Source organism: Elephas maximus, chromosome 3, assembly GCF_024166365.1.
Source record: "Elephas maximus indicus isolate mEleMax1 chromosome 3, mEleMax1 primary haplotype, whole genome shotgun sequence".
In the NCBI taxonomy this organism is placed as follows: Eukaryota; Metazoa; Chordata; class Mammalia; order Proboscidea; family Elephantidae; genus Elephas; species Elephas maximus.
This window is the reverse complement of record NC_064821.1, coordinates 3,662,411-3,734,130: the sequence shown is the minus strand read 5'-3', so window position 1 is coordinate 3,734,130 and position 71,720 is coordinate 3,662,411. Positions and strand designations below refer to the sequence as shown.

The window sequence follows — 71,720 nt, the reverse complement described above, 5'->3', positions numbered from 1 at the left end:
ATACAGACTGGGAAAAGTTTTTAGCTATGACATTCCCGATCCACACCTGATCTCTAAAATCTACATGCTAGTGCAAAAACTCAACTACAAAAAGACAAATAACCCAATTTTAAAATGGGCAAAAGATATGAACAGACACTTCACTAAAGAAGACATTCAGGTAGCTAACAGACACCTGAGGAAATGCTCACGATCATTAGCCATTAGGGAAATGCAAATCAAAACTACAATGAGATTCCATCTCACTCCAACAAAAAAATCCAACAAGGCTGGCTTTAATCCAAAAAACAGAAAATGTTGGGGAGGTTGTGGAGAGAATGGAATACTTATACACTGCTGGTGGGAATGTCAAATGGTACAACCACTTTGGAAATCCATATGGCGTTTCCTATAAAAACTAGAAATACAAGTACCATAAGATCCAGCAATCCCACTGCTTGGAATATACCCTACAGAAATAAGAGCCTTTACATGAACAGACATGTGCACACCCATGTTCACTGCAGCACTGTTTACAATAGCAAAAAGGTAGAAGCAACCAAGGTGCCCAACAATGGATACATAGATAAATAAATTATGGTATATTCACACAATGGAATACCATGCATCGAAAAAGCACAGTGCTGAATCTGTGAAACATTTCATAATATGGAGGAATCTGGAAGGCATTATGGTGAGTGAAATTAGTCAGTTGCAAAAGGACAAATATTGAATAAGACCACTATTATAAGAACTCAAGAAATTGTTTAAACTGAGAAGAAAATATTCTTTGATGGTTACAAGAGAGCAGAGGGAGGGAGGGAGGGAGAGGGGTTTTCACTAATTAAATAGTAAATAAGTATTATTTTAAGTGAAGGGAAAGAACACACAATACAGGAGAGGTCAGCACAATTGGACAGAACCAAAAGCAAAGTAGTTTCCCGAATAAAATGATCGCTTCAAAGGCCAGTGTAACAGGGCCGGGGGTTTGGGGACCATGGTTTCAGGGACATCTAAGTAAGTTGGCATAATAAAATCTATAAAGAAAACATTCTGCATCCCACTTTGGAGAGCAGCGTCTGGGGTCTTAAATGCTAGCAAGCGGCCATCTAAGATGCATCCATTTGGTCTCAACCCACCTGGAGCAAAGGAGAAAGAAGAACACCAAAGACACAAGGTGATTATGAGCCCAAGAGACAGAAAGGACCACATAAACCAGAGACTACATCAGCCTGAGGCCAGAAGAACTAGATGGTGCCCGGATATAACCCATGACTGCCCTGACAGGGAACACAACATAGAACCCCTGAGGGAGCAGGAGAGTAGTGGGATGCAGACCCCAAATTCTCCTAAAAAGACCAGACTTAATGGTCTGACTGAGACTAGAAGGACTGTGGAGGTCACGGTCCCTAGACCTTCTGTTAGCCCAAGACAGGAACCATTCCCATAGCCGACTGTTTCCACGGGGATTGGCCTGGACTATGGGATAGAAGATGATACTGGTGAAGAATGAGCTTCTTGGATCAAGTAGACACATAAGACTATGTTGGCATCTCCCATCTGGAGGAGAGATGAGAGGGCAGAAGGGGCCAGAAGCTGACTGAATGAACCCGAAAATGGAGAGTGCAGGGAAGGAGTATGTTGTCTCATTGTGGGGAGAGCAATTAGGAGTATATAGCAAGGTGTATATAAATTTTTACATGAAAGGCTGACTTGATTTGTAAACTTTCACTGAAAGCACAATAAAAAATAATTAAAAAAGAATAAAGACACTTATGTTTACCACTGCAGAATGTAAAAATAATAATAAGAACCAAAGCATATGATCTTAATATACTCCTTAGTTTAAAAAAAAAAAAAAGTGGAGGTGACCTGAGGTTAGGGTTGGAGAAGTTAGAAAAGCAACCTCTGGCATTTGGATGTCCAGTCCGTGGCTCTGAAAAGGGGGCCTTGGCTCGCTGGGTTGGGAAGCCCACCTTTGTTTGGCTCCCATTCAGACACCCCCTGGGGGTTATGCAGCCTCCACAAAGTGCCCTGGGGCCTCAGGAAAGGCTTCTTGGCTCATTGGCAGACTGCTTTGGGTTTGCTATTTTCCTTCATTTTCCTCTGAGTGTTTTAAGTCATTTTAAGATTTGGACCATATATTGATGGAATTGTCACAGGTTGAGTTAGCTGGCTCAGACTTTAAATGTTCACCATGTTAGGTGAAGTATTTGCTGGGTGTATTTTTACAGCCAGACCCTGGGATGCTTTATTTGGAAATGACCATGCTGAAGTTGGTCTGATTGGCTCCCGGCCTGGCATCCCAGAGCTCACCAGCCCCTGCTCACTTGGAGAGCGTGAGTGTGTCTCAGCCTGCGCTGCTTCCCTCCGAGTCCTGGCCCAGTGCTGAGAGGTAGGAGGGACTGGACAGGCATCGGTGTAATTAACATGCAGTGGTTCCATGTTAGAAGAGTCCCTGCTGGTGCAAATGGTTAAACCAAGACTACTAACAGAAAGATTGGTGCCTCAAACCCACCCAGAGGCACCTCAGAAGACAGGGCTGGTTATCTGCTTCTGAAAGATCACAGCCTTGAAAACCCTAAGGATCGCGGTTCTGCTCTGCACATGGGGACCCCATGACATGGAATTGACTTGATGGCAACTGGTAACTAGATCAACCTGAAAATCATTGCAGAAGAATCCTCAGCCTAATTAACCCTACTTCTACCTGCACTTTCCCAAGACACCGGTTATGGAGAGAAATCATGACCTCATGTTCTACTTATGGGGCAGAGTTCTAAGTCGATGCCGAAACCTAGTCTCACCATTGCGTTTTTTCTTTGTCTTCTCCCCCAGTAAACGAACATGGTGACCACCTAAGTACATAGTGTGGGAGAGAAGTGTCTCCACTCCAGAAACCCCACAGGAACATGGCCCAGCGCACCACCCACAGGGTCCTACTCCGCTGGAGTGACGAGTCTGTGAGACGTCAGGGGATCCATGGCCCAGGGACCGGTCAGCAGATGGGACATGTAAAGACCACACAGCTTGCTGTTGCCTGCTGACCGTGAAGAACTGCATGGACCGTACCTAAGCTGCTTTCTATACCATTGCCGAGTACCTGTTTTTTGACTTGGGAGTAGCATTTCCTTATTGACTCTTACACGATGTCATATTGTACGTAGCCGGTGATTATATATAAGCACCATAGGTAATCTGCTTATTTTTGGAAAAACTCCATCCGTACAAAATGGTGAATAAGGTGTAGATTCTGTTCATTTTCTACAGAATACAGTCATCACCCATGCCATTGCAAGTTTCCATTGGTTTCATATAAAGATCAGTGTCATAGCTCTGCATATATTTTGTAGGAAGCAAGCTTCTATAAAGATATTTTCAGTGTTTTCTAGTGAAATGAGCAAAGCAAGCTTGTTTGCAAAGGCCTGATGTCGTCTACATATATTGTCCTTAAAATCTTTATGATTTAGTTTATTGCCTGTAAAAGAGAAATTCTATAATTTACTCACTAAATACTACTGTAAACGATAGTTTTACTGAGAACAATAAAATAGTTTGTTCTCAATTGTGGTATCATATTGATTCCAACGGTTTCTGGTCTTTTTTTTTTTTAAGTTTTTTTTGGGGGGAGGTTTTGGTGAAGGTCCAGCCTCACTTGAGACCACAGCCCCAGGCTCCTGAGAGAACTCGAGGCAGAGTCACCAGCTAAGCCGTGCCACCTTCCTGCCCCACAGAGACTGTGAGGTTATCAGTGCATCCTGTTGTGAGTTGTCAGGTTTGCGGTGATGTTGTCAGAGAGGAGGAGACAGCTCCTCCAGCCCACCAGGTCCCGAGACCTGGACCTGCCCCCCTCCTCTCTCCCGCCTCTCCTTCCCAACTCCCTCCAGCCACACTGGTAGCTTTCCGACCTCTCTCTGGGCAAACTCAGATCTGCCTCGCAGTCTCTGCACCAGCTATGCCTTCTCCCTGGGACACTGAGCCCAGATTCGTGCAGGGCTGGCCCCACCTGTCATTTTGGCCACGAATAAATGTCACCTCCGGGAGGCTTCTGGACCCCCACCCAGTGGCCCCAGCCCTCTCTCGCTGGCTGCACCCTACTTTAGTTTCTCTATGGAATATGATCTTTTCTTTCCCATGTATTTGTCTTCAAGCCCTTGTCCCTCTCCCCTCTACTGTGAGATCCTGGGGCAGGGGCCACATGGGTCATTTTCAGCTCCCACCTAGGACCTAACACAGACCAGGCCCAGGACGAGAGCTTGAGGCACCATTGCTGAATGAATAAATGAGAGGATCTGATTCACTTCCTGCCTCTGACCAGCTCTGATTGTGGGCATGGATGGTAATACTAGGAGGTGCACCTCCTAGACAGGGTGACACCCTGAATGACCTTGGGGTGACTGTCTCCTAGTCCAGCTGCTCCAGCAAAGCCCAGGGGCCACCACTGACGGGGGAGTCTGCTGCCCTCTGGTGGCCAGCACTAGCACTGCAGCTGCAGGCAAGAAACCTCATATCCCACACCTGTGTTCAGGTGTCCTCAAGCCAGCAGGTCTCCTGGGCCCCGGTGTCCAAGGAGCAGAATCTGCAGGTCCGCGCGCGGTGTGGGGGACCTCAGGAGACTCCCGTGCCACCTCTTTGCCTCCGCAGGCCCTGGGTGCCCAGCTCACTCACCAGGCATCCTCCCCACATTCGGCAAAGCCCTCACTTCTTCAGGGGGACCCCCAGACACCACCAACTACTGGTCCTGACCCTGGACCGGGCCTCATGATCCATGACTCTGACTTGCCCTTCCCGACCCCAAGTTCCCAGTCCCCACACTCCAATGCTCTTCCTGTTGGAATATTATATTCCAAGAAGGAGAAATCATTTTCCCAGGACCTCAGAGCACAGTGGGTCATGGACACAGAACCAAGGCCAGCGATGCTTCTCTGAGCCTTGGAACACTGGAGGTCACCCGCTCCAAACACGCCCATGTGCACAAGAGGAAACTGAGGCTGGGTGGGGCAGGGCCAAGAGCTGGGTCTGGGCTCCTGCGGGACGCCTTCCCCCCACTCTCATAGACTCTTGCCTGCTCTCCGAGCTTGGGGCCAACAGCCCCTCCTCCAGGGAGTTGTCCTGGATTCCACTCCCATCCCCACCTCCTGTGAGGCAGGTCTCCCCTTCTCTGGACATCAACTCTCCCTAGGATTCTAAGAGGAGGGGTCCTGCCCAGGGGAGGTTCCGATTCCTCTCCACCCCCTCGAACAGCACCAAAGCTGCGCACCTTCCTTCTCTTGTAGACGTTGATCATTCTCCTTGGGGTTCTGAACCCATGTCCTTCAAAGAAGGTCGCCAGGGCCATGACCAGGCCCCACCCTCCCATGCTGCACTACTGCGGGGTCCCACCAGGTGGCAGAGCACATGTGCACAACTGGACTTGAATAGAGGTCAGGATCTGGGTGCCAGGGCAGGGGGATCTGGGGCAGAGACTCAGGAAGCTTGTAGACCAACCCTCCCTGCCGTCCCAGGGAGGGACTGAGGCCTCAGGAAGGAAGGTCCTGAAGGTCCTGAAGGCCACTCACGTGGTCCCTGACATTTACTCCTCAGTAGAAAAACATAAAAAAAAAAAAAATTTTTCTTTTTTAGACAAACATGTCCAAACAGTACACATGGTGTTCTCCCTCTCTCTGTTTCTCTGTGTCTCCCTGTCTCATTCTCTCTCTGTCCCTCTACTTCTCTCTCTCTCTCATCTGACTAAACTCAAACGCAAACACACACACACACTTCTCCATCCATCCCCCACCTTCCGAGCCCAAACCACAGCATCACCCTTAACGTCTCCTTTTCCCTCCTCCCTAACGCTCACAGCACTACCCATCTTGGCTTTGCCTCTACAGTGGATCCCAGACCGATCCCTTTTCCCCATCTCCACTCTCCACTCTTCTCCTGGTCACCATCTACCGCCTGGACCACGGAGCACAGCAGCCTCTGGGCTGTTCCTCATAATGGTTCTCTACGTTAAAAAAAAAAAAAAAAAAAAACCTCTTGGTGTAGACTCGATTTCGATTCATAACGACCCTATAGGACAGAGGAGAACGGCCCCATACAGTTTCCAAGGAATGCCTAGTGGGATGGAGCTGCCGACCATTTGATTTGCACCTGTAGCTCTTAACCACTACTAGGGCTCTGTGGCTGGGCTCTGGACTATTCCACCTTTATCCCTCTGTAATCCATTCTTCAAACAGTAGCTAGAATCAGCTTTTTAAACTGAAATCAAATCAAGACACCCTTCCATCTAAAACAGTCCAGGGGCTTCACTTGTACTCTGACTACAGTCAGCAGAGAGAAGTTCCTCTCTAACCTACAGCTGGGTCTCTGTGTGTCCCAGGAAAGTCCTTCTGTTCTCTGGGTCTTGTTTTACCTTCTGTGAAATGAACCAGGCTGCAGGGTTGTTGTGTGGAGGTGGGATGAGGTCAAGTATCTTCCACCCACTTCACCTGCTTTTCCTGGCTGCATAGATCGAAGCCACATCCAAGAATCTGAGACTTGTGTTGCCCTGTCTTGCCTGTGAAGAAGGCAGCGAAGACATTTCTGTACACGGTTTCCTCTGCAGCTTCACCCTGGAATCATTTTTCTTTTATGACTCCAGCCCAAGGGGCCACTCCATCGGTGGTGATTAGTTAGTGTCCTGAAACTCTCATCTGACTAAACTCAAACGCAAACACACACACACCTCCATCTGTCATCCACTTTCCAAGCGCAAACCACAGCATCATCCTTAACGTGTGTGTGTGTGTGTGTGTGTGTGTGTGCAAGAACCCTTGAATCCTTAAGAGAGGCTTCTAAAATCATATTTAAAGGTAGAAAAACTGTTAAAATCCTGGATGCAGAGACCGTGAACATAAACACGTCTTTGAAAACAGAGAGATTTGTGAACACGTTCTCGTCACTAACGGTGATGGTTCCGTCTCCCTGGCTAACATCCAAGGTGAAACAACTCTTTCCACAATGTGGATGAAGAATAACAGTGGATACAAATCCATATTTCAAAAGTCTTCTGTTTAGCAGGCTTCTCGTACATTTCAGCCAGGACTCCTCAGGGGTCTGCTCCTTTACTTTGTCACCTGTGGGCCAAAAGCCCAAGGAAGGACCAGGAGCAGCCTAGCCCTGCCATTTTCTTTGTGTTCACTGGAGCCGGGATGGTCTGGGGTGTCTGCCCTGTGTGGTTTCCTGCAAGAATGTCTCACCCTTCTTTCTAGGTGAACTAGAGAGAGGGATCTGTCTGTCTGCAGAGCTAGGCCCCCAGGAACCACCCAGCAAGCAGTGCCCACGGCGGACTCCACAGGCTTGGGGAGGAGTCCCTGCTGACCCTTTTGAGAGGAGGGACCCCCTTGCCCTCTGGGCTCCTCAGTAGCACCACACGTGACACGTGATCATCAAATATGACTGACGGAGGAATCACATTGACACATTTTACAGATGTTCTAATAGTTTCTTCCTTCACCTCAGTGGACTGTCTTGGCGTCCAGGCACAGACCCCACTATGGAGACCCCTCATCCACCTCCAACCAGGGTACGGCTGCTTTTCCTTCCTCCTGCCCATGGGAAGCTCCTCTCCTAAGTTTGCCTCCCTCCCTGCCCGAGCCACACAGGGCCTCTCCTTGCCCTTCTCCAGGGAACTATCATCTACCTCCCTGAGTGGGAGATGGGATGGACTGACTAGGAAAAGACACATCCCTTAGTCTACAGAGGGCCTAAAGGCATGTGTGTTAATAGTCTTGTCCCTCGCACCCAAGGCCCCCTATCTTGGTTGGATTACCAGGTTCCAAGCCAGTCAATTGACAACCTCTTACTGTGGACACTACGGTCCACTCATTCTCCAGGCCCCACAAAGACCTGGAATAGCTTTTCCCCTTTCACATGGGAGAGCAGAATGGGCTTTAAAGAAGAAGACCACATAAAGTCACCTGGGGCCTCATCATACCCATGTGCCTGGTAACAACACTCTCCTGGTTCTACCTAGGAGCCCTACAAGCCCAAGTCCCAGAACCAGCTCCTCACCCATCAGCTGTCTGACCGTGGCACCTCACTGAAGCTCCCCTTCTCAGACTCTTTATCTGCAAAATGGGAATGAAAACCTATACTGGGGTTGTCTGGACTGTTGTGCAGGGTTTTTCAGAAGCACCTGGTAAAGGGCTACTTGTCAAATTGAAGAGGGTCCCACATTTTTATTCACAAGGCTGTTCAGGTAAAATGAGAGAGGCATTGTTAAATGGCATCCAGTGGGTCCGACTCATACAGAACCCACATAGAGCAGAACAGAACTCTACTCCATCCTCAGTGTCCTCACAAGCCCTGTTATGCTTCAGCCCATTGTTGCAGCCACTGTGACAATCCATCTCGTTGAGAGTTTTCTTCTTTTTTCCTGACCCTCTATCAAGCATGATGTTCTTCTCCAGGGACTGGTCCCTCTAAATAACATGTCCAAAGTATGTTAGACAAAGTTTTGACACCCTCAACTTCTTTACCAGATCATCTACAGTGAAAACAAATTTTTTTTTTTTTTTTTTACCGTATCAAAGTCTCAGCTTCTAGGTATGGCTCACATCTGTCTATCAACTCCACAGCACCGTCCTACAGAATCAAAGCCTCTTTTCAAATATACAATCCCTGAAAGAAGAAGATGACCTTGTAATTAGCTAAGAACAGGCTCACTTGTGCTTAATTACTAATCTATAATGAACAATCCCACAAGTGAACTCGTTCACTACAGATGACCTGGTAAGCAAGGTAAGCATCTTGGTTACCTAGCCTACAGGATAACCCATCCCTCGTTAAAGCTCTTGGCCTCGTATTACAGCTCTTTTAGGAGGCTACCCCCCTCCCCAGGATCCCAAGGTCCAAACTGCTGCAGTGCAGGCTCTTCTTGGTCCTAAGCTTCCCTCCTCCCCTCTTAAGCTTCTGTGAGGCTGTCCACTGATATAAGCAATCTCTGTCATTTTCAAGACATGGCCCTCCGAGCAGTAAAGTCAATCACCCAATTTTGTCGGTGAGCTGCAAGTGGGTCCATCATGTTGGATGGTTTACTCGCCACCTTTCCAATTACTGAGCTGACCAAAACCCAAAAGGTAAGTAAAGTGCACTCATCCTACAGAAGGCTTCAGCCCAACCCATCCCTTCTGAGCAGAATTACAAACCCAGGGTCAGAAAGGCCATATATAAGAGGAAACCCACTGGGCTGCCCCAGCCATCAGTAGATGAGCGTTTGGGTGTTTGCACTATTTGGCTGTCATGAGTAATGCTACTCTGAACAAGACAAGCCCACGTTTTGGCATGAAAGCTGTCACGTATTTTATCGTGTTACTCCAATGTGTATCTACGGAAATTGAGCATGAAATCAATATTTATATGAGCCTTAAACCCTTCCCCCCAAAATTAAAATCAGTTTAAAATAAGCTTACAAACTAAATTTATTAATGCATTCAACATTAGCTCATTGACACTGACCCTGTGGTCATTGTCCTGGGGACTACATGGACAAGACACAAAGAGGCTCTGCCCTCTCCAGGCTGCATGGGGAGGGAGGGAGAGTGGGCAGCTGTGCCCACGGTGGCCCCAGTCACAGGGCACGTGAGCTCCCAACAAGGGCAGGCCTGAGCCAGAGACCTGATACCCCAGTCCAGTTCCTGGGCCACCAAGGATCCTCCAGATGACACCTGCCCAAAGGAACGATTCCGCGGAAGCCCTGATTAATCCCAGAGCTCTTGTTCACAAAGCAGCTGACTCCAAGGCTCCTGACCTCACACCTGGCTGTCAGAGGGTCAGCCCACCTGCCGCCCTGCCATCTACATGGACTGACAGGAGAGCCAGACAGGCTGTCTAGAACCCAGGCAGTCTCCCCAATGTGCACCGGTGAGGACAGGGCCCCCAGTGCTGTGTCAGGGAGACCCTAACGCTGTCAGGTCCCTGCACCCACCAGCCCTCACTCCTTGCTCCTATTTCCCTCCTGTCCCCTCAGGCCTCCAGCCTGCTATAGATGAATGCTGGGCTGCGATGTCTGCCCCTGTTCATTCTGTGCTTTCTGTGCCTCTTTTTTCTACTTTCTGAAGCCCAGTTCCTGGACCTCAGTCTTCCTTTTCTGTAGGATATGGTTGCCCCCCGCCCTGCCCAACTCAGAAAGTGGTGCAGGAAGATGAGACAGGGTTTACAGACCAGCTTCTGGGGCCCTGGGGCCATTCCTGAGTGTCTGGGCTAGTGGCTGGGAGGGTGGTCAGCTCACCAAGGAGAAACAAAAGTGGTGATGATGTTTGTAGTTCGTCTTTATGGCACACACAGCACGTGCACCTAGATGAGTGTGTGCCTGCTGTGTGTGTGTGTGTGTGTGTGTGTGTGTGTGTGTGTGTGTGTGTGTGTGTGTGTGTGTGTGTGTGTGTGTGTGTGTGTGTGTGTGTGTGTACCAAGTCACTGATATTTTCTCTTCACTGTGGGGCTGAGGACACAGGCTCAGGGGCCTTGAGGAACGTGGCCCTGAATCTGAGCTTGTTCTTGATTCATTCCCTCTCCCGGTGTCCAGAGTACATCAGGGCTGGCTCCCACTGCCACCAAGGGATCCAGGACATGTTCTGGTTCTGGAATTCTGAGCTCACAGGCCCCAACGAGTGTGATGTCTCAGGCTCGGCAGTCCTGCCTTCTCGAGAGACGTGACTTCTGTCTTAGCATGAGCCCCCTCACCCCCTCATTACATTGCCCCAGAGAAAAGCTCACCCTCTTGACCCTTCGGTGATTCTTCCTCTAAGCCTGATGCGCACTCCAAGTCCATCTTGGAGAGGGCACAGGTGGGTGGGCAGCGGCCACTGTGGGGCAGTGGGGAAATGTGGTCTCCAGGGGTGCCAGGCAGGTCGGCAAACACAGGGCCTCCCGCATCCTCGGGCACGTGTTCAGGGCCTGAGGACCTCAGGCCAGGGCTGGGGGTGTGCTGCAGGGGTTCATCCCCCACCATGGCCCCCTGACTCCTCCCATGGCCCTCGGTCACCTCCAGACTCTAAGGTCACCTCCTCCACCCTGTCCCTGTCCTGGCCTTGCAGAGCCCTAGCCTCAACGGTCACCTGGGTGAGTGGTGGAGGGCAGGGACCAGGGGTCCCACCTACCTCCTCACTCACCACACCTGGCCATCTCCTGGTTGCTTCCACCTTTTACTCCACCCCTGAGCTTCCTTGGGTTCCAGCATCTCCTGCCAGGCTGACTCTTGACCAGGTCTTCAGATCCCTTTTTTCCACTTAAACCCCTGCTGAGAAGTTTCAGTTCCACCCCAGATATACTGAATCAGAATCTACCAATTAACAACACCCCCAGGTGATTCTCATATAGAATAAATTTTGAGACCCACTGCCCTACTACTGCTTTTCAGAATTGGTCCCTAACCAGCAACATTAGGGTCTCCTGGGAACTTGTTAGCAATGCAAATTCTCAGCGGGGATTCCAACCAGAACAAACCAGGCAGAAGCTCTGCTCCTAACCCCTCTAATGTCCTAATCACTTATATCTGGGGGTTCTTCTGCTGGTCCCCCTCCTCTCTTCCCACAAAGGGCTGTTTCCACCGTTTTACCTGCCGTGTACCCACACCAGGGCTGCTTCCTGACGCCTTGGACCTCCGCATTCTCCATACCTGGGCTACCTCCTGGGCCTTCCCATGTGTTCTTGGCCTCACCTGGGCCTTCTCCTGAGCCCTCCTACCTCATTCACAGAGGCTCTGCCTTCACCTGACCCGTCTCACCTCCTCTCTCTAACACAGGTGGGGACCCTCATGACCCTGCCACACTCCTCAGCACCCACACCTGGGCTCTCCTGGCCACTACCTTCTCACCCCGCCCACCTCCTCATTCCTGAGCCCTGGGCATCCTCCAGGCCACTCCCATTTCCTCCCCATAAACCTGGGCTGAAACCTGGCCGCTCCCACATGCTCAGTTCCCCTTCTTGAGCAGCATCTGGACCCTTCAGACTTTCTCTCTTCACGTGCTTGGGCTTCTGACCCCACACACATCCTCACTGACCCAAACTGGGCTGCTCCCTAAGCCTTCCCACCCCTCATTACCCACACTTTGTGATATCCTGGCCCCGCCCACAGGCTTACTTTTCTCTACTGTGCCTTCTCCTCACCCAGCCCAACTCCTTTCCTGACCCTCCTTCTTCCTCAGTTCCTAACATTGGCCCCTGAATGCTCAAAATTGCCCAATTCTAGGCCTTCTCCAACACTCCCCACCATCTCACAGCCCGCACAGGAAAAACCTTCCCACGTCCTCACTTCCCAAGTGCCATCGTCTTCTCATGCCTCCCACCTTCTCACTCCCAACACCCTGACCACCTCTTGACCCCTCCAACCTCTTCATTACCCTTACCTGGGCAAACACATGCACCCTCCCACCTCATTAGGCCCTGCACCTGTGCCTCTTGAGCCCGTCTTCCTACACACTACCCACACCTGAGCCTCCTCCTGGGCTCTCCCACTTAACTCACACATCCTCCTCACTTCCCAGGACTGAGTACCTCCTGACCCACCCACCTTATTACTCAAAGCTGGGTGTGTTTCTCCTCCATCTCACTCTTCACAACTGTGCGTCCACTTAACACCTGTGCCTCCCACCTCCTCATTTCTCACCCCTGAGGTTTATCATGGCGTCTCCCTATTTCCATACCTGGGGTGCCTCCTAGTCCTACCCACCTCCTCACTGGCCACACCTGGGCTGCCTCCTGGCCCCTCACACCTTCTCAGTCCTCACACCTGGCCTGCCTTCAGACCCCTCACACCTCCTCAGTCTCACACCTGGGATGCCTCCTGTCCCCTCATACGTCCCTGCTCCCCAAACCTGTGCTTCCTCCTAGCCCCTCACACCTCTTCTTTCCTCATACCTGTTCTGGCTCCTGGCCTTCATGCCTCTCACTCCCCACACCTGGGCTGCCTCATGGGCCTTCCCAATTCCTACCTGACCACACCTGTGACTTCTACTGACACTTTCTGCCTCCTTCCTCTGCAGACATTTGCTGCCTCCTCAATGCTTCCACCTCAGCAACCACACCTGGACTTGAACTCACCCTTCCCACCTCCTCACTCCCTACACCTATGCCTTCTACTGACCCACTTCCAACCTTAGTCCTGACACTCTACTTCTTCCGCATTGACACGCCTGTGCACTCACTGACCCCTCACACCTCATTACCACACCTGTGTCTTTTGTGGGCCATCCCTCCTCCTCCTACACCCTCTTCACCCATCATTACTTTACCACATCCTGACCCCTCACACCTCATTACCACACCTGCTGCTGATCTACTGGCCCCTCCCATTCTCTCACATCCCATACAGGGTCTGACCCCTCCCACCTCCTCACTCACCACACCACTGCTCACCTGGACCCCTCCTGACTCCTTGGTAGCCACATCTGGGAGTTCTCCAGACCTCTTCTAGCTCCTCAGCCCCCACAGCTTGTCTGCCTCTTCATCCCTCCCACCTCTCACCCCCCACAACTGGACTGTGTCCTCACTGTTCCCACCTCCTCTTTTCCCACCCCAGAGGTTTCTCCTGTAGACGGGCACTCATACAAATGCCTGTCCACGAAAGGCCCACAGCAGCTCTACTGCTCCCATCAGTCCATAGTGGAACCAACCCATATGTCCATCAACAGAGGACTGGTGAAAAAAGTGTGGTCCATCCACACAATGGAATACCACTGAGCCTTAGAAAGAGTGAGAAACTGACGTGTGCTGCAATGGGAATGGACCTCAAACACATGAAGCTAAGAAGCAAGGTACAAAAGGCCACGTGTTTCCATTTAGATAAAAAATTCAAGGCAGGGAAATCCATAGGCACTGAGAGCCAATCACTGACTGCCATGGGCACAGGGCAGGGTACAAGGAGGACTGCCTAACAGGTCCAGGGTTTCTGTTTGTGGTGATGACAGTGCTCTGAAGTAGGTACTGTTGATGGTTGAATAGGATTGTGGGGTACATAAAGCCACTATATCACACCCGCTAAAACTAGAAAAACGAAACTTTATTTCATGAGAAATCTACCAGTTAAAATAGTAAAAACTATAATGTATAATGTGAGTTGTAACAGTACAACAAATAAACCACACAAACACCCACGCAGCTAAAGGTAAGAAAGGATCTCCTTGTGAAGCTGAAGCTCCCTGGCTGGGGCTGAGGAGCTGTTGTGGAGTAGGTGTGGCGACTTGCTTGCACTCTGGTACCGGGGCCAGAGCAGTAGAAGGAGGACCCAGGGCTACAGTGAGCCCCAGTGTGGCTGCCGGAGCAGGATCAATACGTGCAGGAGGTCCTGCAGCTGGTTCTGGGGGAGGCCCAGGATAAGGATTCCACCTTCCAGCAGACTCTTCCTCAGGAGCCTGAGCTAGAACTAGACATGGACAACCTAGAGCTGTATCAACGTCTGCTGTTCCTGAAGGAATAGAATCAACATCCACCGGTAGTCCGGGATTCAGTTCCGGAGGTGGCCCAGCAGAAGAATTCAGCTTTCCAATAGGCTCTTCCTCTGGTGCATGGGACAGAGCTGTATGCGGAGGACCTGGGGCTACACGAGGCCCAGGTGCTGATGTAGGAGTAGGACCCACAACACCTGGTGGTCCGGGATCCAGGTCTAAACGTGGTTCAGGGTTAAAATCTGCTTTTGCAATAGGACCTTCGTCCAGGGCCTGGACCGGAGCTGGAGAAGGAGGATCTGTGGGTACACTGAGCTCCAATACTGCTGCAGGCTTAATATCGCAATCAGCTTTTGGTCCACGGCTGAGTTCAGGAGGTGGCCCAGGATAAGAATCCGAGTTTCCCACAGGCTCTTTGTCTGGAGCCTGGGCCACAGCTGGAGTCAAGGGACATGGGATGACATCTAGGTCTGCTGTTGCTGTCGGAATAGAACTGACATCACTTGGTGGTCTGGAAGCTTGTTCTGGAGGGGACTCAGGATAGCAATGGAGCTTTCCAGCAGGCCCTTCATCTGGTGCCTGGGCCAGAGCTGTAGATGGAGGACCTGGGGCTACACAGAGCCCAGGTGTGGCTGCGTGAACAGGCTCCATATCAGCGGGTGGCCCTGGCACACGTTCTGGAGATGGCACGGGATAAGAGTCTGACATCCCAGCAGATTCTTCCTCTGGAGCCTGAGCCAGAGCTGAAGATGGAGAACTTGGGGCTTCATCGAAGTTTGCTCTTTCTGAAGGAATGGGATCGACATCGGCCGGTGTTCCGGGATCGAGTTCTGTAGGTGGACTAGAATAAGGATCGAGCTTTCTCATAGGCCCTTCCTCTGGTTCCTGGGACAGAGTTGTATATGGAGCACCTGGGACTACATGAGGACCCGGTGGTGATGAAGGAGTAGGACCCACAACACTTAGTGGTCGAGACTCAAGTTCCAGAGGAGGTTCTGGAATAGCATCTGGCTTCCCGGTAGGTTCTTCATCTGGTGCCTGGGCCAGAACCGGAGATGGAGGACATGGGGCTTCATCGAAGTTTGCTCTTTCTGAAGGAATGGGATGGACATCGGCCAGTGTTCTGGGATCGAGTTCTGTAGGTGGCCTAGAATAAGGATCGAGCTTTCTCATAGGCCCTTCCTCTGGTGCCTGGGACAGAGTTGTACATGGAGGACCTGCGGCTGCATGACGACCCGGTGGTGATGAGGGAGTAGGCCCCACAACACCTAGTGGTTGAGACTCAAGTTCCAGAGGCAGTTCTGGATTAGTACCTGCCTTCCCCATAGGCTCTTCATCTGGTGCCTGGGCCAGAACTGGAGATGGAGGAGCTAGCACTACATGGAGCCCTGGTGCTGGTACAGAAGGAGGACCCACAACACTTGGTGTCCCAGGATCCGCTTCTGGAGGTGGTTCAGGAACAGAACCTGACGTTCCAATGGGCTCTTCATCTAGCATCTGAAACAGAGCTGGCGATGGAAGACCTGTACATACGCAGAGCTTTGGTATTGTTGCAGGTGCAGTACCACCATCAGCCTGTGGTCCACGACCAAATTCTGGAGGTGGCTCAGGAGAAGCAGCCAACTTCCCAGCAGGCTCTCCATCTGGACCCAGAGCCAGAATCGGATCTGGAGGCCCTTGTTCTACTTTGAACCTCGGCGTTGGTGCACAATCAGGTGATCCTTGAGCCAATTTTCTAGATGGCCCAGGATAAGAAGATGGCTTTCCAACAAGCTCTTCACCTGGTGGCTGAGCCAGAGTTGGAGATGGCGGACCTGTGGCTACACTGAGCCCCAGTGTTGGTGCACGAGCTGCTTCTGGAGTTGTCCCAGGAAGACGACTCAGCCGTCCAGAAGACTCTCCGTCTGGTGTGGGAGGTGGTGGTGGACGATCTGGTCTTCTGTGCACCTCCTGTGATGGTTCAGGAGTAGAATCTAGCTCAGAAGATGGTTCTCGATTCTCTCCTAGAGGTGACCCAGGAAAACAACCCAGCCCTCCAACACGTTCTCTCTCTGCTGACAGATCTGGTGATGGAAGACCTGATGTTCTGTCGAACTCCAGTGTTGGTGTTGGAGCAGAAGGTCGTCCTAGAGTAGATTCTGGATGAGGCCCTAGGTCCTGAGCTGCTTTTAGACCCAGTGCCGGCCCTGACGGGAGAGGTACAACAGGAGAAACATTCAACAACATGGCTCCCTTTCCTCCTGCCTTTCCCATGATAGAAAGCATCCCACAACCTTGAAGAGAAGACCAGGGTCCAGATTTCCACCCCAGAAACTCTTCCAAGACTGAGGTCCACCAGAGGAGGGTCTGAGATCACTCTGAACATAGGCCCAACCCTACCTCTGTGAGGCCACCCTGTGGGGCCAGCCCCATGTCCCCTCACAAGCTCACATGCAGGCATACCCAGTTTTCCTCACCCTCTGGCTCTGCATCACTGGGCTCCAGAGGATCCAGCTGGGCACAGAGAAGATGGGCATGGCGCTCCAGGTCTGAGTCCGGCATGTTCACCTGCACGTACTCCACCAGGAGCTTCAGGCAGGAGAAGTGTGGGGGCTGGTCAAAGTCTTCTGGGTATTCATCCATCCAGGTTTTCAGGATGAAAGAGATGGCGCTGGGGATGGATGGTGAAGAACAGGATCAGAGGCCTGGCCTTTCCCACTACACTGCCATCCCATGGCACCCATGTAAGAGTCTGGCTTCTTCTGTCTGTCCCTGTCCTTCCAAACCCCAGCCCCAGTCTGCACCACGCCCTCTGGCTATCCTGGCAGTGTCAGGCCTGGTCACTGAGCAGGGGGATAGCGTAGAGCCTTGGTCACAGAGACATCCCTATGAATGGTGTGACCAACTCTCTCACCTCTCGAAGCCTGAATTATCTCCCTGTCCTTTCCCTGGCTCCCTCCCCAATGGACAGTAAACCCCTGAGGGCAGGAAGCAGTGTGTCCCTGTGTTCTCCTCACAGCCTGGCACACTGTAGTGCTCCAGGAATCTCAGAGACTGAGGATACAGAGTCTGTCCCCTGTCCCAGCCTCCCCAGATCCTGAGGCCCTCTCCTCCTGGACAGTGGACACCAGCCTTTTGCCTGGTCCTCTGTATGCACATGAGGGTCTCCTCGCCCACAGTCACTGTTCTCCCAGGGACAGGGATCCCACATGCATCTGAGCCCCTCTGACAGGCATACAGCATTGTGGGGCCGGTTTCTCCCCTACCTCCTGATCAGGCTCCAAACGGGGAGGGAACAACCAGAGCTGGAAGTAGATTATGGTGAGGGGGAGGGAGAAGGGAAAGGGTCTCCCTAGGGCCCACACTGGGCCCCTTGCCTCCCCTCTGCTTTCCAGTGTGCCCAGGCTCCACCCCCAGCTCTGTGGGACTGATTTGCTCCTACACGTATTGCCACTGAACTCATTTCTCCATAGGGATCAAGATGTGTGAGAATCAGGGCATTCCCAGCCCCAGTCTTGACACAGGTCTCTTAAAATCCCAGTCTTCCCTGGAGACACAAGACCCTCTTTCTCCATGCAATGTCCACTTACTCTTTCTGCTGGTCCTGGGGTCCACCATCCCTGGCTGAATGGGGGCAATTGTATCCATACCTAGAGGAGGCACAAGGGTATCACATCTAATGCACTGTGAATACAACCTGCTTCCCATGTCTAGTGTTTCTGTCTGCCTCCTGACTAGGACAGAGGCCTAAGAGGGCACAGTCCCTCTCTGCTTTGTTCACTGAATGATGCTGAGTGTCTAGAACACTGTCTGCAAAAGTAGGGCTTCATAGATAATTGTTGAGTGAATGAACCTAAGCAGGACCTTAACCAGCATCTGATTGTCCTGGGGCCCCTCTGTCAGACACCAGGGATTCTTGTTCAGGCTACACCAAAAAGAAACACCACTAGATGGAATCTCAATTCCCCCTTTTCTAATGGAAACAGGTTTGCTGAAGGGCCTGCACTCAGTGAGGGGTGAGGCAGACAGCTTCTTCTTAAATGAGAAAAACAATAAATGTGAACATCCCAGCCCCTCCAGCAGCCTTTTCCCTAGAGCTGGGCTCCAGGGGTTGGTCTCTAGTGGCACACTGCTTAAAGAGCTTGGCTGCTAACCAAAAGCTGAACAGTTTGAATCCAGCTGCTCCTTGGAAACCCTAAGGGGCAGGTCTACTCTGTTTTCTAAGTTTGGTAAGAGTCAGAATTGACTCCATGGCAATAAGTTTGGCTTTGGTGGGGCTCTGGGTACATAGTTGCCATGGCTTCTACCATGTGGTTCTGACAGTAAGGTCAAGCAGGCTGATGTTCTACCAGCACACTTTTCAGAGGAGCACTCTGAGGCACAGAGACGTGAGTGACTTTCCCCAGACTCATAGCTGGTAGGGGTTGACTTCCCACGGGTCTGTGGAGGGAGGGGTGCTCACCCATGGAACAACAGATCCAGGACCTGCTGGGTGGTGGCGAAGGTTCTGTAATGTCCCAGAAAGAAGTTGATGTAGGACAAGTCACCCTCCATGAAGGCGGGCACCAGGTGCTCCCCCAGCTTCTCCGGCGAGCCAGCCTTGACGATTCTCACCACGCGGGTCTCAATCAGGTCCTGGTCCGACCCACAGGTACACTGGGGTGAGACAGACGAGGGGTATAATGTGAGAGGCACCCCAGGAACCACCAGTTGGTTTGGAGTGCCACATCTCTGTGACTTGTGGCAGGAGGTGGGACACAAGTGTCCCCAACAGGAAACAGGAAGTAGGGATTATTACACATATTAGAAGCCTCAAGTCGTTTTCTTCATAACATTACCTCCCTCTAGTAAGAGTGGAGCCTTAGTGGCACATCAGCTCTTAAGAGCTTGGCTGCTAAGCAAAAGATCAGCAGTTTGACTCCACCAGCCACTCCTTGGAAACCCCATGGGGTGCTTCTACTATTTCGTATAGGGTCCCTATGAGTCAGCATGGACTCGATGGCAACAAGTTTGGTTGGGTCTGGTATCAAGAGCAGTATCCTTGTGAGTCCTCACTAAACACCCTGTTGTAGAGGTGAGAAAAAACAGCTTAGCGATGTCCAGTGTGTTCAAAGGCACAGATAGGAGCCCAGAATCTTCTGACGCTAAGGCTCCGTGATGTTCCCCGTGTGCAGCATGAGCCCTGCTCTGCTTCTGACTCGGAGGGGAAGGTCTGGTGCAAGCTCACTCCCTCCCCAGCTGGAGACAGTGCCCAGAGCAGACACACCCATGAGACCCCCACTGAATGCAAAGCAAGACAGGGATTTTCCTTTCTGTACATTAAAGGGGGTTTTGAGGAGCTAAAGCTATGGTGGTCCCAGATCCAGCGAAAGGTGGATGCCTGGATATCTCTGGGGTGGGATTAAGGCCCCCACAGGACCAAGGATCTGAACAGATGCCTCAGGGAGGGCAAATGTGAATGACCACGAAAGGGCTAAAAGCTGGCTCAGCTTCTCAGGGCCAACAGCCCCTCAAAGCCACCCCGCAGTTGCAGTGGCCAATGTGACAGCAGTTGGCAAAAATGGAACAGGCTGGATGCAGGGACACAGGCAGGGTCATAGACTGCTGGACCACCTGACTGTCACAGCGTTTATGGGGAGTCTGGCTCTAGGGATCTCCAGTTGGAACGGGTACATCCTTGGCCCCAGCATGCCGCCCCTGGGAGTCTGTCCTGGGAGGGTCAGTGTATGAGGACACACGTGAGGTTCCTGCAGCCCTGCTGTGGGTCAGTGTATGAGGACACACATGAGGTTCCTGCAGCCCCGCTGTGGGTCAGTGTATGAGGACACACGTGAGGTTCCTGCAGCCCTGCTGTGGGTCAGTGTATGATCACACACGTGAGGTTCCTGCAGCCCTGCTGTGGGTCAGTGTATGAGGACACACATGAGGTTCCTGCAGCCCTGCTGAAAGGGCAGCAGAGGGGATCAGTCCAGGGCCAGCAGCCATGAAAGTCTCAGTCACTGTGGGAACCGGCCTCCCTTCTGGAACATTCTGCAGCTGAGTCAGGACACAGCTCCTGACCTGGAGGGGTCATGGTGATGTGTTCCCTGAGATTGCAGGTTGCAGAAAAATGTGCCTCACAGCCTGAGCCCCGTGCTTTTCAGTAAATGCAGCCTGCTAACCATGAGGATGTGTGAGGCTGGGAGAAGGTGTGGAAGGACAGTCCAGGCGACTACTGCCGGGCCCTGGGGCTGACAGTGAAACCCTGAAACAGGAACAACATGCAAAAAGATGCCTGGCCTCATGTGCAGTGAAAACAGTAGAAAAGCCTCAATTCTGACATTCCTACAAGTAGGGAAAAAGTGACTGTACTTCGCCAGACAGAGAAGTCGGTGGCCGGAGGCGGGGGCATAAGGGAAGGAATCTGGCGGATTCATTTGGGAGGGAACCCTGGCCCTTGAGAGACAGCCCTAGGAGGGAGCTAGGGATCTGGAAGTAGTGTCTGGTCCCTGTGTCCTCTCTGGCCATCTCAGGCCACTGGGTGGGGACCCCGCCCCCAAACACACTCACCCAAAACCTGCGCCAGCCCTTCCTGCTCCCTTTCTTCAGGTCGATGGAGTAGACGAGGCCATCCTCCTTCTCCTCCTGGATCTCCTGTGGGGGCTCCTGCAGAGACAGTGCCCAGCAGTGGTCCAGCATGCATTCATGGCCTCTCCAAGCCTCCTCCTTCTCTCTCTGCTCCTTCAGGCCCTTCTACCCCCTGGACCTTCAAAGAGCCCCTAGTTCCCTGTCCACACCACATACAGGAAGATCCAGCCGGAGGAAGGCCCAGGGAAGTGTGCCGACTCAGCCTGTGGCCCCCCGACCACCCCTCCCCAAAGTCCTTCTGGGAACTATGACCCCTGTAGAGACATAGGTCCCAACATCCTATGTGATCAGGCTGTTTGGGACAGGGACATGAAGCAGGTCTCCACCTGTGCCACCCCCAGCCCCCCGTCTCCAAGGCACCGAACCTGATGGACTAGTCCCACCCACCACCCTATTCCCGGTCAGTGCAGGGCTCCCCAGGTGGGATCACAGTGGTGGCCTGGCCTGGATTGGCACCCTGGGCCACCCTGTGTTACCTTTGGCTTCTTTCTGGTAAATGGCCAGAGCCTTCGGGGATGGGGGATGAGACCATGTCTCAGCCTCCGTGAAAGGGTCGAACTCCTGGATTTCTCAAGGTTCGATACAAGGCAACGCGAGCAACAACGAGAAAACATGTTCCTCATTCGAGTGTCTCCACTCAAGTGAGCTAGGGAGGGGCGGTCCCTAGAATGTGGGTGCCTGGTTACCAGGGTTCCAAATTCTGTGTAGTCCATCACCAAGGAAGTGAGGTCATATCCTGGGTCTCCTGACCAGGGCCCAAACTCAGATAAAAAAAAAAAAAAAAAGACCTTCCCAAAATTCCTTCTGGGATGCTGAATGCTCACCTCTCCCCATGCCATCTTCGTAACTGTACACAGTGACACCAACACAGCCCCCCACACAACCTAGGGTAGGCCTGGTTGCACCCAGGACCCCAGCTGTGAGCAGATACAGCAGGGTTCAGACACAGCTTGTCCCTCTTAACAAGTTTGTGACCCTGAACAAATCTTTGTGCTTCTCAGAGCCTCCTCAGTCTCCCCATCCCACAATGGGGATCATTCTAGCATCTTCTTCCTAGGGAAGTCAGCAGGTAGAAGTGAGATGACACCTATAAACCCGTGAGCTGATATCACGTATAGCTAAGGCACAAACTCAGAGACAGGAGAATTCCAAGCAGGGCTGGGAAGCAGCATGGCGTACACCTCAAGACAGAGCTGGGTTCTGGTGGTGTGAGCCTGGGAAAGTCACTTCGCCTCCTGGCCTGGTTTCCCTGTCTGCCCCAGCAGGGGTTGGAATTAAGCAAACATCACACATTGCTACCCTCTGCATAAAAGCCTCCAATAACTTCCATTATTTAGAATCTGACCCAGTGCCTCCTCAGGGACTAGGGGGTGAGCAGCCGGCACAATGGCCCCCAACAATCCTTCTTCCAGGTCCCAACCTCCTGTGCGACCCCCTTCCCTAGTGTAGGCTGGACTCAGGGACTCACTTCTTCAGAATGTAGTTGTGGCTGTAAGGTGTCTTGGTACAATTTCAACTCCTAGTGACCCCATTAGGGACAACGCCTCCTAGCTCTCTGCTGCTTGATGGCTTTCTGCCATCTCGCTCTCTCTTCTCTCTCTTTCTCACTCTCTGTCATGGCCCACTCTTTCCCCTGGAAAGCAGCTGTGAGGTAGGGAGTGCCCTATGATGCCCATGGGACAATGACCCAAAGTACCCTCATCAACAGAGAGGAACTGGGACCCCAGTCCTGCAGTTCACAGGAAAGACTCCTGCCCACAACACAGAGTGAGCAGGGAGCGGATCCTCCCCAGTCCAGCTTCAGCTGAGACCACAGCCCCAGCCTCCTGAGAGAATGTGGGGCAGAGTCGCCAGCTAAGCCGCACTGTATTCCTGGTCCACAGAACCTGCTAGATTATCAGATGGTTTTTGTGAGCTGCTAAGATTTGGGGTGATGTTGTCACAGAGGAGGAGACAGCTCCTCCAGCCCACCAGGTCCTGGGACCTGGACCTGCCCTCCTCCTTCTTTCCTCTCCTCCCCAGCTCCCTCCAGCCACTATGGCAGCTTTCCAACCCCCTCTCTGGGCAAACTCAATCTGCCTCCCAGTCTCTGCACCAGCCGTGCCTTCTCCTTGGCACACTTTCCCCTGACTCGGGCAGGGCTGCCCCTCCTTTCATTTTGCTCACACATAAATGTCACCTCAGTGAGGCCTCTGGACCCACATCCAGTGGCCCAGCCCTCTCTCACTGGTTGTACCCTGCTTTATTTTCTCTATGGAATATGCTCTTTTCTCTCCATGTATCTGTCTTCATGCTCTTGTCCCTCTCCCCTCCACCATGTGCTAGTGCTGCAGCCCCAGGAAAGAAACCTCACATCCCCCACCTGTGTTCAGCTGTCCTGGAGGCAGTAGCTCTCCTGGGCCCCGGGAAGCACCACTGGCTTGAGAGGCTGCCACCCCCTGGTGGCCGAAAGTAGCACTGTATCCCCAGGCTTGTAACCTGATCACAAAACACTCACTTGTGTTCAGGTGTCCTGGAGGCAGCAGCTCTCCTGGGTCCCAGGGATGAAGGATCAGGACCTGCAGGTCCATGGGGAGTGTGGGGTATCTCAGGGGACTTCCTACCCCCTCTTTGCCTCCACAGGCCCTGGGCTGTCCAGCTCACTTATGAGGCATTCTGCCCACATTCATGCCAAAGGCCCCATTTCCTCAGAAGGACCCTGAGGTTCCACCAAGGAATGGACTTGGCCTCATGGTCCACGGCTCTTCCCTGCTCTGCCCTGCCCTGCCCTGCCCTGCCCTGCACTACCCTTCCCTCTCCTGCCCTTCCCTTCCCTCCCCTCCCCTGCCCTGCCTGACTCCAGATTCCCAGTCCCCAAACCCCAGTGCTCTTCCTGGGGGAATATTCAATTCCAGGAAGTAGAAAGCATATTCTTAGGACTTCAGAGCACAGTGGGTCCAGCAGACACTTCTCTGAGCCTTGGAATCTTGGGGCTCACCCACTCTATGCACCCCAATGAACAGAGGAGGCAACTGAGGCCTTCTGTCCTCTAGCCCCCTCCCCTGTGGGAGAACTCATCCTAGGTCCAGGGACCCAGAACACACACTGCAGGACAAGGCCTTGTCCACTCTGTGTTGCCATGGAGATGGGTGGCCCTGGGAGACCCCTGGGAACCTTGGGGTCCCTCTCCCTTCATCCGGAAACTCCTCCCGCCCATGTTGTGAGTCGTGGGCATGTGGCTAGGAGAACAGAGGCCCCTGTCCCAAGGCGGACCTACCTCCACCCTCTCTCTTCTTTCCACTGGGTCACTTACTTGGTGTCCTCTTCTCTTCTGACCCGACCTGCATGGCCCCTCACGTGAAGTCAGTGTGTGCCGCTGTGTGTGTGTGTTCGTGTATGCTCGAGCCTATATGTACAACGAGAGGGGGTACGCAGAGTTCCCCACATCTTGGCAGCTCTCATTCTCAAAGCCAACCACATGAGAGGGGCTGAGCCCTGGCCTAGGGGGACCGAGCCTTCCTCATCCTTTGGACTGTGCTCACTTGCGTGTCCTGGGCTATCCCTGGCTTTCTCTTCGACTCAGTTTCCCAATTGTGCACTGAGGGTTTGGCCGGGGAAGTGCTTCAGGGCTCACTCAGGGAAATGCTGGCCAGGACCCCACGCTGGAGTAGACGTGGACGGCAGCTTGTGGTGAGCACAGCACACAGCCTTCTTAGTGTGAGGGACGTGGGTGGACACTGCCCAGGGCAGCCAGGCCGATGTGCAAGGCCCAGTGCTAATAGGACCTGTGGATCCTGGGATCCCTCTACCCAAGAGGGGCCAAAGGACCCTGGGTCAGGTGGACATGGAGAGCCTGTGGACTTGGGAGACACTGAGTAACCCCACCACCCAGGTCTGCTCTCTGGACCAGCAGCAGGAGGCCCGCCACGGATATTCCCCACCTCCTGCCTGGTGCTCACCTCTCAGTCTCCCTGAGCCTCTCCCTCGACCGGCACGACGCCCCAAAGTGCTCCTGGGGCCACGCTGTTATTGTCACAGTCTGACTGGAGCCGCTGAAACTCAGGATCACGTCTAGTCCTGGGCCACAGGGAGGGAAGGGTGCTGAGAGCCAGAGTGGGGTGCTGGGTGAGTCAGCGTCCAGGAGCTGGGTTTGAGCTCCTGTGGGAGGCCCTCCCCCCACTCCCATGCAGGCCTTGCCTGTCCTCAGAGCTGGGAACAAACAGTCCCTCCTCAAGGAAGTTCTCCTGGATTCCACTCTCATCACCACCTCCAGTGAGGCAGTTCTCCCCCTCTCTGTGCATCAACCTTCCCCAGGAATCCAAGAGGACGGGTCCTACCCTGGAACGGGGTACCTTTACCTCCCCACTCCCTCAAACAGTTCCAAAGCTGGGCTTCTTTCTTCCCTTCTGCAAGCTGATCATTCTCCCTGGGGGACGCACACCATGTTCCTCAGAGAAGGTCCCCTGGGCCATCAGAGCCCCCACTCCTCTCAGGCAGCACTAACATGGGGCCCCACCATGGAACAGAGCATGTGTGCAAACCTGAACTTGAACAGAGGTAGGGGTCTGGGTGTCAGGACAGGGGGACCTGCTTCTTCACATGCTGCCGACACCTCCGAATTTAATTACATCCTGCGGGATTAGGCACAAAATGGCTGTCCTCCTCCGAATCGGAGGCAGCCTCCCAAGACCAGCTCCAGCTCCTCCTTCCTCAGTGCCTCTCTTTGTTAAAGTCCTAAGTCACTGGTCCTTGGGGAAGACTAATTTCACCTCTCATCCTGACACAAGTTTCTTTCGTTGTTTGTTTGTTTTAAATTACAAGGATAGGAAATCTGGACCCGAGAACCTCTGAGGTTGGTCCCAGCTGTAAAATCCCGTATCCGGGTAATTAGGCACCTTTCAGACTGTCCTGCCCTGATTTCAGTGAAACTAGCATAGAGGCTATAAGGAGCCCTGGTGGTGCAGTGGTTAAAACTCTCGGCTGCTAACCAAAACGTCAGAAGTTCAAACCCACCAGCCCCTCCGCGGGATAAACATGTGGCAGTATACTTCTTGGAAACTCTCTGGGACACTTCTACTCTGTCCTATACTGTCACTTTGAGTCAGAATTGACCCAGCAGCAATGGGCTATGGGTAGCATCAGCAACGGCTTCACGTCAAAGGAAATGTTGAGCTTGTGGCCTCTCACTGCTTTTGGACGAGAACTCCCTCACCCTACGGTGCCCCTGATCCTTGGGTGGCACAAACAATCTGCACTGACTACTAACAAAGGTTTGCAGTTTGAACACATCCAGCAGCACCTCAGAGGAAGGCCTGGCGATCAACTTCCGTCCAGGTGACAACCAAGAAAACCCCATGGAGCACAGTTCTTCTCTGTACACATGCAGTTGCCATGAGTCAGAATCGATTCCATGGCAACAGGTTTGGGTTTTTTGTTTTTATTTCTATACACCAGTGCCTGAGCCTTGTGAAGTAACACCCAATATGGGGTGGTTGTTGTTTGCTGTTCGCTGCTGCTGACTCGGCCCCCTGGCTCGTGATGACCCCATGCACACTGGAACGAAACGCTGCCTGATCCTGAGCCACTCCCATAAACAGTTTCAGATTGGATTCTTTGATTCATAGGTTTTCATTGGCCGATTTTCGGAAGTACGTTGCCAGGCCTTTCTTCCTAGTCTGGCTTAGTCTGGAAGCTCTGCTGAAAGCTGTTCAGCATCACAGCAACGTGAGTCGTGGCTCTGTGTGAGGTGGATTGGCTGAAAATTGAACCCGAGTCTCCTCATGGAAGACGAGAAGTCTACCACTGAACAACCTCAACCCCCAAGATGGGGTAGTTATAAATACAATAAAATTCAAATATAGAGCCTTAATTAAAAACAAAAAAAAAAATGCTCAAAGCTTCCCAGAGCCAAATGATGCCTACTTTTTGCTTGAAATTCAGGAAGCTCTTAGAAAGCAACCAAGATTGCTGCTCACCATATGACCCAGAAATTCCACCCCTGGCTACAGACCCAGAGGACATGAAATCAGGGACTCAAACAGATATCTGTATATGAATGTTCACTGCAGTATTATTCACAAGAGTCCAACGGTGGCAACAACCCACCGTTGGAAACCAACAAATGAATGGATAGACAAAATATAGTCTATCCAGACAATGGAATATTACTTATCTATAAAGAGAAGTGAATTCCTGATACATGCCACAATATCATGAACCTTGAAAACATGCTAAGCGAAATAAGTCAGACTCAAAAGGACAAATACTATAGCATCCCACTTATATGAAATGTCTGAACTAGGCAAATGCATTGTTGTAGCCACTGGATGCCTTCGAGTTGTTTCCAACTCATTCTGACCCCATGGGACACAGTAGACCTGCCCCACGTTCTCTAGGGTGTGATCTTTATGGGAGCATATCGCCAGGTCATTTCTCCAGCAGAACAGCTGGTGGGTTTGAAATGAACACCTTTGGGCAAGCAGCCGAGCACTTAACCACTGTGCCACCAGAGCTCCATAGGCAAATGCATAGAGATCAGAATGTATGAGTGGTGGGCAGGGGCTGAGGGAAGGGAGAAATGAGGAGTGGTGCCTGAAGGGGCACTGGGTTCCATTTGCGGTGATAAAAAATTTCTGGAGACAGAGACTGGTCATGTTCGCACAGCATAGTGAATGTCATTAATGTCTCTGGATTGTAATAAAAATGTTAACTAAAGATAAGGACTAAAGAGGCAGGGCCAAGTGGGCAAGCTAGTCACAATGTTCCGCCAAACCCTCTTGCAACAGAGACCCAGAAAAACAATCGAATCGATTATACATATGACAATCTACAAACCCTGAACATCAAACACAGATTAAGGAATCGGAATGAGCGACGGGGGATAGTGAGACAGCGCAGAAGCAGTGATGAGCTGCCGAGTCCACGCAGGGCCTCAGCTCACAATTCTTTGGCACCAAACTTGGGTGTGATGGTGGCGGGGCTGATTTTAGTCTCCTGAGACAGGGCAGCATCAGTGAAAGAAGGCAAGCAAAGTGGCACACCCCTAACTCTATGGTATGTCTAAGGTGAAGCTGGTCACAGCATTTAGGAAGTGGCTGCTTCAATGAAAGAAGGCAAACAAAGTGCCGGTACCCTGACACCCTGGTGTGACAGCCACGGGACAGGCTGTGGAGTTCAGGACTAAGCCAATTCAGGAAAAGAAGGCAAGCCCGGGACACAGCCCTAACCCCCTGGGGCAATCTCTGGGGGGAACCACCTAGACCACACAGGCTACACATACCTCTGGTATCGGAGATAAAACAGCACTCTCGACACAAGATAAGTGATTTTGTCTAATTTACCATGTGGATCTAATAGCTCCGTCTTTTCAAAGTACTCTCTCTTGTCTATCTGATCCCTCCCCTATCTGTCCCAGCCAGCTTCTTTAACAGTTGATTTCCCTGGACCTGAAATAGAACCTGCTGCACTCTCTCTGAGCCATTCTCCTGGCCTGGGAGAAGAAACAAATTAACAAATAGGGGAAAAACACTTTCCCAACTCCCCGAATCTGGAGGCTCAGAGCAGGAGTGGCTCCAGTCCAGGCATGACCGATCCACTGACTTTGGCTTTCACCCCTACATGGAAGCAGATGGCTATTATAATGCAAAGGCAAATCTGTTTGAGGTCTGACTGTATTTGTTTCAGCTGTGTGGTGGAGAGGCAGGTTTTGTAGATTTGATACCACTCTGCCTATTAAACAGGGCCCTCACCTGCCCACAGGAGGAACCTGAGGGTTCGAGGCTCCATCCACACCACATACTCAACCATGAAATTGGTCCGAGGGTAGTGGTGCCCACCAGCCTTTACAGGTATAAGCATTGGGTGCTGAAGGTACAGCTGCAGAGCCCACCCACCAGAGCACTCTAGACAACAGAGACACTTCTTCCTCACTGACACTTGGGGGAAGGCTGTCAGCACCCTGCCTTCCTCAGAGTGTGACTCCCTGCCACTACCAGAAACCAGTGCATACAACCATCACCACTACTCCTCAAAGACAATAGGTGAGAGCCTATAACACACCCTAGGGGACTGACAATCAGAACACCTGAGCTGTTTCTATTCAAGAATAGTGAATGGACTCCTAAGCTCATATACCTGGTAACACCTCTAACCATCTGGTAAGAGGACATTAATGCTTCAAAGGCTCCAATAATCAAGTTACTTCACTCTAGTAGCCTAAAACTCGAAACAAAACAAAGCAAGAAGCTAGGACACAGTGAGCAAACATAAAATAAATTATTATAATAACTTATAGATGGCTTGGGCACAGCAGTCGATATCAAATCACATAAAGAAGCAGACCATGACTGCTTCAATGAATTCCCAAAACAGAGAAGCAAGGACTCTTCCAGATGGAGAAGTATTCCTGGAATTACCAGGTATAGAATATGGAAGACTAATACAAAGAACCGTTCACGACATCAGGAACGAGATCAGGCCATACACAGAAAAAGCCAAGGAACACACAGATAAAGCAGTAGAGACAATTAAAGGTTATTCAAGAACATAATGAAAAATTTAGTAAGCTGCAAGAATCCATAGAGAGACAGCATTCAGAAATACAGAAGATTAACAATAAAATTACAGAATTAGACAAATCAATAAAAAGCCAGAGAAACAGAATAAAGGAAGTGGAATGCAGAATCGGGGAGATGGAGGATAGGACAATTGGCACCAATGTATTTAAAGAAAAATCAGGTAAAACAATTTTAAGAAATGAAGAAAACTTAGGAATCATGTGGGTCTCTACCAAAAACAATCACTTGAGGGTGATTGGAATACCAGAACAGGGAGAGATAACAGAAAATACACAGAGAATTGTTGAAGCTTTGTTGCGCCAGAAAACTTCCCTGACATTGTGAAAGATGAAAGGATATCTATCCAAGATTCTCACTGAACCCCCTACAAGATAGATCCCAAAAGAAAGTCACCAAGACATATTCTCACCAAACTTGCCAAAAACAAAGATAAAGAGAACATTTTAAGAGTATCCAGGGATAAACGAAAAGTCACCTACAAAGCAGAATCAATAAGAATCAGTTCGGACTACTCGGAAGGAACCATGCAGGCAAGAAGACAACGGGATGGCATATATAGAGCATTGAAGGAGAAAAACTGCCAGCCAAGAACCAGATATACAGCCAAACTGTCTCTCAAATATGAAGGGTAAATTAAGACATTTAGAGATAAACAGAAGCTTAGAGAATTTCCCAAAACCAAAACAAACCTACAAGAAATACTAAAGGGAATTCTCTGGTTAGAAAATGAATAATATCAGATATCAACACAATACTAGAACACAGAACAGAGAAACCAGATATCAACTCAGATTGGGAAATCAAAAACATAAAAGAAGATTTAAAAACATGCTCCAAAGAGGAAATCAGTGATGTCATTATGTAAAAGATGACAATAATCAATAAAGAGAGAATGAATAAAGCAGGCATAGATCCTCCGTATGGAGAGGAAATCAAGGCAAAACAGGGAGATTCAAGCTAGGTTTAAACTTAGAAAAACAGGTGTAAATATTAAGGTGACCACAAAAAAGACTAACAATCCCTCACTTCAAAATGAAAAACAACATAAACATAAAGATTCAGCAAAAAGAAATTTAACTACAAGGAAAAAGAGGAATACACAATTTACAAAGAAAAACTCCTCAGCACGAAAAGTAAGTGGAAAAATGAAACTGTCAACAACACACACAAAAAGGCATCCAAATCACAGCACTAAACTCATACCTATCTAGAATCACGCTGAATATAAATGGACTCAATGCACCAATAAAGAGACAGATAGTTGCAGAATGGGTAAAAAAAATGTGATCCAGGTATATGCTGCCTACAAGAGACACACTTTAGACCTAGAGACGAGAACAAACAAAAACTCAAAGGATGGGAAAAATATATATATATCAAGCAAAAAACAATCAAAAAAGAGCAGGAGTGGCTATATTAATTTCTGACAAAATTGACTTTAAAGTTAAATCTACCACAAATGATAAGGAAGGACACTACATAATGATTAAAGGGGCAATATACCAGGAGGTTATAACCATATTAAATATTTATGCACACAATGACAGGGCTGCAAGATACATAAATCAAATTCTAACAAAACTGAAAAGTGAGGTAGACAGCTCAACAATTATAGGAGACGTCAACACACCACTTTCGGTGAAGGACAGGGCATCCAGAAAGAAGCTCAGTAAAGACACAAAAGATCTAAATGCCACAATCAACCAGCTTAACCTCATAGACATATACAGAACACTTTACCCAAAAGCCAAGTATACTTTCTTTTCTAGTGCACATGGAACATTCTCTAGAATAGACCACATATTAGGTCATAAAGCAAGCCTTAACAGAAACCAAAACATCGTAATATTACAAAGCATCTTCTCTGACCATAAGGCCATAAAAGAAGAAATCAATAACAGAAAAAGCAGGGAAAAGAAACCAAACACTGGAAAACTGAACAATACACTACTCATAAAACACTGGCTTATAGAAGACATTAAGGATGGAACAAAGAAATTCATAGAATCCAATGACAATGAAAACACTTCCTATCCGAACCTTTGGGACAGAGTGAAAGCAGTGCTTGGAGGTCAATTTATATCAATAAACACACACATACAATAAGAAGGGGCCCAAATCAAAGAACTATCCCTGCAAGTTAAACAAATACAAAGAGAGCAACAAAAGAAACCTTCAGGCACAAGAAGAAAGCAATGAATAAAAATTAGAGTAGAATTAAATGAAATAGAGAAAACAAAAACAATTGAAAAATAACAGACCAAAAGCTCGTTCTTTGGTGAAAAAATTAACAGAATCGATGAACCATTGGCCAGGCTGACAAAAGAAAAGCAGGAGAGAAAGCAAATAAGCCAAATAAGAAAGGAGATGTGCAATATCACAACAGATCCAAATGAAAAGAATCATATCAGACTACTAGGAAAAATTGTACTCTAACAAATTTGAAAATCAAGAAGAAGTGGATGAATTCCTAGAAACACACTACCTGCCTAAACTAACACAGACAGAGCCAGAACAACTAAACAGACCCATAACAAAAGAAGAGATTGAAAAGGTAGTCAAAAAACTCCCAGCAAAAAAAGTCCTGGCCCTGACACCTTCACTGCAGAGTTCTACCAAACTTTCAAAGAACAGTTAACACCACGACTACTACAGAGCATAGAAAAGGATGGAATACTCCCAAAGTCATTGTATGAAGGCAGCATATCCCTGACACCAAAACCAGGTAAAGATATTAAGACAAAAGAAAATTACAGACCTATATCCCTCATGAACTTAGATGCAAAAATCCTCCACAAAATTCTAGCCAATAGAATTTAACAAGATATCAAAAAAATAATTCACCGTGACCAAGTGGGATTCGTACCAGGTATGCAGGGATGGTTCCATGTTAGAAAAACACTTAATGTAATCCATCAGACAAATAAAAGACAAGAATCACAGGATTTTATCAATTGATGCAGAAAAGGCATTTGACGAAGTTCAACACCCATTCATGATAAAAACTCTCAGCAAATTAGGAATAGAAGAAAAATTCCTCAACATAATCATGGGCATTTATACAGAGCCAACAGCCAACATCATCCTAAATGGAGAGAGTCTGAAAGCATTCCACTTGAGAACAGGAACCAGACAAGGATGCCCTTTAGCACCACTCTTATTCAGCACTGTGCTGGAGGCCCTAGCCAGAGCAATTAGGTGAGATAAAGAAACAAAGGGCATCCGGATTGGTAAGGAAGAAGTAAAAGCATCTCTGTTTGCAGATGACATGATCTTCTACACAGAAAACCCTGAAGAATCCTCGAGGAAGCTACTGAAACTAATAGAGTATAAGGATACAAGGTAAACATACAAAAACCAGTTGGATACCTCTATGCCAACAAAAAGGACATCGAGGAGGAAATCACCGATCAATACCATTTACAGTAGCCCTCAAAAAGATAAAATACGTAGAAATAAACCTTAGCAGAGACATAAAAGACCTATATAAGGAAAACTACAAGAGACTACTGCAAGAAACTAAAAAAGAGACCTACACAAGTGGGAAAATGTACCTTGCTCATGGATACGAAGGCTTTACATTGTAAACACGTCTATTCTACCAATAGCCGTGTATGGATACAATGCAATTCGGATCCAAATTCTAACGACGTTTTTTAACGAGATGGAGAAACAAATCACCCACTTCATATGGATAGGAAAGAGGACCCAGAGAAGTAAAGCATTACTGAAAAAGAAGAACAAAGTGGGAGGCCTCACTCCACCTGATTTTAGATCCTATTATACCGCCACAGTAGTCAAAACAGCCTGGTACTGGTACAACAACAGAGACATAGACCAATGGAACAGAATTGAGAATCCAGACATAAATCTATCCACATATGAGCAGCTGATATTTGACAAAGGCCCAAAAACACTACAATGGGGGAAAAGACACTCTCTTTAACTAATGGTGCTGCCATAACTGGATATCCATCTGCAAAAAAGTGAAACAAGACCCATATCTCACACCATTCCCAACAACCAACTGAAAATGCATCCAAGATCTAAATATAAAATCTAAAATGATAAAGATCATGAAAGAAAAAATAGGGACAATGCTAGGAGCCCTAATACATGGCATAAACAGTATACGAAACACTACTAACAATGCGGAAGGGAAAGTAGGTAACTGGGAGGCCCTAAAAATCAAACACCTACGCTCATCCAAGGACATCATCAAAGGGGTAAAAAGATTACATGCAGACTGGGAAAAGTTTTTAGCTATGACATTCCCGATCCACACCTGATCTCTAAAATCTACATGATAGTGCAAAAACTCAACTACAAAAAGACAAATAACCCAATTTTAAAATGGGCAAAACATATGAACAGACACTTCACTGAAAAAGACGTTCAGGTAGCTAACAGAAACATGAGGAAATCCTCATGATCATTAGCCATTAGAGAAATGTAAATCAAAACTACACTGAGATTCCATCTCACTCCAATAAGGCTGGCTTTAATCCAAAAACAGAAACTAACAAATGTTGGAGGGGTTGTGGAGAGAATGGAACATTTATACACTGCTGGTGGGAATGTCAAATGGTACAACCACTTTGGAAATCCATTTGGTGTTTCCTATAAAAACTAGAAATACAAGTACCATAAGATCCAGCAATCCCACTCCTTGGAATATATCCTAGAGAAATAAGAGCCTTCACACGAACAGATATACGCACAACCATGTTCATTGCAGCACTGTGTATAAGAGCAAAAAATAGAAGCAACCGAAGTGTCCATCAACAGATGAATGGATAAATGAATTGTGGTATAGTCACACAGTGGAATACTACACATCGATAAAGAACAGTGATGAATCTGTGAAACATTTCAGAACATGGAGGCATCTGGAAGGCATTATGCTGAGTGAAATTAGTCAGTTGCAAAAGGACAAATATTGTATAAGACCACTGTTATAAGAAGTTAAGAAATAGTTTAAACAGAGAAGAAAATATTCTTTGATGGTTACGACAGAGGAGGGAGGGAGACAGGGGTTTTCACTAATTAGATAATTAGATAAGTATTATTTTAGGTGAAGGGAAAGACAACACACAATATAGGAGAGGTCAGCACAACTGGACTGAACCAAAAGCAAAGAAGTTTCCTGAATGAAATGAACGCTTCCAAGGCCCGCGTAGGAGGGTGGGGGTTTGGCGACCATGGTTTCAGGGGATATCTAAGTCAATTGGCATAATAAAATCTATAAAGAAAACATTCTGCATCCCACTTTACGGAGTGGTGTCTGGGGTCTTATATGCTAGGACACGGCCATCTAAGATGCATCAAAGTGGTCTCAGCCCCCCTGGAGCGAATGAGAAAGAAGAACACCAAAGACACAAGGGTAATTATGAGCCCAAGAGACAGAAAGGGTCACATAAACCAGAGACTACATCAGCCTGTCCTGACGTCTGTGTCAGTTTGTCATACTGTGGGGGCTTGTGTGTTGCTGGAAGCTAAGGTACCGATATTCAGATACCAGCAGGGTCCTCCTGACTAGGATAGAGGCCCAGGAGGGCACGGCTCCCTGACTGCTTTGTTCACTGAATGATGCTGAGTGTCTAGAACAGTGTCTGCAACAGTAGGGCTTCATAGATAATTGTTGAGTGAATAAACCTCAGCAGCACCTTCCCCAATATCTGATTGTCCTGGGGCCCCTCCGTCAGCCACCAGGGATTCTTGTTCAGGCTACACCAAAAACAAAGCACCACTAGATGGAATCTCAATTCCCCCTTTTCAAATGGGGAACAGGTTTGCTGAAGGGCCTGCACTCAGTGAGGGGTGAGGCAGACAGCTTCTTCTTGAAGGAGAGGAAAACAATAAATGTGAACATCCCAGCCCCTCCAGCAGCCTTTTCCCTAGAGCTGGTCTCCTGGTGTTGGGCTGTAGTGGCACACTTATTAAAGAGCCCAGCTGCTAACCAAAAGCTCAACAGTTCAAATCCAGCTGCTCCTTGGAAACCCTATGGGGCAGATATACTTTGTTTTCTAAGGTCGGTATGAGTCAGAATTGACTCCATGGCAATAAGGTTGGTTTTCGTGGGGCTCTGGGTACATAGTTGCCATGGCTTGTCCCATGTGGTTCTGACAGTAAGATCAAGCAGGCTGATCCTCTACCAGCCCACTTTTCAGAGGAGCACTCTGAGGCACAGAGATGTGAGTGACTTTAGCCAGACTCATAGCTAATAGGGGTTGAGTTCCTATGGGCCTGGGGAGGGTGGGGTACTAACCTTTGGAACAACAGATCCAGGACCTGCCGGGTGGTGGCGAAGGTTGTATAATTTCCCAGAAAGAAGTTGATGTAGGACAAGTCACCCTCCATGAAGGCGGCTACCAGATGCTCCCCCAGCTTCTCCAGCAAGCCAGCCTTGACGATTCTCACCACGAGGGTCTCAATCAGGTCCTGGTCCGACCAATAGGTATGCTAGGGTGAGACAGACAAGGAATATAATGTCAGAGGAACCCCGTGAACCACCAGTTGGTTTGGAGTTCCAGACCTCTGTGGCCTGTGACAGGAGGTGGGACACGAGTGTCCCCAACAGGAAACGGGAGGTAGGGATTATTACACATATTACAAACCTCAAGTCATTTTCTTCATAACATTACCTCCCTCTAGTAAGAGTGGAGCCCTGGTGGCACATTGGCTCTTAATAGCTTGGCTGCTAACCAAAAGATTAGCACTTTGACTCCACCAGCCACTCCTTGGAAACCCCATGGGGCCGTTTTAGTATGTCCTATAGGGTCCCTATGAGTCAGCATGGACTCGATGGCAACAAGTTTGGTTTGGTTTGGTGTCAAGAGCAGTATACTTGTGAGTCCTCACTAAACACAAAAAAAAAAAAAACACCCTATTGTAGAGGTGAGAAAAAACAGCTTAGCCATGTCCAGTATCTGTTCAAAGTTACGGATAAGAGCCCAGAACCTTCCGACCCTAAGGCCCCATGATGTTTCCCATGTGCCGCATGGGGCCTGCTCTGCTCCTGGCTCAGAGGGGAAGGTCTAGTGCAAGCTCACTCCCTCCCCAGCTAGAGACAGTGCCCAGACCAGGCACATCCATGAGACCCCCACTGAATGCAAAGCAAGACAGGGATTTTCCCTTCTGTACATTAAAGGGGTTTTGAAGAGCTAAAGCTATGCTGGTCCTAGATCCAGCCAAAGGTGAATGCCTGGAGATCTCTGGGGTGGGATTAAGGCCCCCACAGGACCAAGGATCTGAACAGATGCCTCAGGGAGGGCAAATGAGAATGACCAGGAAAGGGCAGCAGAGGGCATCAGTCCGGGGCCACCAGCTGTGAGAGGCTCAGTCACTGTGGGGACTGGCCTCCCTTCTGGAACATTCTGCAACTGAGTCAGGACACAGCTCCTGACCTGGCATGGTGATATATTCCCTGAGGTTGCAGGTTGCAGAAAAATGTGCATCACAGCCTGAGCCCCATGCTTTTGGGTAAAAGAAGCCTGTTAACCATGAGGATGTGTGAGGCTGGGAGGTGTGGAAGGACAATCCAGCTGACTACTGCCCGGCCCTGGGGCTGAGAGTAAAAGCCTGAAACAGGAAAAACATGCAAAAAGATGCCTGGGCTGATGTGCAGTGAAAACAGTAGAAAAGCCTTGTTTCTGACATTCCTACACATAGGAAAAGAGTGACTGTACCTGGCCAGAGAGTGCAGGGCAGTTGGTGGCGGGGGGGTTGGATAAGGGGAGGATTTTGGCAGATTCCTTTGGGAGGGAACGGTGGCCCTTGAGACAAACAGCCCTGGGAGGGAGCTAGGGACCTCGAAGTAGTGTCTGGTCCCTGTGTCCTCTCTGGCCATCTCAGGCCACTGGGTGGGGACCCCGCCCCCACACACACTCACCCAGAGCCTGCGCCAGCCCTTCCTGTTCCCTTTCTTTAGGTAGACGGAGTAGACTAGGCTGTCCTCCTTGTCCTCCTGGATCTCCTGTGGGGGCTTCTGCAGAGACAGTGCCCAGGAGTGGTCCAGTATGCATTCATGGCTGCTCCAAGCCTCTTCCTTCTCTCTCTGCTCCTTCAGGCCCTTCTAAGCCCTAGACCTTCAAAGAGCCCCTAGTTCCCTGTCCACACCACATACAGGAAGATCCAGCCAGAGGTTACACCATGCAGCCCCAGCCACTTCCACTGACCAGGGCCGCCCCTTGCTCTGCAGCTCATCTCTAACTCCCACCTTCCAGGGAGGAGGAGAGATTGCAGGGGGAGGAGGGGGCTCAGGGCAGGGGTACAGATAGGGACCTCTGAGTAGTTCACCAGGATCTGGGAAGAGCTGAGCCAGCATAAGGTCAGCAATGGGCTGTCAGTGCCTGCAGGTAGGACCGTGCGGTGACTGCCCCACACTGGGTGAGCTGGAGCTCAAAGAAGGCCCTGGGCTTGTCCACTCTGTGTTTCCTTGAGGATGGGTGGCCCTGGCAGACCCCTGGGAACCTTGGGGTCCCTCTCCCTTTATCCGGCAACTGCCCCCGCCCATCTTGTGGACCTTGGGCATGTGGCTAGGGACTGGAGGACCCTGTCCCGAGGCAGAGCTGCCTCCACCCTCTCTCTTCTTTCCAGTGTGTCACTTACTTTGTGTCCTCTTCTCTTCTGACCCTACCCAGATGGCCCCTCACATGAAGTCAATGTGTGCCGCTGTGTGTGTGTGTGTATGCATGCGCCTATGTGCACAATGTGAGGACGTACGCAGAGTTCCCCACATCTTGGCAGCTCTCATTCTCAAAGCCAACCCCATGAGAGGGGCTGAGCCCTGCCTAGGGGGACGGAATCTTCCTCATCCTTTGGACTGTGCCCACTTGTGTGTACTAGGCTATCACTGGCTTTCTCTTCGACTCAGTTTCCCAATTGTGCACTGAGGGTTTGGATGGGGAAGTGCTTCAGTGCTCACTCAGGAAGGACTCTGGAGAGGACCCCACATTGGGGTGGATATGGGCGACAGCTTGGGGTGAGCACAGCACGCAGCCTCCTTAGTGTGAGGGATGCCGGTAGACATTGCCCAGGGCAGCCAGGCTGATGCGAAAGGCCCAGTGCTAATGGGGCCTGTGAGTCCAGGGATCCTTCTACCCAGGAGGGACCACAGGACACTGGGCCAAGTGGACATGCAGAGCCTGTGGACTCGGGAGACTCCGAGTATCCCCACCACCCAGATCTGCTCTCTGGACCAGCATCAGGAGCCCCGCCCAGGATATTCCCCACCTCCTGCCCGGGCCTCACCTCTCAGTCCCCCTGAGCCTCTCCCTGGACCAGATCTAGGCCCCAAAGTGCTCCTGGGGCCACGCTGTCATTGTCCCAGTCTGACTGGAGCCACTGAAACTCAGGATCATGACTAGTCATGGGCCACAGGGAGGGAAGGGTGCTGAGAGCCAGAGTGGGGTGCTGGGTAAGTCAGGGTCCAGGAGCTGGGTCTGGGCTCCTGTGGGGGGCCCTCATCCCCACTCCCTTGTAGGCTCTGCCTATCCTCAGAGCTGGGGGGAAACAGTCCCTCCTCCAGGAAGGTGTCCTGGATTCCGGTCTTATCACCCCCTTCAGTGTGGCAGTTCTCCCCGTCTCTGCGCATCAACCTTCCCCAGGAATCCAAGAGGAAGGGTCCTTCCCTGGGAGGGGGTCCCTTTCCCTCCCCACTCCCTCAAACAGCACCAAAGCTGGGCTTCTTTCTTCCCTCCTGGAAGTTGATCATTCTTTCTGGGGGGCCCATACCATGTTCCTCAGAGATAGTCCCCTGGGCCATAACAGCCCCCACCCCTCTCATGCTGCACTACCACGGCGTCACACCAGGGGGCAGAGCACATGTGGAAACCTGGACTTGAACAGAGGTGGGGGTCTGGGTACCAGGACAGGAGGACCTGCTTCTTCACACGCTGCCGACAGCTCTGAATTTAATAACATCCTATGGGATTGGACACAAAATCGCTGTCCTCCTCCAAATTGTGGGCAGCCTCCCAGGACCAGCTCCAGCTCCTCCTACTGCAGTGCCTCTCTTTGTTAAAGTCCTGAGTCACCGGTCCTTGGGGAAGACTAATTTCACCTCTCACCCTGACACAAGTGTCTTTCTTTCTTTCTTTTAAATTACAAGGGTAGGAAATCTGGACCCAAGAATCTCTAAGGATGTTTCCAGCTGTAAAGACCCGTATCTGGGTAATTAGGCATCTTTCAGACTGTCCTGCCCTGATTTCTGTAGAATTAACATAGAGGCTCTGAGGAGCCCTGGTGGTGCAGTGGTTAAAGCTCTCAGCTGCTAAGCAAAAGGTCAGAGGTTCAAACCCACCAGCCACTGCACAGGAGAAAGATGTGGCAGCCTGCTTCTTGGAAACCCACTGAGGCAGGTCTAATCTGTCCTATAGGGTTACGTTGAGTCAGAATTGACACAGCAGCAATGGGCTATGGGTAGCATCGGCAACGGCTTCACTTCCAAAGGAAATGTTGAGCTTGTGGCCTCTCACTGCTTTTGGACAAGAACTCCCTCACCCTACGCTGTTCCCTGGTCCTTGGGTGGCACAAACAATCTGCACTGACTACTAACAAAGTTTTGCAGTTTGAACCCATCCAGCAGCACCTCAGAGGAAGGCCTGGCGATCTACTTCCGTCCAGATGACAACCAAGAAAACCCCGTGGAGCACAGTTCTTCTCTGTCCACATGCACTTGCCATGAGTCAGAATCGATTCCATGGCAACAGGTTTGGGTTTTTTGTTTTTATTTCTATACACCAGTGCCTGAGCCTTGTGAAGTAACATCCAATATGGGGTTGTTGTAGTTTGCTGTTCGCTGCTGCTGACTCAGCCCCTGGCTCATGATGACCCCGTGCACACTGGAACGAAACGCTGCCTGATCCTGAGCCACTCCCATGAACAGTTTCAGATTGGATTCTTTGATCCATAGGTTTTCATTGGCCGATTTTCAGAAGTAGGTCGCCAGGCCTTTCTTCCTGGTCTGGCTTAGTCTGGAAGCTCTGCTGAAAGCTGTTCAGCATCACAGTAACGTGAGTCGTGGCTCCATGTGAGGTGGATTGGCTGAAAATTGAACCCGAGTCTCCTCATGGAAGACGAGAATTCTACCACTGAAAAACCTCAACCCCCAAGATGGGGTAGTTATAATAAAATGCAAATATAGAGCCTTAATTAAAAACAAAAAAATGCTCAAAGCTTCCCAGAGCCAAATGGTGCCTACTTTTTATCTTGAAATTCAGGAAACTCTGAGAAAGCAACCAAGATTGCTGGTCACCATATGACCCAGAAATTCCACTCCTGGCTATAGACCCAGAGGACATGAAATCAGGGACTGAAACAGATATCTGTACGTGAATGTTCACTACAATATTATTCACAAGAGTCAAACGGTAGCAACAACCTGCCTTTGGAAACCAACAAATTCCTGATACATGCCATAATATGATGAACCTTGAAAACATACTAAGCAAAATAAGTCAGATTCAAAAGGACAAATACTATATAATCCCACTTATATGGAATGTCTAAACTAGGCAAATGCATTGTTGTTGTCACTAGATGCCTTCAAGTTGATTCCAATTCATTCTGACCCCATGTGACACAGTAGACCTGCCCCAGGTTTTCCAGGGAGTAATCTTTATGGGAACACATCCCCAGGCCATTTCTCCAGCAGAACAGCTGGTGGGTTTGAAATGAGAACTCTTAGGTGATCAGCCGAGCACTTAACCACTGTGCCACCAGGGCTCCTTAGGCAAATTCAAAGAGATCAGAATGTATGAGTAGTGGCCAGGGGCTGAAGGGAGGGAGAAATGAAGAGTGGTGCCTGAAGGGGCACTGGGTTCCATTTGCGGTGATAAAAATTTTCTGGAGATGGAGAGTGGTCATGGTCACACAGCATAGTGAATGTCATTAAAGTCTCTGGATTGTACTAAAAATGGTAACTAAAGATAAGAACTAAAGAGGCAGGGCCATGTGAGCAAGCTAGTCACAATGTTCCGCCGAACCCTCTTGCAACAGAGACCCAGAAAAACAAGTAAACGAATTATATACATGACAATCTACAAACTCTGAGCATCAAACGCAGATTAAGGAATGGGTATGAGCAATGTTTACCATTGCAGAATGTAAAAGTAATAATAAGAACCAAAGCATATGATCTCAATATAGTCCTTAGTTTAAAAAAAAAAAAGTGGAGGTGACCTGAGCTTAGGGTTGGGGAAGTTAGAAAAGCAACCTCTGGCATTTGGATGTCCAGTCCATGGCTCTGAAAAGGGGGCCTTGGCTCGCTGGATTGGGAAGCCCACCTTGGTTTGGCTCCCCTTCAGACATCCCCTGGGGGTTATCCAGCCTCCACAAAGTGCCCTGGGGCCTCAGGAAAGGCTTCTTGGCTCATTGGCAGACTGCTTTGGGTTGGCTATTTTCCTTCATTTTCCTCTGAGTGTTTTAAGTCAGTTTAAGATTTGGACCATATGTTGATGGAATTGTCACAGGTTGAGTTAGCTGGCTCCGACTTTAAATGTTCACCATGTTAGGTGAAGTATTTGCTGGGTGTATTTTTACAGCCAGAACTTGGGATGTATTATTTGGAAATGACCATGCTGAAGTTGGTCTGATTGGCTCCCGGCCTGGCATCCCAGAGCTCACCAGCCCCTGTGCACTTGGAGAGAGTGTGTCTGAGCCTGCGCTGCTTCCCTCCGAGTCCCAGCCCAGTGCTGAGAGGTAGGAGGGACTGGATAGGCATCGGTGTAATTACCATGCAGTGGTTCCATGTTAGAAGAGTCCCTGCTGGTGCAAATGGTTAAACCAAGACTACTAACAGGAAGATTGGTGGTTCAAACCCACCCAGAGGCACCTCAGAAGACAGGCCTGGTGACCTGCTTCTGAAAGATCACAGCCTTGAAAACCCTAAGGATCGCGGTTCTGCTCTGCACATGGGGACCCCATGACGTGGAATTCACTTGATGGCAACTGGTAAGTAGATCCACCTGAAAATCATTGCGGAAGAATCCTCAGCCTAATTAACCCTACTTCTACCTGCACTTTCCCAAGACACCGGTTATGGAGAGAAATCATGAGCTCATGTTCTACTTATGGGGCAGAGTTCTAAGTCGATGCCAAAACCTAGTCTCACCATTGCGTTTTATCTTTGTCTTCTCCCCCGGTAAACGAACATGGTGACCACCTAAGCACATAGTGTGGGAGAGAAGTGTCTCCACTCCAGAAACCCCACAGGAACTTGGCCCAGCGCACCACCCACAGGGTCCTACTCTGCTGGAGTGACAAGTCTGTGAGACGTCAGGGGATCCATGGCCCAGGGAACGGTCAGCAGATGGGACATGTAAAGATCACACAGCTTGCTGTTGCCTGCTGACCGTGAAGAACTGCATGGACCGTACCTAAGCTGCTTTCTGTACCATTGCCAAGTACGTGTTTTTCAACGTGGAAGTAGGATTTTCTTATTGACTCTTGCATTATTTTATTTTGCATGTAGCCAGTCATTATATATAAGCACCATAGAGAAACTGCTTATTTTTGGAAAAAATCCATGTGTGCAAAATGGTGAATAAAGTGTAGATTCTGCTCATTTTCTACAGAATACAGTCATCACCCATGCCATTGCAAGTTTCCATTGGTTTCCTATAAAGATCAGTGTCATACCTCTGCATATACTTTACAGGAAGCTAGCTTCTATAAAGATATTTTCAGGGTTTTCTAGTGAAATGAGCAAAGCAAGCTTGTTTACAAAGGCCTTATGTCGTCTACATATATTGTCTTTAAAATATTTGTGATTTAGTTTATTGCCTGGAAAAGAGAAATTCTATAATTTACTCAGTAAATACTACTGTAAACGATAGTTTTACTGAGAAAAATAAAATATTTTGTTCTCAATTGTGGTATCATATTGATTCCAACGGTTTCTGGTCTTTTTTTTTAAGTTTTTTTTTCGGGTATTTGGTGAAGGTTTATACATCAGTGTAGGTTCCTGTTCAACAATTTCTACACAAATGTTCAGTGACGTTGGTTACATTCTTCACAATGCGGGAACATTCTCGTTATTTCTGTTCTGGTTCTGCTTCCATTAATCTAGTTTTCCTGCCCCCTTATGTTCTTATCTTTTTGGCTCTTGTACTTCATCATTTCTTCCTTTCACTTTAGCTACTCTACGTTCAAGAGAATTTTCAGAGTCTCTTCTAACATGCATTTTAGTCTTTTCGATGACCTCTTGCTTTCTTCATGGAAGATGTCCTTGACGTGATTCCACAGCTCTCTGGTCTTTGATCATTAGTGTTTGATGCATGAAATCTATTCCTGGGATGGTCTCTAACTTCAGGTGGGATATACTCAAGGTCCTATTTTGGCTCTCGTGGATTTGTTCTACTTTTCTTCAGCTTCAACTTCAACTTGCATATAAGCAATTCGTGGTCTGTTCCGCAGTCTGTCCTTGGCCTTCTTCTGATTGATAATATTGAGCTTTTCTATTGTCTTTTTCCACTGATGTAGTTGATTTGATTCCTGCATATTCCACCTGGTGAGGTCCATGTGTATAATCGCCGTTTATGTTGTTGAAAAGAGGTATTTGCAATGAAGAAGTCGTTGGCCTTTCAAAATTCTATCATGATGTCGCCAGCATTGTTTCTGTGACCAAGGCCACATATTCCAATTATTGTTCCTTCGTTTTTGTTTCCATTTTTCACTTTCGAATCACCAGTAATTATTGATGCCTCTCGATTGCGTGTCTGATCCATTTCAGATTGCAGAAGTTGGTCAAAACCTTCAATTTCTTCATCTTTGGCTTTAGTGGTTGGTGAGTAGATTTGAGTAACAGTCGTATTAACTGCTCTTCCTTGTAGCCGTATGGATGTCGTTCTACCACTGACAGAGTGGTACTTCAGGGTGGATCTTGAAATGTTCTTTTTGAGGATGAATGCATCGTCACTCCTCTTCAATTTGTCATTCCCGGCATAGTAGACCATATGATTGTCCCATTCAAAATGCCAACACCAGTCCATCTCAGCTCACTAATGCCTAGGATATCTATGTTTATGCATTCCACTTCTTTTTTTTTTTTTTTTTAGCAATTTTCAATTTTCCTAAATTTGTACTTTGCACATTCCACATAGTGATTATTAACGGATGTCTGCAGCTTGAAGCTTGACTCCATCCATGTCATTTAGGTTAACTCTACTTTGAGGAGGCAGCTCTTACTCAGTGTTCTTTGGAGTGCCTTCCAACCTGAGGCACTATATCAACCAATGCTCCATTGCTATTCATAAGGTTATCACTGGCTGCTTTTGCAGACCTAGACTGTCAAGTCCTTCTTCCTAGTCTGTCTTAGTCTGGAAGCTGCACTGAAACCTGTCCACCATGAATGACCCTGCCAACATATGAAGTGTTGGTGGCACAGGTCCCCGTATCACAGCCACACACAATCCACCACAGTATGACAAACTGACAGACCCATGGGGGAGCCGCCTGGAGCACAGGGCTGGACTGCGGTGGTGTCAGCTTGGGAAAGTCAGTTCCCCTCTTGGCCTCGTACCTTGGTTGGCACCAGGAGGGCCTTGGAATTAAATCAACATCAGATACCACTACCCTCTGCATAAAAGCCTCCAATAACTTCCATTATATTTAGAAGCCAACCCAGGACCTCATCTCAGACTAGGAGACTGCGCAGCCTGTACAATAGCCCACAACAATCCTGCCTCTTGGCCCCCACACCCTGTGTGACCCCCTCACTGAGTGTGGACTGGGCTCAGGAACCTGCTTCTAAGGAATCGGAGAGGACAATTAGCTCTCTGTTTCTTGCTCTCTTTCCTCCATCTCTCTGTCATGTTTCTCCACCTGGGAAGCAGCTGCGATGTATGACCTGTCCTATGAGGCCCACATGACAAAGACCCGAGTTAGGGCCGTGACCAACAGACAGAGAAGGACTGAGGCCCCCAGTCCAACAGCTCACAAGGTCCTGCTCATAACACAGAGTTAGCAGGGAGCAGATCCTCCCCAGTCCAGCCTCACTTGAGACCACAGCCCCAGGCTCCTGAGAGAACTCGAGGCAGAGTCATCAGCTAAGCCGTGCCACCTTCCTGCCCCACAGACACTGTGAGGTTATCAGTGCGTCCTGTTGTGAGTTGTCAGTTTTGGGGTGATGTTGTCACAGAGGAGGAGACAGCTCCTCCAGCCCACCAGGTCCTGAGACCTGGACCTGACCCCCTCCTCTCTCTCTCCTCTCCTTCCCAGCTCCCTCCAGCCACACTGGTAGCTTTCCCACCTCTCTCTGGGCAAACTCACACCTGCCTCCCAGTCTCTGCACCAGCTGTGACTTCTCCCTCGGACACTGCACCCAGACTCGTGCAGGGTTGGCCGCACCTGTCATTTTGGCCACGAATAAATGTCATCTCCGTGAGGCTTCTGGACCCCCACCCAGTGGCCCCAGCCCTCTCTCGCTGGCTGCACCCTACTTTATTTTCTCTGTGGAATATGCTCTTTTCTCTCCCATGTATTTGTCTTCAAGCCCTTGTCCCTCTCCCCTCTATTGCGAGATCCTGGGGCAGGGACCACATGGGTCCTTTTCAGCTCCCACCCAGGACCTAACGCAGACCAGGCCCAGGGCAAGAGCTTGAGGCACCATTGCTGAAAGAATAAATGAGAGGATCTGATTCACTTCCTGCCTCTGACCAGCTCTGATTGTGGGCATGGATGGTAATATTAGGAGGTGCAACTCCTAGACATGGTGACACCCTGAATGACCTTGGGGTGACTGTCTCCTAGTCCAGCTGCTCCAGCCAAGCCCAGGGGCCACCACTGACAGGGTGTCTGCTGCCCTCTGGTGGCCAGCGCTAGCACTGAAACTCCAGGCAAGAAACCTCCTATCCCACACCTGCATTAAGGTGTCCTCACGTCAGCACCTCACCTGAGCCCCGAGATTGATGGATCAGGACCTGCAGGTCCCCGGGCAGTGTGGGGGACCTCAGGAGACTCCCGTACCCCCTCTTTGCCTCCATAGGGCCTGGGTGCCCAGCTCACTCACCAGGCGTCCTCCCCACACTCGGCAAAGCCCTCACTTCTTCAGGGGGACCCCCAGACACCACCACCTACTGTTTCTGACCCTGGGCCTGGTCTCATGATCCATGGCTCTGACTTGCCCTTCCCGACCCCAAGTTCCCAGTACCCACACTCCAATCTCTTGCTCTTGGAATATTCTATTCCTAGAAGGAGAAATCATTCTCCCAGGACCTCAGAGCACAGTGGGTCATCGACACAGAACCAAGGCGAGCGATACTTCTGTGAGCCTTGGAACACTGGGGGTAACCCGCTCCAAACACCACAATGGGCAGAGGAGGAAACTGAGGCTGGTTGGGGCAGGGCCAAAAGCTGTGTCTGGGCTCCTGTGGGGCGCCCTCCCCCTACTCCCATAGGCTCTTGCCTGCTCTCTGAGCTGGGGAGCAACAGCCCCTCCTCCAGGGAGTTGTCCTGGATTCCACTCCCATCCCCACATCCACTGAGGCAGGTCTCCCCTTCTCTGGGCATCAACTCTCCCCAGGATTCTAGGAGGAGGGGTCCTACCCAGGGGAGGTTCCGATTCCTCCCCACCCCCTCGAACAGCACCAAAGCTGAGCACCTTCCTTCTCTTGTAGAAGTTGATCACCCTCCTTGGGGGGCTGGCCCCACGTTCATCAGAAAAGGTCCCCTGGCCCATGACCAGGCCTCACCCCTCCCATGCTGCACTACTGCAAGGTCCCACCGGGCTGCAGAGCACATGTGCACAACTGGACTTGAATAGAGGTCGGGATCTGGGTGCCAGGGCAGGGAGATCTAGGACAGAGATTCAGGAAGCTTGTAGACCAACCCTCCCTGCCGTCCCAGGGAGGGACTGAGGCCTCAGGAAGGAAGGCCCTGAAGGCCACTCACATGGTCCCTGACATTTACTCCTCACTAGACAAACATGTCCAAACAGTACACACGGTGTTCTCTCTCTCTCTGTTTCTCTGTCTCCCTGTCTCATTCTCTCTCTGTGCCTCTACTTCTCTCTTTCTCTCTCTCGTCTGACTAAACACAAAAGCAAACACACACACACTTCTCCATCCATCCTCCACCTTCCAAGCCCAAACCACAGCATCATCCTTAACGTCTCCTTTTCCCTCATCCCTAATGCTCACAGCACTACCCTTCTTGGCTTTGCCTCTACAGTGGATCCCAGACCGATCCCTTCTCCCCATCTCCACTCTCCACTCTTCTCCTGGTCACCAACTACCGCCTGGACCACGGAGCACAGCAGTCTCTGGGCTGTTCCTCGTAACTGTTCTCTACCAAAAAAAAAAAAAAAACCTATTGGTGTGGAGTCGATTCTGACCCATAGCGACCATATAGGACAGAGGAGAACTGCCCCATAGAGTTTCCAATGAACGCCTAGCGGGCTCGAACTGCCGAACTTTTGGTTAGTAGCCGTAGCTCTTAACCACTACTAGGGCTCTGTTGCTGGGCTCTGGACTATTCCACCTTTAACCCTCTGTAATCCACTCTTCAAACAGTAGCTGGAATCAGCTTTTTAAACTGAAATCATATCAAGACACGCTTCCATCTAAAACAGTCCAGCGGCTTCAGTTGCACCCTGACTACAGTCAGCAGAGAGAAGTTCCTCTCTAACCTACAGCTGGGTCTCTGTGTGTCCCAGGAAAGTCCTTCTGTTCTCTGGGTCTTGTTTTACCTTCTGTGAAATGAACCAGACTGCAGGGCTGTTGTGTGGGGGTGGAATGAGGTCAAGTATCTTCCACCCACTTCACCTGCTTTTCCTGGATGCACAGATCGAAGCCACATCCAAGAATCCGAGACTTCTTTTGTGGTGTCCTGCCTGTGAAGAAGGCAGTGAATACGTATCTCTATGGGGTTCCCTCTGCAGCTTCACCCTGGAATCCTTTTTCTTTTTTAACTCTAGACCAAGGAGCCACTCCATCAGTGGTGACTAGTTAGTGTCCTGAAATCGTGTGTGTGTGTGTGTGTGTGTGCGCAAGAATCCTTGAATCCTTAAGAGAGGCTTCTAAAATCATATTTAAAGGTAGAAAAACGGTTAAAATCCTGGATGGAGAGAGCGTGAACATAAACACATCTTTGAAAACAGAGAGATTTGTGAACACGTTCTGGTCACTAATGGTGATGGTTCCATCTCCTAGGCTAACATAACATCCAAGGTAAAACAACTTTTGCCAGAACGTGGATGATGAATAACACTGGATACAAATCCATATTTCAAAAGTCTTCTGTTAGCAGGCTCCTCGTACATTTCAGCCAGGACTCCTCAGGGGTCTGCTCTTTTGCTTTGTCACCTGTGGGCCAAAAGCCCATAGAAGGACCAGGAGCAGCCTAGCCCTGCCATTTTCTTTGTGTTCACTGGAGCCGGGATGGTCTGGAGTGTCTGCCCTGTGTGGTTTCCTGCAAGAATGTCTCACCCTTCTTTCTAGGTGAACTAGAGAGAGGGATCTGTCTGTCTGCAGAGCTAGGCCCCCAGGAACCACCCAGCAAGCAGTGCCCACGGCGGACTCCACAGGCTTGGGGAGGAGTCCCTGCTGACCCTTTTGAGAGGAGGGACCCCCTGTGCCCTCTGGGCTCCTCAGTAGCACCACACGTGACACGTGATCATCAAATATGACTGAGGGAGGAATCACATTGACACATTTTACAGATGTTCTAATACTTTCTTCCTTCACCTCAGTGGACTGTCTTGGCGTCCAGGCACAGACCCCACTATGGAGACCCCTCATCCACCTCCAACCAGGGTACGGCTGCTTTTCCTTCCTCCTGCCCATGGGAAGCTCCTCTCCTAAGTTTGCCTCCCTCCCTGCCTGAGCCACACAGGGCCTCTCCTTGCCCTTCTCCAGGGAACTATCATCTACCTCCCTGAGTGGGAGATGGGATGGACTGACTAGGAAAAGACACATCCCTTAGTCTGCAGAGGGCCTGAAGGCATGTGTGTTAATGGTCTTGTCCCTCGCACCCAAGGCCCCCTGTCTTGGTTGGATTACCAGTTTCCAAGCCAGTCAGTAGACAACCTCCTAATGTGGACACTACGGTCCACTCATTCTCCAGGCCCCATAAAGACCTGGAATAGCTTTTCCCCTTTCACATGGGAGAGCAGAATGGGCTTTAAGGAAGAAGACCACATAAAGTCACCTGGGGCCTCATCATACCCATGTGCCTGGTAGCAACACTCTCCTGGTTCTACCTAGGAGCCCTACAAGCCCAAGTCCCAGAACCAGCTCCTCACCCATCAGCTGTCTGACCTTGGCACCTCACTGAAGCTCCCCTTCTCAGCGTCTTTATCTGCAAAATGGGAATGAAAACCTATACTGGGGTTGTGTGGACTTTTGTGCAGGGTTTTTCAGAAGCACCTGGTAAAGGGTTACTTGTCAAATTGAAGAGGGTCCCACATTTTTATTCACAAGGCTGTTCAGGTAAAATGAGAGAGGTGTTGTTAAATGGCATCCAGTGGGTCCGACTCATACAGAACCCACATAGAGCAGAACAGAACTCTACTCGGTCCTCAGTGTCCTCACAATCCTTGTTATGCTTCAGCCCATTGTTGCAGCCACTGTGACAATCCATCTCGCTGACAGTTTTCTTCTTTTTTCTGACCCTCTATCAACCATGATGTTCTTCTCCAGGGACTGGTCCCTCTAAATAACATGTCCAAAGTATGTTAGACAAAGTTTGACACGCTGAACTTCTTTACCAGATCATCTACAGTGAAAAAAAAAAATTTTTTTTTTTTTACAGTATGAAAGACTCTGCTTTTAGGTATGGCTCACATCTGTCTCTCTATCAACTCTACAGCACCGTCCTACAGAATCAAAGCCTCTTTTCAAATATAAAATCCCTGAAAGAAGTAGTTGACCTTGTAACGAGCTAAGAACAGGCTCACTTGTGCTTACTTACTAATCTGTAATGAACAATCCCACAAGTGAACTTGTTCACTACAGATGACCTGGTAAGCAAGGTAAGCATCATGCTTACCTTGCCTACAGGATAATCCGCCCCTCGTTAGAGCTCTCGGCCTCCTATTACACCTCTTTTAGGAGGTTCCCACCGCAGGAACCCTGGGTCCAAACCACTGTACTGCAGGCTCTTCTTGGTCCTAAGCTTCCCTCCTCCCCTCTTAAGCTTCTGTGAGGTTGTCCACTGATATAAGCAATCTCTGTCATTTTCAAGACATGGCCCTCCGAGCAGTAAAGTCAATCACCTGATTTTGTCGGTGAGCCGCAAGTGGGTCCATCATGTTGGGTGGTTTACTCACCACCTTTCCAATTACTGAGCTGACCAAATCCCAAAAGGTAAGTAAAGTGCACTCATCCTAGAGTAGGCTTCAGCCCAACCCATCCTTTCTGGGCAGAATTACAAAGCCAGGGTCAGAAAGGCCATATATAAGGGGAAAAACACTGGGCTGCCCAAGTCATCAGTAGATGAGCGTTTGGGTGTTTGCACTATTTGGCTGTCATGAGTAATGCTACTCTGAACAAGACAAGCCCACGTTTTGGCATAAATACTTCACATATTTTATCATGTTACTCCAATGTGTACCTAGGGACATTGAGCATGAACTCATTATTTGTATGAGCCTTAAAAACCTGCCCCCAAAAATTAAAATCAGTTTAAAATAAGCTTACAGACTAAATTTATTATTGCATTCAACATGCGCTCATTGACACTGACCCTGTGGTCATTGTCCTGGGGACGGCATGGACAAGACACAAAGAGGCTCTGCCCTCCCCAGGCTGCATGCGGAGGGAGGGAGGGTGGGCAGCTGTGCCCACAGTGGAACCAGTCACAGGGCATGTGAGCTCCAAAAAGGGAAGGCCTGAGCCAGAGACCTGATACCCCAGTCCAGTTCCTGGGCCACCAAGGACCCTCCACATGACACCTGCCCAAAGGTACGATTCTGCAGGAGCCCCGATTCAATCCCAGAGCTCTTGTTCACAAAGCAGCTGACTCCACAGGGCCTGACCTCACACCTGGCTGTCAGAGGGTCAGCCCACCTGCCGCCCTGCCATCTACATGGACTGACAGGAGAGCCAGACAGGCTGTCTAGAACCCAGGCAGTCTCCCCAATGTGCACCGGTGAGGACAGGGCCCCCAGTGCTGTGTCAGGGAGACCCTCATGCTCTTGGGTCCCGCACCCACCAGCCCTCATTCCTTGCTCCTATTTCCCTCCTGTCCCCTCGGGCCTACAGCCTGCTATAGATGAATGCTGGGCTGGGATGCCTGCCCCTGCTCATCCTCTGCCTCTTTTTTCTGCTTTCTAAAGCCCAGTTCCTGGACCTCAGTCTTCCTTTTCTGTAGGATGTGGATGCTCCCTGTCCTGCCCAACTCAGAAAATGGTGCAGGAAGATGAGACAAGGTTTAGAGACCAGCTTCTAGGGCCCTGGGGCCATTCCTGGGTTAGTGGCTGGGAGGGTGGTCAGCTCACCAAGGAGAAACAAAAGTGCTGATGATGTTTGTAGTTCATCTTTACGGCACACACAGCACGCGCACCTAGATGAGTGTGTGCCTACCCTCTGTCTGTGCGTCTGTGCATCTGTACTAAGCCACTGATATTTTCTCTCCACTGTGGGGCTGAGGACACAGGCTCAGGGGCCTTGAGAAACGTGGTCCTGAATCTGTGCTCGTTCTTGTTTTATTCCCTCTCCTGGTGTCCAGAGTACATCAGGGCTGGCTCCCAGGGCCACCAAGGGATCCAGGACATGTTCTGGTTCTGGAATTCTGGGTCCACAGGCCCCAATGAGTGTGATGTCTCAGGCCCGGCAGTCCTGCCTTCTAGAGAGACGTGACTCCCGTCTTAGCATGAGCCCCCTCACCCCCGCATTACTTTGCCCTAGAGAAAAACTCGCCTTCTTGGCCCCTCGCTGATGCTCCCTCTGAGCCTGGTGCCCACTCCAAGTCCATCTCGGAGAGGGCACAGGTGGGTTAGCAGAGGCCTCTGAGGGCAGTGGGGAAATGTGGTCTCCAGGGGTACCAGGCAGGTTGGGGTACACAGGGCCTCCCCCACCCTTGGGCACGTGTTCAGGGCCTGAGGACCTCAGGCCAGGGCTCGGGGCGTGCTGCAGGGGTTCATCCCCCACCGTGGCCCCCTGACTGCTCTCCTGGCCCTCTGTCACCTCCAGCCCCTGAGGTCACCTCCTCCACCCTGTCCCTGTCCTGGCCTTGCAGAACCCTAGCCTCAAGGGTCACCTGGGTGAGTGGTGAAGGGCAGGGACCAGGGGTCCCACCCACCTCCTCACTCTCCACACCTGGCCATCTCCTGGCTGCTTCCAACTTTTACTCCACCCCTGGGCTTGCTTCGGTCCCAGCATCCCCTGCCAGACTGACTCTTGAGCAGGTCTTCAGATCCCTTTATTCTGCTTAAACCCCTGCTGAGAAGTTTCAGTTCCACCCCAGATATACTGAATCAGAATCTACCATTTAACAAGACCCCCAGGTGATTCTCACAAAGAATAAATTTTGAGACCCACTGCTCTACCAGTGCTTCTCAGAATTGGTCCCTAACCAGCAGCATTAGGGTCACCTGGTAACTTGTTAGAAATGCAAATTCTCAGCAGGGGTTCCAAACAGAACAAACCAGGCAGAAGCTGTGCTCCTAACCCCTCTAATGTCCTAATCACCCATATCTGGGGGTTCTTCTGCTGGTCCCCCTCCTCACTTCCCACAAAGGGCTGTTTCCACCGTTTCACCTGCCGTATACCCACACCTGGGCTGCCTCCTGACACCTTGGGCCTCCTCATTCTCCATACCTGGGCTACCTCCTGGGCCTTCCCATGTGTTCTTGGCCTCACCTGGGCCTTTTCCTGAGCCCTCTTACCTCATTCACACTGAGGCTCTGTCTTCACCTGACCGATCTCACCTCGTCTCTCTAACACAGGTGGGGACCCTCGTGACCCTGCCACACTTCTGGCCACTACCTTCTCACCCCGCCCACCTCCTCATTCCAGAGCCCTAGACATCCTCCAGGCCACTCCCATGTCCTCCCCATACCTGGGCTGAATCCTGGCCCCTCCCACATGCTCAGTTCCCCTTCTTCAGCAGTATCTTAACCCTTCAGACTTTCCCTCTTCACATACATGGGCTTCTGACTCCAGCCACAACCTCACGTACCCACACTGGGCTGCTCCCGAAGCCCTCCCACCCCTCATTACCCACACTTTTGTGATATCCAGGCCCCGCCCATAGACTTAGTCTTCACAACTGTGCCTTCTCCTCACCCAGCCCAACTCCTTACCTGACCTTCCTTCTTCCTCAGTTCCTAACATTGGCCATTCCACGGCCCCTCAAGGCTCACAATTGCCCAATCCTAGTCCTTCTCCAACACTGCCCACCATCTCACGGCCCACACAGGAAAAACCTTCCCACGTCCTCACTTCCCAAGTGCCATCGCCTTCTGATGCCTTCCACCTTCTCACTCCCAACACCTTGGCCACCTCCTGGCCCCTCCAACCTCTTTATTACCCACACCTGGGCTACCACTGCACCCTCTAGCCTCTTCACTTCTTGTACCTGGGCTGTCTCCTGACACCAACCATCTCCTCTATCCAATACCTGGGAGTCCTCCTTGTCCGCATACCTGCTTCCTTGTCAACTCTGCCCAATCTTCTGCCCATCCTCTCATTCCCCACACTGGGCTTCCTCCTTATCCCTCCCTCTACCTCATTACCCTCACCTGGGCAAACACATGCACCCTCCCACCTCATTATGCCCTGCACCTGTGCCTCTTGAGCCCTCTTTCCTACACACTCCCCACACCTGAGCCTCCTCCTGGGCTCTCCCACTTACCTCACACATCCTCCTCACTTCCCAGGACTGAGTACCTCCTGACCCACCCACCTTATTACTCAAAGCTGGGTGTGTTTCTCCTCCACCTCACTGTTCACAACTATGCGTCCGCCTAACACCTGTGTTTCCCACCTCCTCATTTCTCACCCCTGAGGATTATCATGGCGTCTCCCTATTTCCATACTTGGGCTGCCTCCTAGTCCTACCCACCTCCTCACTGGCCACACCTGGGCTGCCTCCTGGCCCCTCACACCTCCTCACTCCATACACCTGGGCATCCTCCGGGCCTCTCACACCTCCTCATTCCCCACACCTGTGCTTCCTCGTGGCACCTCACACCTTCTCAGTCCTCACACCTGGGCTGCTTTCAGACCCCTCACACCCCCTCAGTCTGACACCTGGGATGCCTCCTGGCCCCTCATACCTTCCCGCTCCCCAAACCTGTGCTTCCTCCTAGCCCCTCACACCTGTTCTTTCCTCACACCTGTGCTGTCTCCTGGCCCTCACACCTCGTCACTCCCCACACCTGGGATGCCTCATGGGCCTTCCCACTTCCTATCTGGCCACACCTGTGACTTCTACTGACACTTTCTGCCTCCTTCCTCTGCAGACACTTGCTGCCTCCTGAACGCTTCCGCCTCAGCAACCACACCTGGTCTTCAACTCACCCTTCCCACCTCCTCACTCCCTACACCTCTGCCTTCTACTGACCCACTTCCAACCTAAGTCCTGACACCACAGCTCCTTCCACATTGACACGACTGTGCACTCACTGACCCCTCACACCTCATTACCACACCTGTGTCTTTTGTGGGCCATCCTTTCTCCTCCTCCTACACCCTCCTCACCCACCATTACTTTACCACCTCCTGACCCCTCCCACCTCATTACCACACCTGCTGCTGATCTACTGGCCCCTCCCATCCTCTCACATCCCATACTGGGTCTGACTCCTTCCACCTCCTCACTCACCACACCAGTACTGACCTGGACCCCTCCTGACTCCTTGGTAGCCACATCTGGGTGTTCTCCAGGCTTCTTCCAGCTCCTCAGCCCCCACAGCTTGTCTGCCTCTTCATCCCTTCCACCTCTCACCCCTACACCTGGACTGTGTCCTCACCCTTCCCACCACCTCTTTTCCCACCCCAAGGGTTTCTCCTGTAGTCAGGCACTCACACAAATGCCTGTCCACGAAGGCCCACAGCAGCTCTACTGCTCGCATCAGTCCATAGTGGAACCAACCCATATGTCCATCAACAGAGGACTGGTGAACAAAGTGTGGTCCATCCACACAATGGAATACCACTGAGCCTTAGAAAGAATGAGAAACTGACACGTGCTGCAATGGGAATGGACCTCAAAAACATGAACCTAAGAAGCAAGGTACAAAAGGCCACATGTTTCCATTTAGATAAGAAATCCAGGGCAGGGAAATCCATAGGCACTGAGAGCCAATCACTGATTGCCATGGGCACAGGGGAGGGTACAGGGAGGACTGCTTAACAGGTCCAGGGTTTCTGTTTGTGGTGATGACAGTGCTTTGAAGTAGGTACTGCTGATGGTTGAATACGATTGTGGGGTACATAAAGCCACTATATCACACCCGTTAAAGCTAGAAAAACAAAACTTTATTTCATGAGAAATCTACCAGTTAAAATAGTAAAAACTGTAACGTATAATGTGAGCTGTAACAGTACAACAAATAAACCACACAAACACCCACGCAGCTGAAGGTAAGAAAGGATCTCCTTGTGAAGCTGAAGCTCCCTGGCTGGGGCTGAGGAGCCGTTGTGGACTAGGTGTGGCGACTTGCCTGGACTCTGGTACCGGGGCCAGAGCAGGAGAAGGAGGACCCAGGGCTACAGTGAGCCCCAGTGTGGCTGCCGGAGCAGGATCAATACGTGCAAGAGGTCCTGCAGTTGGTTCTGGGGGAGGCCCAGGATAAGGAATCCACTTTCCAGCAGACTCTTCCTCAGGAGCCTGAGCTAGAACTAGACATGGACGACCTAGAGCTGTATCAACGTCTGCTGTTTCTGAAGGAACAGAACCGCCACCAGCCGGTGGTCCGGGATTCAGTTCCGGAGGTGGCCCAGCAGAAGAACTGAGCTTTCCAATAGGCCCTTCCTCTGGTGCCTGGGACAGAGCTGTACGTGGAGGACCTGGGGCTACACGAGGCCCAGGTGCTGATGTAGGAGTAGGACCCACAACACCTGGTGGTCTGGCATCCAGGTCTACAGGTGGTTCAGGGTTAGAATGTGGTTTTCCAATAGGGTCTTCATCCAGGGCCTGGACCGGAGCTGGAGATGGAGGATCTGTGGGTACACTGAGCTCCAATACTGCTGCAGGCTTAATATCGCAATCTGCTTGTGTTTCAAGACCGAGTTTTGGAGGTGGCCCAGGATAAGAATCCGAGTTTTCTGCAGGCTCTTTGTCTGGATCCTGGACCACAGCTGCAGTCAGAGGACAGGAGACCACATCTAGGTCTGCTGTTGCTGTCGGAACAGGACTGACATCACTTGGTGGTCTGGAAGCTTGTTCTGGAGGGGACCCAGGATAACAATCGAGCTTTCCAGTAGGCTCTTCATCTGGTGCCTGGGCCAGAGCTGTAGATGGAGGACCTGGGGCTACACGGAGCCCAGATGTGGCTGCGTGAACAGGCTCCACATCAGCGGGTGGCCCTGGCACCTGTTCTGGAGATGGCACGTGATAAGAGTCTGACATCCCAGCAGACTCTTCCTCTGGAGCCTGAGCCAGAGCTGAAGATGGAGGACACGGGGCTTCATCAAAGTTTGCTCTTTCTGAAGGAATAGAATCGACATCGGCCAGTGTTGTGGAGTTGAGTTCTGTAGGTGGCCTACAATCAGGATCGAGCTTTCTCATAGGCCCTTCCTCTGGTGCCTGGGACAGAGTTGTACATGGAGGACCCGGGACTACATGAGGAGCCAGTGGTGATGAAGGAGTAGGACTCACAACACCTAGTGGTCGAGACTCAAGTTCCGGAGGCGGTTCCGGATTAGCATCTGGCTTTCCAGTAGGCTCTTCGTCTGGTGCCTGGGCCAGAACTGCAGAGGGAGGGCCTGGCAGTACATGGAGCCCAGGTGCTGGTACAGAAGTAGGACCCACAACACTTGGTGTCCCAGGATCCGGTTCTGGAGGCGGTTCAGGAACAGAACCTGACTTTCCAGTGGGCTCTTCATCTAGAGTCTGGACCGGAGCTGGCGATGCAGGACCTGTAGATACGCTGAGCTCTGGTATTGCTGCAGGTGCAGTACCACCATCAGCCTGTGGTCTAGGACCAACTTCTGGAGGTGGCTCAGGAGAAGAAGCCAACTTCCCAGCAGGCTCTTCATCTGGAGCCTGAGCCAGAGTCGGATCTAGAGAACCACGTTCTACTTTGAACCTGGGTGTTGGTGCACAATCAGCTGATCCCTGAGCCAGTTCTCTAGATGGCCCACGATGAGAAGCCAGCTTTCCAACAATCTCTTCACCTAGTGGCTGGGCCAGAATTGGAGACGGCGGACCTGTGGCTACACTGAGCCCCGGTGTTGGTGCAGGAGCAGGACCAACATCATTCAGTGGTCCGGGAGCCAGTTTTGGAGGTGGCCCAGGGTCAGGATGCAGCCCTCCATCATGATCTCCATTCAGTGCCAGGGCTGGAACTCGTGATGGAAGAGATGGTGCTCTATGGCGCTCCGGTGTGGGTGCAGGAGCAAGAGCGACATCTGCACGGGGTACAGGAGCTGCTTCTAGAGGTGACCCAGGAAGACGACTCAGCCCTCCACCAGGCTCTCTGTCTGGTGTGGGAGGTGGTGGTGGACGATCTGGTGTTCTATGCAGCTCCTGTGATGGTTCAGGAGTAGTATCTATCTCAGAAGATGGTTCTCGATTCTCTCCTAGAGGTGACCCAGGAAAACAACCCAGCTCTCCAGCACGTTCTCTGTCTGCTGACGGATCTGGCGATGGAGGACCTGATGTTCTGTCGAGCTCCAGTGTTGGTGTTGGAGCAGGAGGTCGTCCTAGAGTAGCTTCTGGACGTGGCCCTAGGTCCTGAGCTGCTTTTAGACCCAGTGCCGGCCCTGACAGGAGAGGTACAAGAGCAGAAACATTCAACAACATGGCTGCCTTTCCTCCGGCCTTTCCAATGATACAAAACATCCCACAGCCTTGAAGAGAAGACCAGGGTCCAGATTTCCACCCCAGGAAGACTTCCCAGATGGAGGCCCACCAGAGGAGGGTCTGAGGCTACTCTGAGCACAAGCCCAACCCTGCCTCTGTGGGTCCTCCCTGTGGGACCAACCCCATGGCCCCTCACAAGCTCACATGCAGGCATACACAGTTTTTCTCACCCTCTGGCTCTGCCTCACTGGGCTCCAGAGGATCCAGCTGGGCACAGAGAAGATGGGCATGGCGCTCCAGGACTGAGCCCGGCACGTTCACCTGCACGTACTCCACCAGGAGCTTCAGGCAGGAGAAGTGTGGGGGCTGGTCAAAGTCTTCAGGGTATTCATCTATCCAGGTTTTCAGGATGAAAGACATGGCGCTGGGGATGGATGGTGAAGAACAGGTCAGAGGCCTTGCCTTTCCCACTACACTGCCATCCCATGGCACCCATGTAAGGGGCTGGCTTCCTCTGTCTGTCCCGGTCCTTCCAAACCCCAGCCCCAGCCTGAAAGGCATCCTCTGGCTATCCTGGCAGTGTCAGGCCTGGTCTCTGAGCAAGGGAATAGTGCAGAGCCTTGGTCACAGAGACATCCCTATGAATGTTGTGACCAACTCTCTCTCCTCTGGAAGCCTGAATTATGTCCCTGTCCGTTCCCTGGCTCCCTTCCCAATGGACAGTAAACCCCTGAGGGCAGGAAGGGGTGTGTCTGCATGTTCATCTCACAGCCTGGCACACACATAGGAATCTCTGAGCCTGAGGACACAGAGTCTGTCCCCTGTCCCAGCCTGCCTAGGTCCTGAGGCCCCTCCACGTGGAGCGTGGGCACCAGCCTGCTGCCTGGTCCTCTGCATGCACATGAGGGTCTCCTCGCCCACGTTCACTGTTCTCCCAGGGACAGGGACCCCACATGCAACTGAGCCCTCATGACAAGGTTACAGCATTGGGGGGCCGGTTTTTCCCTCTCCGTCTGATCGGGCTCAAAATTGGGAGGGAACAACCAGAGATGGAAGGGGATTATGGCAGGGGCGGGGAGAGGGTCTTCTCAAGGGCCACAGTGAGCCCCTTGCCTCATCTCTGCTTCCCAGTGTGCCCAGGGTCCACCCTCAGCTCTGTGGGACTGCTTTGCTCCTACAGGCGGTACCCCTGGACTCATTCCTCCATAGGGATCAAGGTGTGTGGGTCCCAGGGCATGCCCAGCCCCTGTCCTGACACAAGCCCCCTAAAATCCCCAGGCTTCGTTGCAGACACAAAACCCTCTTTCTCCACCCAATGTCCACTCACTCTTTCTGCTGGTCCTGGGGTCCGCCGGCCCCGGCTGAATGGGGGCAGCTGTATTCATACCTAGAGAAGGCACGAGGGCATCACATCTAATGCACGGTGGACACTACCTGCTTCCCATGTCTTCCCATGTCTTCCCCTGTCTGACTCCTGACTGCGACGGAGGCCCAGGAGGGCATGGCTCCCTGTCTGCTTTGTTCACTGAATGATGCTGAGTATCTAGAACAGTGTCTGCAACAGTAGGGCCTTCATAGATAATTGTTGAGTGAATGAACTTTAGGAGCACCTTCCCCAATATCTGAGTATCCTGGGCCCCTCTGTCAGCCACCAGGGATTCTTGTTCAGGCTACACCAAGGACAAGGCACCACTACATGGAATCTCAACTCCCCCTTTTCCAATGGGGAACAGGTTCGCTGAAGGGCCTGCACTCAGTGAGGGGTGAGGCAGACAGCTTCTTCTTGAAAGAGAAAAACAATAAACGTGAACATCCCAGCCCCTCCAGCAGCCTTTTCCCTAGACCTGGGCTCCAGGGATTGGTCTTTAGTGGCACACTGTTTAAAGGGCTTGGTTGCTAACCAAAAGCACAACAGTTCGAATCCAGCTGCTCCTTGGAAACCCTATGGGGCAGATCTACTCTGTTTTCTAAGGTCGGTATGAGTCAGCATTGACTCCATGGCAAGAAGTTTGGCTTTGGTGGGGCTCTGGGTACATAGTTGCCATGGCTTGTCCCAGGTGATACTGACAGTAAGGTCAAGCAGGCTGATCCTCTACCAGCCCACTTTTCAGAGGAGCACTCTGAGGCACAGAGACGTGAGTGACTTTCCCCAGACTCATAGCTGGTAGGGGTTGACTTCCCACGGGTCTGTGGAGGGCGGGGTGCTCACCTTTGGAACAACAGATCCAGGACCTGCTGGGTGGTGGCGAAGGTTCTGTAATGTCCCAGAAAGAAGTTGATGTAGGACAAGTCACCGTCCATGAAGGCGGGCACCAGGTGCTCCCCTAGCTTCTCCAGTGAGCCAGCCTTGACGATTCTCATCACGCGGGTCTCATCCAGGTCCTGGTCCGGCCCACAGGTACACTGGGGTGAGACAAAGGAGCAACATAATGTCAGAGCACTCCGTGAACCACCAGTAGGGTTGGAGTCCCTGACCTCTGTGGCCTGTGGCAGGAGGTGGGACACGAGTGTCCCCAACAGGAAACGGGAGACAGGGATTATTACACATATTAGAAACCTCAAGTCATTTTCTTCATAACATTACCTCCCTCTAGTAAGACTGGACCCATGGTGGCACATTAGCTGTAGAGAGCATGGCTGCTAACCAAAAGATTAGCAGTTTGACTCCACCAGCCACTCCTTGGAAACCCCATGGGGCAGGTCTAGTATGTCCTATAGGGTCCCTATGAGTCAGCATGGACTCGATGACAAGTTTGGTTTGGTTGGGTTGGATATCAAGATTAGTATCCTGTGAGTCCTCACAAATCACCCTGTTGTAGAAGTAAGAAAACACAGCTTAGCCATGTCCAGTGTCTGTTCAAAGTCACGGATAGGAGCCCAGAATCTTGTGACGCTAAGGCTCCATGATGTTCCCCGTGTGCATCATGAGGCCTGCTCTGCTCCTGACTCGGAGGGGAAGGTCTGGTGCAAGCTCACTCCCTCCCCAGCTGGAGACAGTGCCCAGAGCAGACACATCCATGAGAGCCCCACTGAATGCAAAGAAAGACAGGGATTTTCCTTTCTGTACATTAAAGGGGGTTCTGAGGAGCTAAAGCTATGGTGGTCCCAGATCCAGCCAAACGTGAATGCCTGGATATCTCTGGGGTAGGATTAAGGCCCCCAACGACCAAGAATCTGAAGAGACGCCTCCGGGGGGGCAAATGCAAATGACCAGGAGAAGGCTAAGAGGTGGCTCAGCTTCTCAGGGCCAACAGCCCCTCAAAGCCAACCTGGGGTTCCAGTGGCCAATGTGACAGCAGATTGGCAATAATGGAACAGGCTGGATGCAGGGACACAGGCAGGGTCATAGTCTGTGGGGCCACCTGACTGTCACAGTGGTTTTGTGGAGTCTGGCTCTAGGGATCTCAAGTTGGAATGGGCACATCCTTGGCCCCAGCATGCCACCCCTGGGAGTCTGTCCAGGGCGGCTCAGTGTATAAGGACACACGTGAGGTTCCTGTAGACCTGCTGAGGGTCAGTGTATGAGGACACACGTGAGGTTCCTGCAGCCCCGCTGTGGGTCAGTGCGTGAGGACACTCGTGAGGTTCCCGCAGCTCTGCTGTGGGTCAGTGTGTGAGGACACACGTGAGGTTCCCGCAGCCCAGCGGTGGGTCAGTGTGTGAGGACACATGTGAGGTTCCTGCAGCCCTGCGGTGGGTCAGTGTATGAGGACACACGTGAGATTCCTGCAGCCCTGCTGAAAGGACAGCAGGAGGTATCAGTCAAGGACCAGCAGCCATGAGAGGCTCAGTCACTGTGGGAATCGCCCTCCCTTCTGGAACGGTCTTCAGCTGAATCAGCACACAGCTCCTAACCTGGAGGGGTCATGGTGATGTGTTCCCTGAGACGGCAGGTTGCAAAAATATGCATCACAGCCTGAGCCCTGTGCATTTGGGTAGAAGTAGCCTGCCCACCGTGAGGATGTGTGAGGTTGGGAGAAGGTGTGGAAGGACAGTCCAGACAACTACTGCCCGGCCCTGGGGCTGAGAGTGAAACACGGAAACAGGAACAACATGCAAAAAGATGCCTGGCCTGATGTGCAGTGAAAACAGTAGAAAAGCCTCGTTTCTGACATTCCTGCAAATAGGGAAAGAGTGGCTGTACCTGGCCAGACTGGGCAGGGATGTTGGGGGAGGAGGTATAAAAGGAGGATTTTGGTGGATTTCTTTGGGAGGGAGCCCTGGCCCTTGAGAGAGACAGCCCTGGGAGGGAGCTAGGGATCTCGAAGTAGTGTCTGGTCCCTGTGTCCTCTCTGGCCATCTCAGGACCCTGGGTGGGGACGCTGCCCCTGCACACACTCACCCAGAGCCTGCGCCAGCCCTTCCTGGCCCCTTTCTTGAGGTAGACGGAGTAGACCAGGCCGTCCTCCTTCTCCTCCCGGATCTCCTCTGGGAGCTTCTGCAGAGACAGTGCCCGGCAGAGTCCCGGGAGGCATTAAGGGCTGCCCCAAGCCTCCTCCTTCTCTCTCTGCTCCTTCAGACCCTTCTACCCCCTGGACCTTCAAGGAATCCCTAGTTCCTCGTCCACACCACATATGGGAAGGTCCAGCTGGAGGTTTCACCATGCAGCCCCAGCCACGTCCACTGACCAGGGCCGCCCTGTGCTCTGCAGCTCCTCTCCACCTCCCACCTTCCAGGGAGGAGGAGAGCTTGCAGGGCCAGGAGGGGGCTCAGGGCAGCAGTACAGATAGGGATCTCTGAGTAGTACACCAGGATCTGGGAAGAGCTGAGCCAGCACAAGGTCAGCAATGGGCAATGCCTGCAGGTAGGACTGCGGGGTGACTGCCCCACACAGGGTGAGCCGTAGCTCAGAAAAGGCCCAGGTGAGTGTGCTGACTCAGCCTGTGGCCCCCTGACCATCCCTCCCTAAAGCCCTGGTAAGAACTATGACCCCTGGTAGACACATAGATCCCAACGTCCTATGGGATCAGGCTGTTTGGGACAGGGACATGAAGCAGGTCTCCACCTAAGCCACCCTCAGCCCCCCGTCTCCAAGGCACCCAACCTGATGGACTATTCCCACCCACCACCCTATTCCCGTTCAGTGCGGGGCTCCGCAGTGGGATCACAGTGGTGGCCTGGCCTGGATTGGCACCCTGGGCCACCCTGTGTTACCTTTGGCTTCTTTCTGGTAAATGGCCAGAGCCTTCGGGGATGGGGGATGAGACCATGTCTCAGCCTCCGTGAAAGGGTCGAACTCCTGGATTTCTCAAGGTTCGATACAAGGCAACACGAGCGACAGCAAGAAAACATGTTCCTCATTCGAGTGTCTCCACTCAAGTGAGCTAGGGAGGGGCCGTCTCTAGAATGTGGGTGCCTGGTTACCAGGGTTCCAAGTTCTATGTAGTCCATCACCAAGGAAGTGAGGTCATATCCTGGGTCCCCTGACCTGGGCCCAACCTCAGATGAGATCTCCCCAAAATTCCTTCTGGGATGCTGAATGCTCACCTCTCCCCATGCCATCTCCATAACTGTTCACAGAGACACCAACACTGCCCCCCACAGAACCTAGGGTAGGCCTGGGTGCAGCCAGGGCCCCAGCTGTGAGCAGACAGAGCAGGGTTCAGACACAGCTCATCCCTCTTAACAAGTTTGTGACCCTGAACAAATCTTTGTGCTTCTCAGAGCCTCCTCAGTCTCCCCATCCCACAATGGGGATCATTCTAGCATCTTCTTCCTAGGGAAGTCAGTAGGTGGATGTGAGATGACACCTATAAACCTGTGAGCTGGTGTCACGTGTAGCTAATGAACAAACTCAGAGACTGGAGAATTCCAAGCAGGGGTGGGAAGCAGCATGGCGTACACCTCAAGACAGAGCTGGGTTCTGGTGGTGTGAGCCTGGGAAAGTCACTTCACCTCTTGGCCTGGTTTCCCTGTCTGCCCCAGCAGGGGTTGCAATTAAGCAAACATCAGATATTGCTACCCTGTGCATAAAAGCCTCCAATAACCTCCCTTATTTAGAATCTGACCCAGGACCTCATCAAGGACTAGGGGGTGGGGAGCCTGCATAATGGCCCCCAACAATCCCTCTTCCAGGTCTCAATATCTTATGCGACCTTCCTCCCTAGTGTGGGCTGGACTCAGGGACTCACGTCTCAACAATATAGTTGTGGTTCTAAGGTGCCTTGGAGTCAATTTCAACTCATATTGACCCCATTAGGGGCAATGCCTCTTGGATCTCTCTTCTGCTTGCTGTCTGCCATCTATCTCTTTTCTCTCTTTCTCACTCTCGGTCATAGCCCACTCTTTCCCCTGGAAAGCAGCTGTGATGTATGGACTGCCCTATGATGCCCATGGGCCAATGACCCAAAGTGCCCTCATCAACAGAGAGGAACTGGGACCCCAGTCCTGCAGCTCACAAGAAAGACTCCTGCCCACAACACAGAGTGAGCAGGGAGCGGATCCTCCCCAGTCCAGCCTCAGCTGAGACCACAGCCCCAGCCTCCTGAGAGAACGTGGGGCAGAGTCGCCAGATAAGCCGCGCTGCATTCCTGGTCCACGGAACCTGCTAGATTATCAGATGGTTTTTGTGAGCTGCTAAGATTTGGGGTGATGTTGTCACAGAGGAGGAGACAGCTCCTCCAGCCTACCGGGTCCTGGGACCTGGACCTGCCCTCTTTCTTCTTTCCTCTCCTCCCCAGCTCCCTCCAGCCACTATGGCAGCTTTCCAACCCCCTCTCTGGGCAAACTCAATCTGCCTCCCAGTCTCTGCACCAGCCGTGCCTTCTCCTTGGCACACTTGCCCCTGACTCGGGCAGGGCTGCCCCTCCTGTCATTTTGGTCACACATAAATGTCACCTCAGTGAGGCCTCTGGACCCCCACCTAGTGCCCCAGCCCTCTCTCACTGGCTGTACCCTGCTTTATTTTCTCTATGGAATATGCTCTTTTCTCTCCATGTATCTGTGTCTTCATGCTCTTGTCCCTCTCCCCGCCACTGTGCGCTAGCACTGCAGCCCCAGGCAAGAAACCTCACATCCCCCACCTGTGTTCAGGTGTCCTGGAGGCAGTAGCTCTCCTGGGCCCCAGGAGACACCACTGGAAGGAGAGGCTGCCACCCTCTGGTGGACGACATCAGCACTGTATCCCCAAGCTGGTAACCTCATCACAAAACACCTTTGTTCAAGTGTCCTGGAGGCAGCAGCTCTCCTGGGTGCCAGGGGTGCAGGATCAGGACCTGCAGGTCCACGGGGAGTGTGGGGTAGCTCAGGAGACTCCCTACCCCCGCTTGGCCTCCACAGGCCCTGGGGTATCCAGCTCACTCAGGAGGCACCTTACCCACATTCATGGCAAAGACCCCACTTCCTCAGGAGGACCCTGAGGTTCCACCAAGGACTGGACCTGGCCACATTGTCCATGGCTCTGCCCTGCCCTTCCCTTCCCTTCCCTGCCTTGCCCTGCCCTGCCCTGCCCTGCCCTGCCCGACTGCAGATTCCCAGTCCCCATACCCCAGTGCTCTTGCATCCGGAATTCTCAATTCCAGGATGTAGAAAGCATTTTCCTATGACCTCAGAGCACAGTGGGTCCAGCAGACACTTCTCTGAGCCTTGGAATCCTGGGGCTCACCCACTCTAAGCACCCAAATGTGCAGAGAAGGAAACTGAGACCTTCTGTCCTGTAGCCCCCACCACTCAGGAAGGGGCTCATCCTAGGTAAGGTCCAGGGACCCAGAGCAGTGACCGCAGGACCAGGCCTTGTCCACTCTGTGCTGCCGTGGGGATGGGTGGCCCTGGCAGACCCCGGGGAACCATGGCATCCCTCCCCTTCATCCGGCGACTTCCAAGCCCATCTTGTAGGCCGTGGGCATGTGGCTAGGAGACTGGTGGCCCCTGTCCCAAGACACACCTGTCTCCACCCTCTCTCTTCTTTCCAGGGGGTCACCTCCTTGATGTCCTCTTCTCTTCTGACCCCACCTGCATGGCCCCACCTGTAAAGTCAGTGTGTGCCACTGTGTGCGTGTATACTCTCACGCCTATGTGCACAATGGGAGGGCGTACCCGGGGTTCCCCACATTTGGCAGGTCTCCTTCTCAAAGCCAACCCCATGAGAGGGGCTGAGTCCTGCCTAGGGGGATGGAACCCTCCTCATCCTGTGGACTCTGCCCACTTGTGTGTCCTGGGCCGTCCCTGCCTTTCTCTTGGACTCAGTTTCCCAATTGTGCACTGAGGGATTGGACGGAGAAGTGCTTCGGTGATCACTCAGGGAGGACGCCGGCCAGGACTCCACGCTCGGGTGGATGTGGGTGGCAACTCGGGTGAGCACAGCACGCAGCCTCCTTAGTCTGAGGGATGCGGGTGGACACTGCCCGGGGCAGCCAGGCCGATGTGCAAGGCCCAGGGCGAATAGGGCCTGTGGGGCCTGTGGCAGCATGTATAAGTGACCCTCCTCCCCCTCCTGCAGGCACGAGATGCTCTGTTCATTGGTGGGGGGGGGTGCCACACAGTCCCACCCTCACCTCTACCAGCTTTCTGTCACCCCCCCCCCGCAACCACCTCATGGGAGCCTAGTGTCCTGGGATCACTGTACCCAGGAGTGTTACAGGACACTGGGCCAGGTGGACGTGGAGAGTGTGCGGACTTGGGAGACACCGAGTATCCCCACTGCCCAGGTCTCCTCTCCGGATTAGCATCAGGAGCCCCGCCCCTGATATTCCCCACCTCCTGCCTGGGCCTCACCTCTCAGTCCCCATGAGCCCCTCCCTGGACCAGAAATAGGCACAGAAGTGCTCCTGGGGCCACGCTGTCATTGTCAAAGGCTGACTGGAGCAGCTCAATCTCAGGATTACCTCTAGTCCTGGGCCACAGGGAGGACAGGGTGCTGAGAGCCTGGGTGGGGTGCTGGGTGGGTCAGGGTCCAGGAGCTGGGTCTGGGCTCCTATGGGAGGACCCCCACCACTCCCATATAGGACCTGCCTGCTCTCAGAGCTGGGGGCAAACAGCCCCTCCTCCAGGAAGTTCTCCTGGATTCCACTCTCATCCCCTCCTCCAGTGAGGCAGGTCTCCCCTTCTCTATGCATCAACCCTCCCCAGGATTCTAAGAGGAAAGGTCCATCCCTGGGATGGGGTCCTTTTCCCACCACACTCCCTCAAACAGCAGCAAAGCTGGGCACCTTCCATCTCTTCTACAAGTTGATCATTCTCCCTGGAGGGCCGGCCCCATGTCCCTCAGAGAAGGTCCCCTGGGCCATAACAGCCCCCACCCCTCTCATGCTGCACTACCACGGGGTCCCACCAGGGGGCAGCGCACACACACACCTGGACTTAAACAGAGGTGGCTGGCTGGGTGTCAGGACAAAGGCACCTGCTTCTTCACACGCTGCCGACATCTCTGAATTTAATAACCTCCTATGGGATCGGGCACAAAATGACTGTCCTACAAATCGTAGGCAGCCTCCCGGGACCAGCTCCAGCTCCTCCTTCTACAGTGGCTTTCTCTGCTAAAGTCCTGTGTCACTGGTCCTTGGAGAAGAGTAACTTCACCTCTCATCCTGAGACAACTTCGTTTGTTTCTTTCTTTGTTTTAAATTACAAGGGTAGGAAACCTGGACCCGAGAATCTCTACGGTTGCTTCCAGCTGTAAAATCCTGTATCTGTGGGATGAGGCATCTTTCAGACTGACCTACCCTGATTTCTGCGGAACTAGCATAGAGGCTATAAGGAGCCCTGGTGGTGTAGTAGTTCAAGTGCTTGGCTGCTAACCAAAAAGTCAGAGGATCAAACCCCCAGCCGCTCCAGGGCAGAAAGATGTGGAGGTCTGCTTCTTGGAAACCCTCTGGGGCACTTCTACTCCGTCCTATACGGTCACGTTGAGTCAGAATTGACACAGCAGCAATGGGGTATGGGTAGCATCGGCAACGGCTTCACTTGCAAAGGAAATGTTGAGCTTGTAGCCCCTCGCTGCTTTTGGACGAGAACTCCCTCACCCTACGTTGTTCCCTGGTCCTTGGGTGGCACAAACAATCTGCACTGACTACTAACAAAGGTTTGCAGTCTGAACACATCCAGCAGCATCTCAGAGGAAGGCCTGGCGATCTACTTCCGTCCAGATGACAACCACGAAAACCCTGTGGAGCACAGTTCTTCTCTGTCCACATGCAGTTGCCATGAGTCTGAATCGATTCCATGGCAACAGGTTTGGGTTTTTTGTTTTTATTTCTATACACCAGTGCCTGAGCCTTGTAAAGTAACACCCAATATGGGGTTGTTGTTGTTTGCTGTTCGCTGCTGCTGACTCAGCCCCTGGCTCATGATGACCCCATGCACACTGGAACGAAACGCTGCCTAATCCTGAGCTATTCCCATGAACAGTTTCAGATTGGATTCTTTGATCCATAGGTTTTCATTGGCCGATTTTCAGAAGTAGGTCGCCAGGCCTTTCTTCCTAGTCTGGCTTAGTCTGGAAGCTCTGCTGAAAGCTGTTCAGCATCACAGCAACGTGAGTCGTGGCTCCATGTGAGGTGGATTGGCTGAAAATTGAACCCGAGTCTCCTCATGGAAGACGAGAATTCCACCACTGAACAACCTCAACCCCCAAGATGGGGTAGTTATAATAAAATGCAAATATAGAGGCTTAATTAAAAACAAAAAAATGCTCAAAGCTTCCCAGAGCCAAATGGTGCCTAATTTTTGCTTGAAATTCAGGAATCTCTGAGAAAGCAACCAAGATTGCTGGTCACCATATGACCCAGAAATTCCACTCCTGGCTATAGAACCAGAGAACATGAAATCAGGGACTGAAACAGATATCTGTACATGAATGTTCACTACAATATTATTCACAAGAGTCAAACGGTGGCAACAACCTGCCTTTGTAAACCAACAAATGAATGGATAGACAAAATATAGTCTATCCAGATAATGGAATATTACTTATCTATAAAGAGGAATGAATTCCTGATACATGCCACAATATGATGAACCTCGAAAACATGCTAAGCGAAATAAGTCAGATTCAAAAGGACAGATACCATATAATCCCACTTATATGGAATGTCTAAACTAGGCAAATGCATTGTTGTTGTCACTAGTTGCCTTCAGTTGAGTCCAGCTCATTCTGACCCCATGTGACACAGTAGACCTGCTCCAGGTTTTCTAGGGTGTAAGCTTTATGGGAGCACATCACCAGGTCGTTTCTCCAGCAGACCAGCTGGTGGGTTTGAAATGACAACCTTTGGGTGAGCAGCCGAGCACTTAACCACCGTGCCACCACGGTTCCATAGGCAAATGCATAGAGATCAGAATGTATGAGTGGTGGCCAGGGGCTGAGGGGAGGGAGAAATGAGGAGTAGTAGCTAAGGGGCACTGGGTTCCATTTGTGGTGACAACACACCTCTGGAGATGGAGAGTGGTCATGGTCACAGAACATAGTGAATGTCATTAATGTCTCTGGATTGTACTATAAATGTTAAACAAAAATAAGAACCAAAGCATATGAACTTAATATTCTGCTTAGTAAAAAAAAAAAATGTGAAGGTGAGCTGAGCTTACGGTTGGAGAAGTTAGAAAAACCACCTCTGGCATTTGGATGTCCGGTCCACGGCTCTGGAAAGGGGGCCTCGGCTATCTGGGTTGGGAAGCCCACCTTGGTTGGGCCTCCCTTGAGACTCCGCCTGGGGCTTATCCAGCCTCCCCATGGTGCCCTGGGACCTCAGGAAGGGCTTCTTGGTTAATAAATAGACTGCTTTGGGTTGGCTATTTTCCTTGACTTTTCACTGTGTCTTTTAAGTCATTTTAAGATTTTGACCACGTGTGGGTTGTATACTGCTTCCTCACATATACTGATGGAACTTGCACAGGTTGAGTTAGCTGGATTCAGCGTTAAATGTTCACCATTTTAGGTTAAGTATTTGCTGGACTAAGCTTCCAGACTAAGACAGACTAGGAAGAAGGATCTGGCAGTCTACTTCTGAAAAGCATTAGCCAGTGAAAACCTCATGAATAGCAGCGGAACATTGTCTGATATAGTGCTGGAAGATGAGCCCACCACGTTGGAAGGCACTCAAAAGATGACTGGGAAAGAGCTGCCTCCTCAAAGTAGAGTCGACCTTAATGACATGGAGGGAGTAAAGTTTTCAGGAGCTTCATTTGCTGATGTGGCATGACTCAAAATGAGAAGAAACAGCTGCAAACAACCGTTAATAATTGGAAAGTTGAATGTATGAAGCATGAATCTAGGAAAATTGAGAATCGTCAAAAATGAAATGGAACCCATAAACATTGATATCCTAGGCATTAGTGAGCTGAAATGGACTGTTATTGGCCATCTTAAATCAGACAATCATATAGTCTACTATGCTGGGAATAACAACTTGAAGAGCAATGGTATTGCATTCATCGTCAAAAAGAACATTTCAAGATCGATCCTGAAGTACAACCCTGTCAGTGATAGGATAATATCCATACGCCTACAAGGAAGACCAGCTAATACAGCTATTATTCAAATTTATGCACCAACCACTAGGGCCAAAGATGAAGAAATAGAAGATTTTTATCAGCTGCTGCAGTCTGAAATTGATTGAACATGCAATCAAGATGCATTAATAATTACTGGTGATTGGAATGAGAAAGTTGGAAACAAAGAAGGATCAGTAGTTGGAAAATATGACATTGGTGGTAGAAACAATGCTGGAGATCAAATGTCAGATTTGCAACACCAACAACTTCTTCATTGCAAATACCTTCTTTCGCCAACATAAACGGCGACTATACACATGGACCTTGCCAGATGGAACACACAGGAATCAAATGGACTACATCTGTGGAAAGAGACGATAGAAAAGCTCAATGTCATCAGTAAGAAAAAGGCCAGGGGCCGACTGTGGAACAGACCATCAATTGCTCATATGCAAGTTCAAGCTGAAACTGAAGAAAATCAGAGCCAGTCCACGAGAGCCAAAATACGACTTTGAGTATATCCCACCTGAATTTAGAGACCATATCAAGAATAGATTTGACCCATTGAACACTGGTGACTGAAGACCAGATGAGTTCTGGAATGACATCAAGGACATCATACATGAAGAAAGCAAGAGGTCACTGAAAAGACAGGAAAGAAAGAAAAGACCAAGATGGATGTCAGAGGAGACTCTGAAACTTGCTCACAAAAGGTCGAGCAGTTAAAGCAAAAGGAAGAAATGATGAAGTAAAAGAACCGAACAGAAGATTTCAAAGGGAGGCTCCAGAAGACAAAGTAAAGTATTATAATGACGTGCAAAGAGCTGGAGAT

General features: G+C 50.9%; 1 protein-coding gene across 1 annotated transcript; it reads right to left on the bottom strand.

Annotated features, from left to right (window-relative positions):
* Positions 1 to 16,813: 16,813 nt before the first annotated feature.
* On the bottom strand, positions 16,814 to 70,128 carry LOC126073997 (cell surface glycoprotein 1-like). Its single transcript, XM_049881340.1, has 15 exons — positions 70,077 to 70,128; positions 63,947 to 64,039; positions 63,129 to 63,280; positions 62,802 to 62,897; positions 60,669 to 60,862; positions 59,787 to 59,846; positions 58,690 to 58,883; positions 56,041 to 58,419; positions 37,674 to 37,852; positions 37,440 to 37,535; positions 35,817 to 36,010; positions 24,962 to 25,049; positions 18,829 to 19,022; positions 17,957 to 18,016; positions 16,814 to 16,880 (listed from the first exon to the last, which is right to left on the bottom strand). Exons 1-15 carry the CDS (start codon positions 70,126 to 70,128, stop codon positions 16,814 to 16,816), a joined length of 4,098 nt encoding a protein of 1,365 aa, XP_049737297.1.
* Positions 70,129 to 71,720: the final 1,592 nt, after the last annotated feature.

Coding starts and splice junctions, on each gene's coding strand:
- LOC126073997 (XM_049881340.1), bottom strand. CDS start 70,128: ATGGGGAGGCTGGATAAGCCCCAGGCGGAGTCTCAAGGGAGGCCCAAC. Junction 36,011..37,439: donor AGGGCTGGCGCAGGCTCTGG/GTGAGTGTGTGT, acceptor GTCTCACCCTAG/CATACCTATTGGTCGGACCA. Junction 16,881..17,956: donor CCCCAGGACCAGCAGAAAGA/GTAAGTGGACAT, acceptor CTCTGTGCCCAG/CTGGATCCTCTGGAGCCCAG.